A 60,948-nucleotide genomic window follows, 5' to 3' on the forward strand; every position below is an offset into this window, starting at 1 on the left:
AAAATTCATTTACTATTGATGTTCTAACCCCCAAATGACCATATTTAGAGTGTCTTTAGGAGGTAATTAAAGTTAAATACGATCATCAGGGTGCAGCCTTAATCTGATAGGACTGGTGGCCTTAAAAGAAGAAAGAGATCTCTACTCCCCTCCGCCACCGCCCTCCCCCCCGCCCCCCCCCCCACACACAAGAGCACACAAGCAGAAAAGGCGGCGTGAGGATGCACCAAATAGGAGGTTATCGGCAAGCCAGGGAGAGAGCTGTCACCAGGAACCAAACGTTGCTGGAACCTTGATCTTGGACTTACTAGCCTCCAGAACTGTGAGAAAATACATTCCTGTTGTTTAAAAGCCACGCGGTCTGTGGCATTGCAGCATCACGGCAGCCCGAGTGGACCAATGGGCCCCACGAGGAGAGCTGACTGTGGCTCCCCTTCAGGGCTGGGCTGTTCTCCCTGGTACCTGCGGCACATCATTCCTATCTCCTTCTTGGGCTCCATGTTTCCCTCCCGCTCTAAAAGATAGGCCACCTTAGGGCTCGGTCCTGAATCTTTTGATTTAGCATCTCTCTCTCTGGTTCCTAAACGTTAGTACATATAAGAAACACAAAGATGCTTCTAAAAGGCAGATTCCTGTGCTCCACAGCCAGGGAGCCTCATTAGAAGACGTGGAGGGAGACCTCTAGCAATTCAAGAAGCCTTGGCACCACGCTCTGAGAAACACTGCTCTCTTAGAAATTTCACGAAGTCATCCAGTTTCAAGGGATGTATTACTCCTCCAGCCCTTTCATTTGTCCGGCTCTCCAATCCCTCATCTCTAATAAACGTTTTCCTTGGAACATCTATTACCACTCTGCACTTTAAAGTAAAACCCAGCTCTTTGAACACTTAGTCATTTCTGAAGGTAAAACCATTTTTCTCTTAGTACATGAATTCATACACCTAATTCATTTACTGAGCCTCTGATCAGGTACTGGAAACGTAGTGGTGAACCAAAAAAAAAATGACACCTCTACATTCACAGAACTTACATTTTGGTTTTGGGAGAAAAAAGGAAGCAAAAAATTTCTAAGGATAATTGTTATGAAGAAAATACACAGGTGATATAATTGATAATGCCCTGGTGGATAGGAATGTCTGCTTCTAAAAAGGTGGTACGTGACCAAGATTTGAAAGATGAGGCTCATCCAGCGATGTGAAACAAAAGGGCCTGTAGGAAAGAACTTTCAATCAGATGGAAGCTAAGTTCAAAGGCCCTGAGGCAGGAGCAAGTTTAGCATTTTTTGATATTCAGAAAGATGGCGGGTAAACGTCAAGGATAGTAGTGAAAGGGAAATGATATGAAGTGAGGTAAGAGGTAAGCAAGGACCAGACAATGTAAAGGGATAAAACCAGCTTTGTGTTAAGGAGTTGGGACTTCATCACAGGTACAGCGGGAAACACTTGGAGGGCAGGAGAATGTCAAGATCTGATCTGTGACAAAGCATAATCTAAAAAATCATCACCAAAGCTGATATCAAGGAGTTTATCCCCTGTTTTCATAAGGAGTTTTACAGTTTCAGGCTTTACATTCAAGCCTGTAATCCATTTTCAGTTGACTTTTGTGTGTAGTGTAAGCAGTGGTCCAGTTTTCCCAGTAGCATTTGTTGAAGTGATTCCCCAATGTGTTCTTAGGACTCTTGTCAACGATTGGTTGACCGTATTTATATGAGTTTATTTCTGAGCACTGTATTCTATTTTATTGACCTATATGTCTTTTTTTTTCAATGTCTGGAGCAATTTTTGGTTATCACAACTTTGAATCTTGTCACATTTTGGTTGCTACTTGGAATCTAGCAAGTAGAGGCCAGGGATGTAGCTGAATATTTTAAAATGCACAGAAAAGCTCATCACAGCAAAGAACCATCCAGCCCCACAGGACAAGTGATAAGACTGAGAAACTCTGTCTTAGTCCAAACCACCAAAATCCCTTTCTTGAAGTGCTGTAACAGCTAATTAACTGAGTTTCCTGCTTTTACTTTTAACCTTTATACAAAGCGCAGCTATATGATCTCTTAAAAACACAATTTTTAATTGAATTATAGTTGACATTAACTATGAAGTTAGCTCTAGGTCTTGTAGATGCCTTTTAACAGGGTCCCCTCTATTTCTAGTCTGTTGAGTTATTTATTCGTTTGTTTTTGGAACACTGATATGAAGACAGCTACATACTTTGTGTAACTTATGTACACATTCTATTTGTTTGCTTTTATAAATATACAAAATTTTTAAGATAGAAAGAAAAGCATAAAGAACAGTTCTTTTGGAGAGGCTACCAAGACTATGTCAAATGCTACCACCTCCTCCTTACTCTTCAGCAACTCTCTGCCATTTCAGCAATGTGGCTTCTTTGATGGGGATGAGGGCAGGGTGCTGAATTGCAGGAATAGGCAGTCTTGTTTGGGAAGCCTAAATCAGGCCAGGGGAAACCCAGCTGGTGGGGAGGTCCAGCTGCTGAGTCCTCTTGGGAAACAAGTCACACCACCGGTCTTCTGGATCACAGATAGTGGTCATTTCTACAGCTACTAAGGAACCAGTGACCTCTAGATGGGTTAGACTCTGGGGCTAACGAAACAATTTTTCCTCATCTTGATTAAGCTGATTTTTTCCTTTTTCTTTTCGTTTTTTAAGAAAACAGATGAATCTGTTTGGCTTACAGTGCTGAGTTCTTAAAATCATGGATGTTGGATTTCGCCAAGTTTTTTGTTTTTTTTTTTTTTGGTTTTTTGCAGCGGGTCATCTATTGATAAGAACATGTAATTTTTCTTGTGTAGTCTGTTATTATGGTGAGTTATACTAATTAATTCTCAAATGTTGAACCAGCCTTGAATTCCTGGGATAAATGACAGTCACAAAGTTGTTTTTTTTTTTTACACACGTCTGCATTCAGTTTGCTAATATTTTTTTGAGGTTTTGCATCTTTGTTCATGAGGGACATTGACTTGTTTTTCTCCTTTGTATTTTTTTAATCTGGTTTTGGTATTAGGTATTGTTGGCTTCATAAAATGAGTTGGGAAATTTTCCTTCCTCTTTTATTTTCCAGAAGAGCTTGTGTAGAATATTATTTTGTCCTTAAATGTTTGGTAAAATTCACTAGTGAAACTACATGGCACTGGAGAGTTTTCCTTCTTGTTATGTAACTATTCACCTTATCTGTTCCCTCCTGGGTGAATTTTGGTAGTTTTAATAGTGGTACATTTCATCTGAGATGTTAAATTTATAGAGTTGTTTTTAAAATCTCCATATTGTGCTTTTTAATGTCCGCGATCACCAGTGAAGAACCTCCTCTTAGAGTAAGTATGTTATAGAAATGACCTAGTACAGTTAAACACAAGACCAAACAGAGAAAAGACACAACTGCAGCTGTACAAAACTCAAACTTGTTATCACTAACTCCTTCCTGTCTTTCAATTCCATATCCAGGCAGATCCCAACTCTTTTTAATTTGTCCTTGACAATGTTTCTTGCAATTTCCCCCTATTCCCAAACTGCTTGGGACAGCCTTTAACACTTCCTGACCTGTCTACCTGAACTATTCCACCGATCGGTCTGATGAGTCTTGCCTGATGAGTCTCACTGTCCTTCCCCACGTCTGCAGGTTGCTGCCAGACTTACCCTCTTAGACTTCTGATGGTTCTACACTGCCTGCAAGATAAAGGCCCTCCAATCTGACTTAGTCTTGCCTTTTGAAATGCAGTTCATTTTATTTCTCTAAATCAGGGGTTTTTAACATGCAGGCTTCGAAGGGGAGGAGTGGGTCATGAGTCTCCTAAAAATTGAGTATAAAATACTGTATAAATGTGAAGTGTATTTCCAGAGTAAGGTCTATAGCCATTATCAGATATTCAAAGTGCTAGGAGAAGCCTTAAACCTAATCCTTTTTCTATAATGTATCAAGAACACATGATATGGTCTCCCAATAGCCTTCACCTCAGTACAGAGTAATCACTCCTTTGATTCACAAAATTTTAATGATCTCATCTAAATTTAACATTTTACAGATGAGGAAACAAATCTAGCACTTAGCTATTTTGTCCAAAGTCACTCCTATAGAATTTATTTTCTGTGCAATGGCGTTCGGGTTTATTTGCTATTTTCTTGGCCTTTTATAAATGAATGTCATATTTCTCCTTGAGGTCAGGAATTAAATTCCAGAGGTCTTTGTAAATGCAATTATCTTTATTGTCTTATACAAACTGCTCGAATGTCTTCCAAGAACAGTGACAGTGACGACAGTCATACTTACGCGGGGAAGAAGGCTGACTGAGCCCTGGGGTTAGATGTACACTCTGAGGATGTGAAATACTGCTGAACTCCAAGCTTAGATGCCTGATGAAATGGAACACTCACGGGTCTGTGTGCAGACCTCTGAAAAAGTTCTCAAAGGCCAGTTTTCCAGAAACAGGGACATTCTGGACAGCATTCAGAAGAAACTCTTCAGAAGCAACTAAGAGGCGGTTGCCCACATATTTGGGAAAGAGAAAGTGGTAACAGACCAGCTTTGGAGTAAGCTACACAGTAGATTCAAATTTCAACTCCATCGCAACCACGCTGTTAACCCCAAGCAAATTATTTGACTTTTCTGTGCCTCAGTGTTCTCACTGGTATCTGCCTAAAGAGTGATGCGATGATTGCATAAAATGACGCGTGTACAACGCTTAGGTTAGTGTCTTACTCTTAAGGTATTCTTTCCTTAACGGTTTCTATTATTTAATAAGAGGAGGGGTTCAGGAAGGGAGGAGGGCCGCTGCCCCAAGGTGGGTGGTCCTGGCGAGAGCTCGTCTTTAAAAGAGGGGAGATTCGGAAGCAGCCACAAAGGGTGTAATTCCCAAAGGGCGCCGGGGAAGGAGGCGGCGGCGGGAACCTCTGCACGGCGTGTGACTGCGGGCCGTGCGAGGCGGAGGACGAGGTAGAGCTGAGGGGAGCGTCAGACCAAAAGCACACCTTCCCGAGCACCGTAGGGCCTCAGATAATGTGGTTTTGTTCAACCTGGTTTGGGTGATGAGATGTGCTGGGAACTTGGCTTGTTCATACCAACTAGCGTATGATAAAATTAGTTCTCGTATGCTAGTTTTGCCTAAAGCCTCCGAAACTGCCCACGACATTTAGGATTTACTGTACACATGAGAAGCCAGTGATTGTTTATGATTCAGAAACGCTTATCTGAAAGGGCTCCTCGTCTGGGGAAACCCTGAGCGTGGGGCGCGGCCGGATTTGGGGATTCCTGGCGACCTTCCGGGAGTGACCGAGAAGCCCGGGAGGGACTTGGAGGAAGGGTAGAATGACAGACTGGGGCTGGGGCGCGGCCTCTTTCTAGCCAAACGTCCGATTGGGCCGTCACTTACTGGAAACTGCAGGGGAAACGACCTTTCTCGGCGGGGTCAACCCCCAACTGGCAAGCGCTGCGGCCCTCGGCTGCGAACGTCTGCAGCGAAGCGCGGAGGCTGACGCCGGGCCGCGCAGGGGCGCGCGCGGTGGGGCAGGCGGGGCTTTCGGGCACGCAATCACGTCAGAGGCCGGAAATGTCCCGCCCAGGACCTGGTGAGGGGCGGGGCTCAAACGGCTTTTCCGTTCGCGCAAACCTGGGTTTAACGCCTCGGGTTTGACACTTCCCACAACGATTCTCCGTAGAGCGTCTAAACCGCAAAGGGTGAAGCCAGATTCTGGAACAGGTCGAAAACAAATGGCAGCGTTTTCCTGGAATTTGTTTGGGGTTCCATTTCAAATTCTGTAATAGATTGTCGCCATATGGCAGTTTTCCCGGGATTTTTTTTTTTTTGGTAGATTAATTTGCGCGGATTCGATACCAATACAATGTTTAGACCTTCCAGCAATGTGGTTATTTCTCCCTGAATTCAAGTCTTCCCTTGTTAGTCATGTGAATTCTTTCATCTGCATTTTCAAATTGATTGTACAACATTTTCTACGGTATTACTGAAATTTTTGTTCTTATATTGTTTGTATTCATTTTTTACATTCTGTTGAAGTCGGTATTTTTTCTTTTTCTTTATCTGATTTATTGAATCAGCTTTTGATTTTATTGAAAACCTCTATCTTAGAAGTTTTTGTTTAATTTATGCCTTTATTAATATCTTTTTATTTCTTTGGATTTTTTGGTACTTTTTGTAGATTCTTGAGTTGAAAACTTTTAAAAAATGTTTAATATTAAGTATTGCAAATGTGTGAAGTTACAGAGAATGATATAATGAATACCTATGTACCGATTACCTAACTTTATCATGTCTTAATATTTTTCCATATTTGCTTCAGATTTTAATGTTACCTATTCAGTTAGAACCTCTTGTGAACGCTTCTGGCATCTGACTCTCCCTTTTTCATCCCCAAAGTTAACTCCTCCTCTGAATGTGGTTTCTATCATTTCCACTGAAGTTTTTACATATGCTTTTGTCACTCAAAATTATGTTTGTGAAAGTCATCTGTGTTAATTCGTGTGGTTCTATCTTTTTAATTGTAAATGCTCAATAGAATTCCGTTTGCATGTCTATAAAGCAATTTATCCATTCTCTTGTTGCTGGTCATTTAACAATTTCTGATATTTGTCATTCCAACATGAATCAATGGGCATTCTTGTACATATCATACTGGCACAGGCAAGAATTTTTAGGTACATGCCTACAAATGGAATTGCAAGAGGTAAGTGTTTTCACAATTCGACTTTATGTGCTATTGCAAAATTGTTCTCCAGTGCTTGTGCCAGTTTGCCCTTCCACCAGTGGTGTAGGAGAGTTTCTGTTGCTCCACATCCGTGCCGTCCCTTTTTGGTTTATTTGTTTGTTTTTGTTATGAACAATGCTGGCAGTAAATTCTCTTGCATGTGTCTTCTGGTACACATATGCAAAAGTATCTCAGAATATAAATGCAGGAATAGAATTGTCAGCTCTGTTTTGTTTTAGATATGTATTTAAAAAGCATATGCATGGGCTCCCCACATTAGAGATATTTTCCCATTTAATAGTAATTACATGTTTAGGTTTAATTCTAAATTGTTTTTTCTATGTGTATCATGCTTCCATTGTATTCTTCAGTTTGATAAAGCTTCTTTTTCCAGTTTTTCTCTCTAGTGACTTGAAAGTTATACATTCAATTTTTATTCTAGTGGTTATTTTTATTATAACTCACTTAAATTTATATTTTTTACATAAACATCTATAGAGTAAATCAGTATCCATATGATTGTTCTTATATGGTGGTCAAGAGTGGGGCCTTTGAAGCCAGACTGCCTGGATTCAAATCCTGGCTTTCCCATTTATTACCTATGTATCCTAGGACTTATTGCATAACGGCTTTGTGCCCCAGTTGCCTTATCTGTAAATGGAGATAACACAGTATGTAACTCATAAGATTGTTGTGAGGACATTAACATATAATAAGTGTGTAAATTTCTTAGGACTTTTACGTGCTTAGCACATAGCGCATAAATTTCTCAAATGACCAGTTTTTTCATCTATGAAATGGGCATAATACCTGCCTATCAGATTTGTCATATTCAGTGAATTATTTTACATATACATTCATTTTAATATACTGAGCACCTCCTATGCACTTGAATAAGACATGAGGAGCTTATGATCTAGTAAGGTCACAGACATGTAAACACAGTTGCAATGGGGTGTAACCTTAATACTCTTCCCTTGTCCTCTCTCGTCCCCTTCTTCTCTGTACTCCACACAGAGCAAGTTTTTAGAACAGGTCATGCATTGTCCTGCCAAAATCATGTCAACTTTCATTACACTTAGCATAAACCATAAACTCTTTGCCAAGACTTCAGCCCTAGAATCTGTGCCCTGCCTTCTTTTCTAACCTCATCGAGTGCCACCCTCCTCTCTTCTAATGGACTCTAACCACGCTGGCCTCTTCTCTGTCCCTAAAGCAATTCTTTTACTGTCATGCACTGCTTAACGACCAGGATACATTCTGAGAAATGAGTCACTAGGCTATTTCATCATTGTGTGAACATTCATAGAGTGAATTTACACAGACCGAGATGGTACAGCCTACTGCACACTTAGGTTGTAGAGTAGAGCCTGTTGTTCCCAGGCTACAAACCTGTACTGCATGTTACTGTACAAGACAGCATGAGATTACATCAAGCACAAGAAAAAATGATGCAATAAAGAGATGCTGTAAACACAAGATGCATGAGGCCACTGCGGGTGTAAGACGGCATACTGTTTCACAGCTAACTTTCTGTAAGTAGAAAAAGTATACTCTAAAATAAAGGTAAAAAGGATAATATAGTAAATATACAAACCGGTAACAGTCATTGTATTATCAAGTATTATGTACTATATGTAATTGTATGTTCTATACTTTCATACAACTAGCAGTGCAGTAGGTTTGTTCATACCTCCATCACCACAAACACATGTGTAAGGCGTTGTGCTCTGACTTTATGGTATCACTAGGTGACAGGAATTTCTTAGCTCCATTATAATCTTATGGGTCCACCATCATGTATGTGGTTTGTGGTTAGTGGAAATGTCATTGTGTGGCACCTAACTGCATCCTCAGGGCCCTCTGCCCAAAATGCTCATCCCACCTGCTCTTTCCATGGCTGACTCACCCTTCAGGTCTCAGCCTGATTCAGTTAGGTTCTTAGCTACAAACAACAGAATCTGCACTGCCTGGGAAAGGACCTGATTAATTTATGGAGCACACAGAAGCTCCAGGAAGAGCAGAGGCCAGATGTGGGTGCAGCTCTGCTGGTGCTCTAGTGAAAATCCACTGCTGCCGCCACCGCTCGCCACCCACAGTCTTCGGAAATAAGGCCTGGGTGCCAGAAGCTCTGCCTCTGGTCCCCCGCCCCCTCACCACCTTGGAGCCACAGGTGGGTGCATTTCCTCCTTTCATCTTGCACAAAAAATGGCGAGTCTTTCCAACTCCATCTTTCAGGTTGAAGTTATGCATGGCTGTGCCTGATTGGAGGGGCCTCGGTCACATGCAGAGGCAAGCTTCTCATAGGAAATTCCTCAGACGTTTCACGGGTGTTCGAAAGTGAACACTTGGTATCTTGTTTCCTCAGCATAAAGGCCCTCTCTGACAGCCCTAAGTATGTATGTCTTCTTGCCACCAAGGCCCTATTGTCCTTTCACTGTAGTCTGTTACTGTCTTCAAGGCATTTATCACAACTTACATACTTTTTTGTTCAAGTGCCTTGTAAGTCCTGGAGCCAGAGTCTAGTCTCCACATGGAGTTTCATCCGACAAGTGTAATTCAAACAGCCAAATATACTTTTTTAAATCCTCACCCAAGGACGCGTTTATTGATTTTAGAGTGAGAAGAAAGGAGAGAGAGGGGGAGAGAAACATTGATATGAGAAACATTGTTTGTGGTTGCCTCCTGTACATGCCCTGACTGGGGACAGAACCAGCGACCTAGGTATGTGCCCTGACTGGAGATTAAACCCAGAACCTTTAGGTGCACAGGACACCACTCCAATCAACTGGGCAACCCGGCCAGGGCCAAAAAAGCATTTTAAATGTGCTTTAGTCTTTAGTGGTCTCTTGGAAGAGGAAAAGCATCAAAGGGGCTCCAATCACAGTTCCCAACAGTTCCCATAGGTTCGTATTCCCTTTTCTCTTTCATTCTTTCCAATGCTTATGTTGATTGATACAACTTTTCTCTTCACAAACCTTGCTCCTTGGGCTCTCCTTTGAAATGTTTCCTGCCTGTTCTCTTCTTTTGCATCACAAACATTCAGAATTGATTTGAAAAATACATTATCAGGGGAGGCAGGGCATTTGAGAGGCGAAGTCTTTATCTGACAGGAGACCAGGAACATTTACACATTGACCATTTCAGTTCACCACTTGTAGGTGACCTCCAGATTATGTTTTATGAGGACAGGGAAAATATCTGTTCTATTGGCACCTAACACAAAAATCTGACAAATACATAGTTAACGCTTGTTTTCTGGAGTTGGAGGGCGCGGGGGGAAGGGACAGTCCACCAACTGAGGTCAGGACAAGGAAACACGCAGCAGAGAGCAGGGACTCGGCCTGGTGAAGGGCAGGGGCGGATGTGCAGCGAGTAGTGCTGGGCTGGGAAGGCCTCCTGGAGAAGGGGAGGCCAACACAGAACCTTAAAGGGCAAGAATTCACGAAAGGAGGCGGTGAGGGCAGAGAAGAGTGTTCCAGGTCGAAGTATGGCACAAGCACAGATGACAAACAGTTTGGGGTGCTCTTGCTAAATGAGAAGTAGCAGAACTGTCAGGAGGTGAGGCTGGAGGGCCAGAGGTGGGCATGCAAGGCCGGGTACACCATGCCACGGAGGTGGGACTTGGTCCTGGGGTGATGGAGCCAGTAAGTGGGGTGGGGAATCCTTCTCAGATTTTCATTTAGAGAGATTACTGTGTGGCAGTGTGAGGTTGGATTTGAAAGCGGTATAAGAAAAAAATAGAATAATTACAAAGCAAAATAATGGAGGCTGTAATAGAGATAAGTAGTTAGGTGTAATTTTAAAAATTTATCTGGAGGTCACGTTGGCAGAACTGGATGGGTGATTGGATTGGGGACAGTGAGGGAGGAATCTAGACTAGTGTCCAAACTTCTCAGTTGGATGATGATGTCATTAACTGGGGGAGAATACACAGGAGGAGTCCGGGGCTGGCAGTGGTGGGGAGAGGGGGGAGATTTCCAGTTCACTTCTGGTGAAGTTGACTTTACCTGTAGGACTTCTAGTTTGGGGGGTCAGCAGATACTTGGATATATGCCTGCAGCTTAAGCAAAGGCCAGGGTCAGAGATAGGGACCGAGGAGGGAGCAGCATGGCGGTGGGTAATGAGTTCAAGAGTCAGCTGTGTGGGCCCTGGCCAGACAGCTCAGTTGGTTGGAGCATTGTCCCAATATGCCATGGCTGGTCAGGGCATGTGCAGGAAGCAACCAGTGAAGGCATAGATGAGTGCAATGAGTCGATGTTTGTTTCTCTCTCGAATCAATTAAAAAAATATTTTTTAGAAAGAGTCAACTGTGCCCTGATGGCTGATGTGGCTCAGTGGATTGAATGCCAGCCTGCGAACACAAGTGTCGCCAGTTCGATTCCCAGTGAGGGCACACGCCTGTGTTGCAGGGCAGGTCCCCAGTAGGGGGCGCTCAGGAGGCAACCACACATTGATGTTTCTCTCCTTTTCTCCCTCCCTTCCTCTCTAAAAACAAATCAATAAAATCTTTAAAAAAAGTCAGCTGTGGGGTGCACTGGGAACAACTGCTATTCTCGGGGCGTCATTTGGCCATGTGTACTTTCCCTTCCTCTCTCACTTGTACTTCTCTTACCTCTGACCATCCCTTCTCCAAACGCTCTGCAGCCTCTTCTTCTCCCCTAAAATGTGGTGGTCTCAGGTGATTTCCCTACCTGAGTCCCCTACTGTGCATCTATCAAAGCTCTATCTCCAGTCCAGAATTCTTATGTGAGATTAAGACCCATGAGCCCAACCACCTTCTAAGAGAGAGGAGGAAATCAGCCCTGGGACTGACGGACTGAGGGACCACACAGAGGGCTGGTGGCTCTCTGTCCTGCGTACACCGCCCATTTACTGGTCTGGAACAACCTACCCCAAAAGGGGGGCTGAATTGCACTTGGCTGTGGCTATTTCTTGTTCCTCTGAAAACATCACATGTGGAGGTCAGGGACTAGAATTCAGATCTGTTAACATGCATTAATATGTGCCACTCCTCCCCGCCCCAGCTTTAACCCTGCATATAACTTTCTCAGGGTTAACTCTCATTTTATGCCTAGTGTATTGCTTTCTTTTCACCAGGAATCAATATCAACCCAAAATGGAAATAGAATTTAAATCTTATTGATATACAGGATCTAGCACAAATAACGCTCCTATTTTTAATTACAAAGTCTTTTATTACAAAGTCATAAGCAAGTAATTCTGTAACATAACAATATCACACTCAAGCATATTACATGACATTTTAGGTGAAACGTTCACATTAAAAATATAAATTATTACACCCATATTATTATCCTACTAACCACACTCAAGCAGGCGTTACTTACGATGGACCCTGTAGAATAAAAATAATTTTGTATTATAAAAGAGGAAAAATAGTTTACATGGATCTGTTTCTTTAAAACGAAAATCACAACTCTTATTTGGTAGTAAAGGAGCGCTTTTTATTCCAGAATACCTCCTTCAGTGTCACCGCCTCAATGAAGAAAGGACTCTGAGCCCGTCAGCAAACCACGCCATGACACAATTTTTATGTAGAGAAGTTGGTTGAAACATAAAACCAGTATTATGATAAATTCACTTTAAAATGTTTTCCACATCCACTACTTAAAACTAGTTACACCAGTATGATCTTCTACTCCCAAGGAGTACAGGGACGATCTTGGACTTGATTAGAAACATTGAAAACACACACACAAAACCACCTGTGTGGTCTAGGGCAAGGCTTCCTGAGTTTGTCTGGTGTGATGGGCTGACCACCAATTGTACGAGAGTTCGCCTGCAGCTGCAGTGTAGGCCTTCAGCATCCTTCCGTTGTGAGCTTTGGGATGATTTCTGCACTATGAAATCCCCTTGAACATTTCACAGAAAAAGTTAAGGAAGTTTCAATTATTCTACCTTGAAAATTGAATGTCCTGAAATTTTCACAGAAGACATTAAGAAAGTTTCAGGTATTCCAGAAGCCACTGGAATAAATCATGCCTCTTCTAACAGGTTAACTGTTCAGGAATTGTCATGTGCTTGGTCATCACCTGCGTGAGCTGCACTAAGTGGCCCTCAGCCCCTGGCACTTGTCATTGCAGAATCAAGGGAGCCAGGTCGAAGAGTGAGAAATGCTGTTGCATAATAATGAATTAGGGCTCAGGTAAACTGGGTACTTTTTGTTAACCTCTGGCTTATCAAGAGTCAGAAGGACTCATCTCAACTTGCATATACACCCTCAGTGTGAATACTGATAGATGCATAAGAACATAGTCATTTCTGTCCTTCACAGAGTACTCACGACTTCGACAAGAAAAGTCACAAGTTTATGTAAATGTCCATTTTCATACCAATTTATGAACTCAAAATTTCTTTTGAAAAGAATAGGAGATACTGATTTTAACCATCAGTTTTGGATAGGAGTACTTCTGACACCCATAGGAAATTGTAATGGTGACTCCCCAAGACTTTAAATTCCTCTTACGTGTTTATGACATTTTTTCCATCATATATTAAATTCTGCCCATCCTCAGATTACTATTAACAAAATATCTTTAAATGATTTGTGTGTGTATACATTAAGTGTAACCTTATTAAATTAATATTTTACTGTTTTTGATCTGTGAAAAGTTTTTTCACATGGTTGAAGCTAATAAAATCTGAACTTTAGTTGAATGTTTGTATCTCCTTATATATGTGCTGTGTGATACTTTCTTTTACTTCAGCAGGGAAGATGAAGATGCTCGCTTTAGTTGCCAGTTCTTACACAGCCTTGCAAAGCTGTGCTTGCTGATGACTGGTGAATTTCATGAAAATATTTAGAGGTCTAGTAAATCAGTATCTGACCAAAAAACATCTGTTCCAACTGGACATACTGTCTTTAATCAAGTCTAGAATCAGCAGACTGAAAACCCAGGCCTTTTTATTGGGATTCTGTATCTGCGTTCTCAACAGAGCGCCCACCCTGAAACCCCGTGCTAAGCACCAGTAAAAGAGATATGCCCCACAGACCTTGCTTTCAAGAGACTTTCCTATGATTCAAGAGATAGAAAAATATAAATAACAATAGGATATCCTAAGTGTTTTAAGTTTCAAATGGGAACAGAGTAAAATGTAAAAAGAAGACAGCACTTAGGGAGTTTTCAAGTGACTTCAAACACTAAGGGCAAAAACACGAATATTTATAAAAGTGCACCTCGTTTACATTCAGTCACTGTGCTAACTAAAAGTTTTCCTCCAAGAAGTCCTCCAAGAAGTCCTTTTGTTACCCCAGAAGCAGTGACTAGAGATCCTCTAGGTCAGTTAAATCCACAGCCACTTTCAAGAACACGGTGTCGTCTTTAATGTAGGTGCTCTTGGCATTCTCCAAAGTGGAGTGAGGCACGAAGCGGGGGCAGCCAGACGCAATGTTCATCTCCCCGTCGGGTCTTTTAAAGCTGCTGCTGTTGGGGTCTGCCTTGAAGGTCTCGACAATGTGGTTCTTTTTGCCACTCTGGTCCAACAGCATCAGGGTTACCCTCTGCCTGAATGGCCACTGCAACAGTGAGTCAAACTCCCCTCGCATCACCACAAAGTACAGCGACAGGTGCGTCCCCTTCCCAGAGCCGTCCCCGTTAAGGTACGCTCTAGCGCAGAGCCGGTAGCCACATCGGCTGGTGTAGAAGGGCTGGCTGAAGATGGATACCGTGTGTCCGTCCAGCGCCTCTTTCTTCCTCACTTTGTAGTCAGTCACCTTCCAGATGAGCTTTCCATTATAGCAGGCACCTTCCAGCAGTCTAAATCGCTCTTCATTTCGATTCAGCTGTGCTTTATGGCTGTTAATGTGGGCGTCATGTTTGTGCGTCTCCCCTTCCAAAACGACTGCAAAGAAAAAAAGAAAAAGAGTCTGTGGGCCGGAGCTGTGTTTAGAATTTGCTCACAGTGGACTTTTGTTAATCGGAAAAGAACCAATAATCCTGACATCCTAAAGATGAAGTGAATTATATGTCCACCAGCAGACAGCAGACCATCGGCATTATCAGCCCAGTGAATCTCATGTCTTGGCAAGAGCGGCACCAAGAAAACTCGAATGTGTCCTCTTGAACTGAAGCTCACCCATGTGTAAAGAAGACACACTCCACATTCAGCTAACGTGTGTTTGCATGGTGAGCCCCGCAGTTTTCAAACTGCGGCACTTTTCCCTTTTATGTTTTTCTGTATAGGTACACCTTATTCTATTCCACTTTGTTGGCCTTTGCAAGACATCGTGTTTTTACAGATTAAGGTGTGCGGCAACCCTGTCTCGAGCAAGCCTGTCGGTGTCATTTTCTTATCAGCATTTGCTCACTTCCTGTCCTGTGTCACATTTTGAGAATTCTTGCAGAATTTCAAACTTTTTCATTATATTTGTTATGGTGACCGTGACTGGTGACCTTTGATGTTGCTAGGGCAAGACCCTTCACCAGCACAAATATCAGATGATGGTTATCATTTCTTAGTGATAAAGTCTTCTTTAATTAAGGCCTGCACATTGGTTTTGGTTTCGTTTTTTCTTTTTAGATAATTCTATTGCACACTTCATAGACTATGGGGTAGTATAAATATAACTTTTATATGCATTGGGAAACTAAAAATATCTGTGACTCCCTTTATTGTGATATTTGCATTACTGCAGGGGTCTGGGACCAAATCTACAATATCTCTGAGGGGTGCCTCCACTTAAACCAATGTTCCCACCATATCTCTTTCTTAGGTTTAATATTATTTTCCACTCTTAATTAAAAGCCGTCATTTCTTTGTTTTTGGAATTTCCTGGCCCTTTTCTATCCTTTCCCTCTTCCAGCCCCAACTCACGGCTCTTCATAATTTTTGTCTGAGTAGCCAGAATATCATTGCTGTTCTGTTTCACAAATGCCAGATTCACCCTTTATCCTGGACAGCTGTGACTCTCCATTTGTCCGGGTGTTTGCTTGTTTCATGAACACATGCAGACAGACGAGTCACCAAAAAAGTATAAAATATTGGACGTACCTAATCTTTGATCATTACTTTCTAGCAGGGTAATTTTCTGTTGCACTGTATCAATCGCGTCCATCAAAGGCCTCAGATCAAGTTTATTTTGTTGCTGGCTTGCCATTTGTAATAAATGACGCACTTGAGCTTCTAGCCAAGTCGACTTGTCAATGTGACTTGCAAGAACCTTTCAGTACAAAATGATATTAATATCTTAGTAATTAATTGAGATTACATTTTTTCAAACTCAAACATTTCACATTTACTTAATCAATTAATGAAACAAAAACTACATAGTCCAGAGTAGAAAATGAAGATTGCAAGAGAGATTACCACGCATCCTCCTCCTGTCTATCCCAGGTCCCGTTCCAAATCTTTGAACTTCTCTTCATCTGATTTTTAACTCCTTCCTCAATTTCTCTCCACTTGGTTCTCTATCTTTAGGTATCTATCCTCCTGTTGTCTCACCTCTTGCCTTACCACCTTACCACTGCCTTCTCTTCTGAGAACTGCTCTCCTGATTCGCTTCTGCTCTGCTAGAAGGCAGAGAACGAGCTGGAAGTCAGCCCACTTGCTCCGGCCTGGGCACTACAGGTGGTACACAAGTGCCCTGAACTTCCGATGGCTCCCTTTAAATGGAGATTAAATAAAGCTACCACTACATTTCTCCTCCACCCTCACCCTCACTGCCTTAACTCTGATTGCTCTCTCACTGTGTTAGAAAAAGATCAGAATTAAGATAGTAACATGTAATGCATTTCCTTTTCTTTTGACGCATGCGGGCGAGCGCACGTACACTCTCACACAGTGTGCTGACACAGTATGCAAACTATACGACCCCCATCTTCTTGGATCCAAATTTTGCCCATATCAAGTCTTGAAATCTTTTTCACTATAAATTTTAGAGTCACAATAAAGACATAATTCATTAGGAATCTATTTATGGTTATTTCACACTCATGATTTATAAATAGCTTTTGCTATATTTGAGTGGTGTTTAAAGCATTTTCTTCCCAAGGGAATTAATAGTTTCACTTTGTTGACTATAAAATGCAGGATTATAAATGCTCTCAATGAATCTGAACTCAAGTGACTAATATTGGCCCAACATTAATGAAAAACCTAACTGCCATAAACTATATAAAAGTATTATATCAATGTTAAATTTACTGACATTGCTAAATGTACTGGGGATATGTAAAAGAAGATCTTTATTCTCATGAAATAGACCCTGACATATGTACAGGTAAAATGCCATAATAAAGGCAGCCTATTCTCAAATGATTCAAAAAGAACAGAAAGAGAGAGAATGAACAAACGAATGAATGAATATGAATGATGAAGCAAATGGGACAAATTATTGGCAATTGGTGAGTCTGGGTGGAGAATATACAGGTGTTTTTGCACTACCTTATTCTTGCAGCTTTTCTACACATTTGAAATTATTTCCATTTAAAAAGTTTTAAGAGAAACCCTGACTGCCAATTGCAGGCTAAATCTTGACTATGGATAGAAAAGTCATTTCTCACCTGGATATTTGAGAGGAAGCTTCCATTTTTGCCAAAGAGCTGTGCAAACTGCTTGAACTCCTTTTCAAATGTCTTTACAGTTTCTGCTAGCTGCTGGATTTTACTTTCCTTCTGTTCTAGGCTCTTATGTAAGTCAGAAATCTTAAAAACAGAGATGTAAATGAGATCACTTAAGTGCATGCATGCCAATGAAAACAAACGTAGTTCTAGAAGAATATTGTAGGTAACAAAGTGTTTCTAGGAAACTATATATATATATATATATATATATATAAATATATATAAATATATATAAATATATATATATTTCTAGAAAAATATTTACAGGTAGATTCCTATATAATTCTAGGAAAATACTTGCAGGTGCTTTGGAAAAAACCTGATCCACAGATTTCTCATCAGCCCTTTTTATACTTAACCTGCTGTGATGGTTCATTTGATGATACTGACACCACTTGACTGACCTTACTAAGCTGGTTCTCTTCATTCACTCAGTATGCACTCACTAAACAACAACAAAGTACTAATCACCATACCACATTGAATATTACGTGCATAGTATCAGTGTAATAGCTGAAATTTGTAGAATATCTATCGTACCCTTATATTCATTAACTCTTTTATCCTCAAAGAACCCTGTGAGTTGGGTATGAATATCAGTCCCATGTTACAGATCACAAAACAGAGTTTAAGTAATCTGCCCAGCATAGAGCTAGCCAGCGGTAGTCAAAACATGCTACTCTCTCAGAATTTGTAATCTATTTGAAAGAAATAACCAAAAACCTAAGAGAGAGCCTAGGCAACTCTTCTCTCAACCTCACATCCATTCATTCGCAATACTTGCCAACTTTAACTCCTAACACATAACAAAACAAACAAAACAAACAAAACAACTCTTACATTCTTTTCTCATTTCATCTCATTTTGTTTCGGCACTCGTTTTGGCCTTCATAACTTCTCACCTGGACTGTTACAACAGTGACCTGGCGGTCCTACACCCTCCCCCAAACACGCCCAGATGGGCAGCTCTCTGGGAGCCTGGACTGGCATGGATTTCTCAGGCTACTGTAACCCCAGCGACTGGCGCCTGGCACCAGTAGGTCCTTGATAAATATTTGTTGAACGAACGAACGAACAAACGAAAGAACACACGCTCCCCCTGTCTTCAGTCTTGTTTCCCCCAATGCATCCTTCATATGGTGTCCACAACACTATGAAGAGACAGATCTGGTCTTGTCGCTCCCCACTTACTTAATTTTGGTGGCCTTTTACCAGCCATCCAGAGCCCTCCTACATGGTCTGCCCCTGGCTGCCTTTCCAGCCTCATGCCCATTCACATCCCACGTGTGCCCTGCCCAGCACAACTACACAACTTCTACTTCCCATCAGGCCTTGCTCTCTCAGACACTTCCTCCTTCACCTAGAAAGTACTGCTTTCTAAGCCTCCACTCAAGAGCACATCCTCTCAGAACTATTTCCTTACTAGGACCACCTACCCAGGCCATCTCTCCAGTTCCATGACACCCTGACTATACTCTAGTGTATAACTTACCCTCATTTCCTGTGTTGCTTTTGTTTGGTTATTTAGGTCTTTTTTTCTTCACTAAATGGTTGAGGCTACATCCCACTTATTTATTTATCCCCTAAGCCTCACGCAGTGCCTAGCACACAGAGGGCATCCGATCCCCGTTTGATGAACGAATGTACAAATAGCTGCAACAATCATCTGATCTCTGGCCCAGAATCCTCTATTAAGACCCTGAGAGCTGACTTCCACCTACACACCAGACATACTTCCTTGAACAAAAGCAAATCCAGAAGGCTTCCAACGCTCATGTCTAACCTGCCCCCGAACATTGCCATGTTCCTTGCCTTCTCAGCCAACAGCATCCCAGGGCAAACTCCGAGCGCTTCCCAACGCCGTTCTTCCTTCCCTGCTGACGCAGCCTTGTCTCCACCGTCGCCATCGCCTCCTCCAGCATCCTGCCTCCACCTAATAACTCAATGCTTATGTTCCAGCCACTGTGCTAAGGGCTTAACTATGTCATCTCATTTATTCCTCACCACAGCCCATTTCACACATGAAGGAACTAGGGGAGAGTGAGATTAAGTAGCATCTCTGAACTCACATGCCTAGTGTGGAGCCAGCCTTGGAACCCAGGCATTCAGACCCCTCGCTTATCAGCTCCCCGCTCTGCTGCTGCGCCATCTGGTTCACTGCGACACCCTTCTGCCTAGTCCCTCTGTCCACATTCTTGTCTCTCTGTCTATCCATCTTCCATGCTACTGCCAACTGTCTTACTTTTCAAAACCAAACAACTGGCCGGCCAAGTATTTTTCCAATTTAAAGCCTTCATTAGCTCCCTATTACTGACAAATATTAGTTCAAACTTTTGGCCCTTAAATCCTTTCTGAAATAAGGCAGACTATTAATGAGTAAAAAAAAAAAAAAAAAAAAATTGGATGCACAATGTTCACAAAATGTCTTAGCTTACACGGAAGGCCACTGCCATCTGCATCCAACAGACAGACGGCGGCCATTCCCTGTCTCCCACTCGAGTGTCTCTCCACCCCAAAAGCACATTTACTTGAACCCTCGGCCTCTCTCACGCCTCTCTGCCTTGGCACCAACTTTCCCCTCTGGAATGTCCTCTTCCCACAACATTTTAACTGACAGGCCTTCTCTTCCTTCAAGATGCAGCTCAGATGTCCTTCCCCAACGCCCTGGAGTAAACTAATGCAGCCTCTGAACCCAGACATGGTCCCGTGTCTGGGACCCATGCCATGGGACATGCTATACCTCACAGCCACAGAATCTGTACATTTTTCTGTGTTCTCCAAGGCTAGAGACTGTGTCTTCCTCAACTCAGTGTTCCTAGCAATTAACATGGTAGTTGACTTAGGTAAGGTGTTGGTTAAATAAATGGATGGGTGAATGAGGCAATGATACAGAAAGAACTTGGGAATGGTTACTAGACAGCATGGCTTCTACCGAAGTTACAGTTTAATAAGTCTAATTTTCTCCAGGATCTGACCCCAGAACTCATACCCCTACTTTAATCTGGAATCAGACATTATAGAATAATCAGCAGCAGAAAATTCAGCTCCTTCTCTGCAGAAGGATAGTTTTCTTCCTCATGTGGGCTTGAAAAGTATGATCCTCTGAGATGCTCTAAAAAATATAATTAACTTTTATAATAATTACTCAGTAGAATCAGCACTTGCACATATTCTTTCACTTGAAAATTACAACTCAGTGAAATAAATATGTACGTAGGCATTTATCCAATTGCAAAGCTTCTCAAAGGCAGGAGTGAGGACTTAGTAAAAAATATATAAAATCCATAGGCCCAGAATAGATTGTCAACTGTTGTTCTATGAAAATATTGATTTAATTTTCAAACTTCAGATATCTACCAGGCACCTACTAGGTGCCAGGTCTTATTAGCCAAAGGTGTGTGGAGAGGCAGCAGACAGGCATGACGGCAGCACACGGGGAGCCCTGGACTGTAAACCAGGGGCATGGGTTTGAGATCGAATCCTGACACAAGTGACAAACACATCAGAATGTCTTCGACTTTAGTCTCTTCAGCTGTTGACTCAGGATCTCAAAGGCTCCTTTCGCTTCTAACAGTCTACAATCCCATCCCTCTGTCTGGCCACTTAGTAGAAAAACAGCTACCTCCCATTGACTGCTACTGAAAGAGAATATGAGAATACCAAAGGTTGCAGATCCCAGCAATTCTGCTGCCTCCCTTTGTATTTGAACCCTTGGAAACTTATTTACCTGCTTTTCTAATTGGAAGTTCTTTTCTAAAACGAGAAGCAAGTGGTCCCGTAAGGCTGAGTTCTCATGCTGCTGCAGGTTCCCCTGTTTACCCTTCGGGGTGAAGAGAACAATAAGTCAGGTGGTTGAACGTCTCCCAAAACGAGGATGGTAATGGGCTACTCTGCAAAAGCAGAACTTCAGCAACTTTGCTTACTTGTCTCAAGGTGGGTTGCAGAAAACATGGCCCCACCAGTTCGCTTTTCCGGCATGAGGATTCAACAGTACCCACTGGGCAATTTTAAACTCACAGAGAGAGAATCAAGCTCCTGTCAACATTCTCAACACTGATTTCTTTCCTTGCCCTGGAAATACAGGGTGGGGCAAAAGTAGGTTTACAGTTGTTTGTATAGAAACTAATACAATAATTAATAAATAAGAATACAAGCATAAACTCTGTTTCACATACTCACAACTGTAAACCTACTTTTCCCCCACCCTGTATATGACTGTAGGTTAAGTGTCGTTATCATCTTTCAACTATTCACATATAAAACCTACCTCCTGGGTGAGTTAGCTCCGGATTGGTTCTAGATTAGTTCTCCCTCTTACCAAACACACTTCTATTCTATCACTGTCCTACCATCATAGGCCAAAGATGAGCATCCTGATTGTAACTCCAGCCCATGCAAATCTGTTGCCCTCACAGTCATTGCAAAGTGCCTACATTACGAATAAAAAGCAAATCATTGGGGTTCTGGGTAGTCCATGGACTTGAAGCAAACATTCATCATCAATTTCCCTTCTGTTTAAGGTTGGCCCCTCAGCCAGGGAACAAGTTCCACCCCCAGCTCTGGTACTGATGTAAGTTCTAAACTACAACCCAATTGGAAGTTTGGGTCTAACTATAAAGAAGATTTCTTTCAGAGCTGGAAAGCAATTCTGTATTTCATGCACTAAAAACGTAAATCCTACCCTTTTACCTGCAAAGACAAATATATAGCAAGTAGAAATATTTATAAGTATATGTACTTATGTATTTATACGTCATATATGTTCTATGTCTCCTGTTGGTTCTGCTTCTCTGAAGAGCCCTGACAAACACAACTGCCAAACTTAAAGTTCTCATAGGTGAATGTCCTTTTGTGTCCCAATGGAATCAAAGAGTACAAGCAATTCACCCAATGAACTATACAGCAGAATGTAGAGGCAGAAACAAAACGATACTTCTTACCTTTACAAGACAGCCACAGTGCTTAAAAGGACAGTCTTTTTCCGCTTCAGGACACACAGCAAGGTGTTCATCCACCTACAAAATGGACAGCCTCATGCTACAGAAATTCATCAGCGATTCTCCACTGCCTGGCGTAACTGTAGCAAGCAGGGGGCCGGTGCGGGGCTTGGGAAGAATGGCAGGGACAAGAGAAGGAAAAGGCCACGCTAGGGCCTGGCGGAGGGAGCGCTACGATGAAAACAGAATTCTCAGGAGAAGGGAAGGGAAGGCAGAGGCATGGTTATCATGGGGCCACTCAAGTCTTGGATCTTTGCCTAGGCGACCTCATCAGACACACACCGTCATGACTACTAAAAGTTTACCTTACATAACATCTCCTGAGAGAATTATTTATAGTTACCTCGGTTCTGGGAATAGTCTGCTGGCACCTGTTTGGACAACGTACTGGGTACTCGGGACACAGGTTTTCCTCATGATTCTGAAACAGAGAAAAGTGCGATGAAACAAAGCCACCCTTGCTTTCCAGGGTTCCCTTTCATGCCCTCAGAGTGTTTGCACACACATCTCTTTGGAGATCTATTTATACGGCTTACCATCTACAGGAAGGTATGGCTTAGTTCGAGAAAGGATTATATATAGGTGGCTGCTTTCTTGGTATCAGTGACTTCAATTCCATTCAATTTTCCAATTATTTCAAAAGAAGGTCAGAGGGCACAGGACTCATAGAGGGACAGCTGTGGGAGTCGTCAGCATGGCTCCTTTGGCGCAGGAGCAGGGTACCCATGCTCCGTTTTATGCCTACACGCCACCTCTCCATTTAGACCACAGCATCCCGATGACAGGCACTATCGGCCCCTCTTTGTGACCTGGCACTAGCATCACTCCTTGCATACTCGCCCTCAGTAGGTACTCAGATGATATTTTTGCCAATGATAAAAAGAACAGAGTCCTACCAACAAGAAGGCTTTTTGTTTTTTACAGAACTTCTCTCATGTAAAGTTATTCTTTAGACCTATTTCTACAAAAATAAATCCAGAAAGGTGCTTCTGATAGCCCATCCAAGTCACTGTGATCACTGAGGCAGATTTTAACCCCATAAAAGTGACAATTTTTTTTTACCTGTAGATTGATTACCAGTACATCCTTTTTGCAATAAAGGCATCTTTCCTCTCGAAACTCGCAGTATGCGCTCAAATGTTCTTTCAGGTGTTTCCGAAGGACTGTCTGCCCACAGTTCCCATTAGAACACCGCACAGCTTGAAACAAGCACTGCTGAAGGTGCTCCTGCAACAGACAACAGGGTGGGAGGGAGGCAGCTGCAAGGCGCAGTAAGAGCGCTAGGGGGCGCCAGGAGCCACGGTGGCCAGGGCTGAATGGACCAAGGCTATGAAAGCCAGCCTTACTTGGTGGGAGTTAGGAGGATGGGGGAAGATGGGTGAAGACGGTGGTATAATGAGTTTATTTTAGATTACCTAGGAACGTGCTCACATTCTCTGGTTAGTAACTGAATATTTTCCTTAGGCTTACCAATCAATTTACCAGCTCTTCAAAGGTATTTTTTATTTCTTTTGTGTACTCTTCATTCCCACTACCAGCACCAAGTACTAATCTCTGCAAAGCAGATGGTGAAAGCCAGGATAGGAGGGAAGAAGGAAGGGAAGGGATTAAAAGAAGAAAAGGGAAGGAGAGGAAGCTGGTCTAGAAGTGGTCAAGAAAAGGAGGAAGAGGAAACACAGGATCACAGAACCACAAGAAGGTAGGAATGGCCAGTCTTATAAGGTCAGGAGATGTTTTTAACTAGAATATAAGAGAATAACACCATAACCGGTATTCATTCTAGTTGTCTTCACATTACAGACTTATGAAAACAGGTATATTTTAATAAAACCTTTGAATGACTGTAATTTACTATAATTTTGACAAGTTAACAAGCTCCTAATTAACTTGTCTCCCTGAAAAATCCATTAAAACAGGGTTGGTAAGCTATGGCCCTTGGGCCAACCTGGACTGCTACTCATTTTTGTAAATAAAGTTTTATTGGAGAACATCCGCATACCTATTTGTTCACATATGGTCTATGACTGCTTTCCTTCTAAAATGGGAACATTCTGCCATTGTGACAGAGATCGTATGTCCTGCAAAACCTAAAATATTTTGTCTAACTCTTGACAGAAATGGTTTGCTGACCCCTTCTTTGAAGGAAAAAAAATAGCCAGCCAAGAATTTTTCTATGGGAGGTAAATATTATAGCTATTTTCTTTTGCCTCTGTAAGAAACAAATGGTGATGACAAATCACATCTTATTCACTTCTGCTCAAGATGGAGGCGTAGGTAAACACGCTTCGCCTCCTCTCACAACCACAGAAAGAATTACAACTAGACCTCAAAACAAGTAACACCCAGAACTGCCAGGGGTCAAGCTGTATATACCAAGGAGGTAAAAGACCTATACTCAGAGCCCTATACAATACTGAAGAAAGAAATTAAGGGAGACAGAAATAAATGGAAGCATATACCATGTTCATGGGTTGGAAGAATTAACATCATCAAAATGTCCATACTACCCAAAGCAATTTATAGATTTGATGCAACCCCTATTAAAATACCAATGATGTATTTCACAGATATAGAACATTTTAAAAATTTATATGGAATGATAAATGATCCTGTATAACTGTAGCAATTTTGAGAAAGAAGAACAAAGTAGGAGGGATCATGATACCTGATATCAAACTATATTACATGGCCACTGTAATCAAAACAGTCTGGTACTGGCATAAGAACAGATACAAATACCAATGGAACAGAAAAGATAGCCCAGAAATAAACCCATGTCTCTATGGTCAATTAATATTTGACAAAGGGTGCAAACGCATAAAATGGAGTAAAAATAGCCTCTTCAACAAATGGTGTTGGTAGATTTGGACAGCTACATGCAAAAAAAAAAAAAAAAAAAAAGGAACTTGACCACCAGCTTACACCATACACAAAAATAAATGCAAGGTGGATAAAATACTTAAATATAAGTTGCGACACCATAAAAGTCCTAGAGGAGAACATAGGCAGGGACATCTCAGATATTCCACGCAGTAATATTTTCACTGATATGTCCCCTAGAGCAAGGGACATAAAGGAAAGAATGAACAAATGGGACTTCATCAAAATAAAAAGCTTCTTCATGGCTAAAGAAAACATCAGTAAAGTGAAAAGGGAACCAACTGTATGGGAAAATATATTTGCAAATGATATCTCGACAAGAGTGTGATCTCCAAAATATATAAAGAATACACATGACTCCACTCCAGGAAGACAAAACAACCCAATTAAAAAATGGGCAAGGGACCTGAACAGATACTTCTCTAAGGAGGATATACAGAGGGCCCAGAGACATATGAAAGGATTTTCAACATCACTAGCCATCAGAGAGATGCAAATTCAAACCACAATGATACCACTTCATACCAGTCAGAATGGCCCTCAAACAAATCGAGAAACAACAAGAGCTGACGAGGTTGTAGAGAAAAGGGAACCCTAGTGCACTGTTGGTGCGAACGCAGACTGGTGCAGCCACTGTGGAAAATAGTATGTAATTTCCTCAGAAAACTAAAAATGGAACTGCTATTTGACCCAGCAATTCCACTGCTGGGATTATACACTAAGAAACCTGAAACACCTATTCAAAAGAACCTATATACCCCAATGTTCATAGCAGTACAATTTACAATAGCCAAGTGCTGGAAGCAACCTAAGTGCCCATCAGTAAACAAGTGGATTAAAAAAACCATGGTACATTTACACAACGGAATACTACAAAGCAGAAAGAAAGAAGGAGCTCCTACCCTTCGCGACAGCATGGATGGAACTGGAGAGCATTATGCTCAGTGAAATAAGCCAGGCGATGAAAGACAAATACCATATGATCTCACCTACAAGTGGAACCTAATCAACAAAACAAACAAGCAAGCAAAATATAACCAGAGACACTGAAATAAAGAAAAAACTGACACTAACCAGAGGGGAGAGGGGAGAGAGATAATGGGGGAAAATAGGGGAAGGGCCGTCAAGGAGCATGTATAAAGGACACATGGACAAAGCCAAAGGGGGTAGGTTTGAGGGCAGGAGGCAGGGATGGGTGGGGAGGGGTGGAGAAGTTGGGGAGAAATGGAGACAGCTGTATTTGAACAACAATAAAAAAGAAAATCAAGCTGTATGGAGGTCTAACAACCCAGGATTTAAAGAAGCCACATTCATCCAGATGGGTAAGAGGGGACGGGCAGAATCATGGAGACAAGGTGTCACAGAGAGGAGGCGGCAGCAGAATGGGTGGTCCCACATTCAGGTGTGGTGGATAAAAATCAGGAGGGATACGTTGGGAGTGAGCGATCCCAGCCCCAGGCCAGACCGCACAGTCCAGGGTTCCAGCACCAGGACGGTAAACCCCTATAACCTCTGGCTGTAAAAATCAGTCGTGGTTGGGGCAGTGGAAGAAACTGGAGGATTTTCAGGAGACTCAGCTTAAAGGGCACACAGATTTAAAATGTATACAGACCCACCCTCTCTGAGATTCAGCACCAGGGCAACAGCTGAAAGGGAACTAGTCACACAGGGTGAGCGCCAGGCACACCTCCAGAAGCCAGGCAGCAGCACTGTCTCCTCTCTGAACCCTCCTCCCACACAGAAGGACAAAGCCATGAAGTGAGTGGCCCCACCTTGGTGATTACCTAAGGCTCCACCCCACACAACTTACGGGTGCCTTTTCTACAATAGGTCATGCTGCTAAGACAGGAAGTCAAAGCAGCTCTACCTAATACACAGACACAAACACAGCAAAGCTCCAAATTGAGGAGACAAAGAAATATGGCCCAAATGAAACAGCAGAACAGATCTCCTGGAAAAAGAGCTAAGCAAAACGGAGATAACCAACCTATCAGATGCAGAATACAAAATACTGGTGATCAGGATGATCAAAGAATTCATTGAGTACAGCAACAAAATAAAAAAGACCCAGGAAGAAATGAAGGTTACACTAGGTGAAATAAAAGAAAATCTAAAGGGAACCAGCAGCGGAGGGGATGAAGCCAGGCTTTAAAAAAAACAAGGATAGTATAAGGTTCCTTTGGGACATATCCAAACATACCAACATCCAAATTACAGGGATGCCAGAGAAGAGGAGGAGCAAGAAATCAAAAACTTATCTGAAAAAATAATGAAAAAAACCCCAAATTTCCCTAATTTGATGAAGGAAATAGACATACAGGTCAGGAAGCACACAGAGTCCCAAGCAAGTTGGACCCAAAGAGAACCACACCAAGACACATCATAATTACAAGGCCAAAGGTTAAACATAAAGAGGGAATCTTAAAAGCAGCAAGAGAATAGCAGAGTTACCCAGAAAGGACTTCCTGTAAGACTGATTTCTCAAGGGAAACTTTGCAGGCAAGAAGGGACTGGCAAGAAGTACTCAAAGTGATGAAGAGCAAGGACCTACAACCTAGATTCCTCTATCCAGCAAAGCTATCTTTTAGAATCAAAGGGCAGATAAAGAGCTTCCCAGACAAGGTAAAGCTAAAGGATTTCATCATCACCGAGCCATTACTACATGAAATGTTAAAGGGACTTAAGAAAAAGATGAAGATCAAAACTATGAATATTAAAATGGCAACAAATTCACAAATATCAGTAACTTAATCTAAAAAAAAAAAACCCAAACAAACCTAAGCAAACAAGAACAGGAACAGAATCATAGATATAGAGATCACTTGGAAGGTTATCAGCTGGGAGCGGGAAGGGGGAAGAACAGGGGGGAAAGGTACAGGGATTAATAAGCATAATTGGTAGATACAAAATAGACGGGGGAACATTAAGAATAGTATAGGAAATGGAGAAACCAAAGAACTTACGTGCATGACCCACGGACATGAACTTAGCGGCGGGGGTGGGACTGCAGGAAGGAAGGGGGGTACCATGTGGAGGAGGTCAAAAGGGGAAAAACTGGCACAACTGTGATAGCGTAATCAATAAAATATATTTTTAAAAAATCCACGTCTTACTCAAACTGCATTGATGTTACTCTCAACTCACCCAAAAAGTCAGCCATCATCCAGGCTACTACCTGGGAGATCTCACCCCTTATCACGCAAGCTGGGGAGAACAGCCAAAGACACAGGTGCGAAGAAACCAGCCACTGCTCCCTACGAGCCGATATCTGGTCACCAAAGCCTCATTTCCTTTCCAGGCTTAGTGGCAACAACACAGATGGCACAGAGGCCCTGCTCTGGGACCTGACTATTAGAACCAATGGCCAGCCTGGGGCTGTTACAGGAAAACACAACAAAGTTCTGTGAACCTCCAAAGAACTCCCTGGGTTAACAAGGAAGTCATTTACACATTTATAAGCTTGGCCCCTGGGGAGCTTGGAGGCACGATGGAGAAAAGACTGAATCACCTGAAATTTGTTCCCAAATGCGTGGGTGGCAGCGGAAAATCTCAGCAGCGTCCAAGCAATTCCCTGAAAGCTTGACATGCCTGAGTCTTATTCATTCGTGGTGTGATCAGACCTGATACGGGCCTGCCATGGCAGAGCCACAGTCCCAGCCTTAAATGTCACAGGCTTCCCACGCTGGATGGAAGAGCCAGGCAGGGCAGCCTCATTTGAGAGAAAGCTGACTCCCTTCATTTCCCCTGTACCTTGTTCGCTTGCATCTCATAACAATGCTTCACCTTTCAACTCCATCCTAATCTCTGTTCTGATCTGGTATCTGCTTTAGATTATAAACTCTAATAAGAGGCCAGGGGCCCCTCCACCCCCAGTATCTGCGAATGCTTTCGGGAAGTCATATCTTGGCTCCCACCCTAGGGACCCCAAATCCTTCCCAGTTCCCCCCAAATGACACGTCCTTGCATAAACGCTCCTTTTGCCCAGGGTGTCTCACATCTTCACTTTTGGGTCAATGCCCTTAACCCACAGTTTTAGGTCTAGCACAGGCTCCCTGTCTTCCAGGCAGAGCAAACCCCTTCACTCACGCCTTAGCCCTTGGCATGTGGTGCTGCAGAATTTCTAGACAGGAATTCTCTGAGGGCATCCCAACGGACCTCTCATGCTTAGCTCTGTAACTCTCACAAAAAGGTGTCCAGCATCCGTCACTGGAAATTGGCCAAGGCAAATATTGTTTGTGAGTAATACCAACCTGGTATCGTCCCAGAATAATCTTGGCATTACATCCAGGAGCATTTTTGCAATATACATATAAATTGAGGACTTCCCTTTTGCAGCAATTGTCTTTAAACACCTGAAAGATAAACATGATAGGTCTCACACCAAAGCTTTAGAGCAACGTGAATAAAGATAATATTAATTTGGTCTTCAGATACATCTCAGAAGTGGGGTGAAAACTTCCAGACAGCGGTTGGAATGGATATACCAGATTCGCCACCATAAAAGGAAAAACTGTCTCAGATACATGCTTCTGACAGGTCACTAAACATACAAGCCAGGTAATTCAACGTCCAGAGCGGTAGGCTGCAGCGAGGAGAATCTCATGGTGAACTTGACCCCACATGCTCACTGGTCAAGAAGTGAGTTTGTGGCTAAGGGTGGCGCTTTTAGCTTTCTGTCCCAGCAGAAAGATTCGTATCCGGTGGTGTCACTGAAGCTGTGCAGACTTGCTATTTTGGCACAAATCAGGGGTTGGCAGACTTTCTCCATAAAGGGTCAGAGAGCAAATACTTTTGGCTCTGCAGACCATGTTGCAATGGTCTCTGTTGCAACTATTCAATTCTGCTGTACATGACACTTCAGTGAATGGGCCTGGCTGTGTTCCAATACCATGGTATTTATCAACACTGAAATATAATTTTCACGTCGCAAAATATTATTAAAAATTTTTATTTTGAAATAGTTTAAGACTCACAAGAAGTTGCAAAAATAGTACAGAGTTTCTGTGTGTCCTTCTTTTCATTTTTTCCCAATTATTTAAAAATATAAAAACCATCCTTAGCTCACAGGCCACACAAAAACACAGAATTCTGTCCCAGCAAATGTTGGGTGTCCAGCCCATCCAGCAACCCCGTGCTGCAATGTGCCAATGCCTGGCCTTGCGGGGGAGGCAGACACAAGCACGGCACTGTGCTCTGAGAGGGCATTTCAGACTGCGGCGCAGGAGCACAGAGAAGGACGTGTGTATCAGACAGGCACTCGGAGAGCTTCCTGGAGGAGGTGATGCTAGAAGCTCTTATGGCAGAGTGTTAAAGGATGAAAACAGCTTATAAGGATGTTTAAACGGAGAAAATCTTCATGGCCATGGCTTAGGTGAGGGTTTCTTGGCTACAACACTAAAGAGCAAGCGGCCAAACAAAATATGAAGAAGATTTTGTCAAAATGAAAGGCTTTTGTGCTTCAAAGGAAGCTATTAAGAAAGTGGAAAGACAACCGCACAGAAGGGGAGAAAAATATTTGTGAATCATATGTTTGATAAGAGATTTGTATCCAGGATATATAAAGAGCTCGTAGAACTCAACAACAAAAGACAAATAATCTACTGAAAAAATGAGCATGGGATTTGAATAGGCATTTTTTTTTTTTTTTTTTTTACAAAGAACACAGACAAATGGCCAAGCACATGAAAAATGCTCAGTATCATTAATCATTAGAGAAATGCAAATCAAAACCACAAGATACCTCTTCATACCCATGAGGAAGGCTATCATCAAAAAGGTGGACAATAACAAATTCTGGCCAGGATTAGCAGATATTAGCACCCCCATGCGTTGCTGGTAGTAGGATAAAATGGTGTGGCTGCTTGGGAAAATAGCCTGGCCGGTCCTGAGAATGTTAAATGCAGAGTTACCATACGACCCAGTAATTCCACCCCTACGCACATACCCAAGGAACATGTATACTTTAAAAATAAATTTTATGCCATAGGAATTATATCTCAGTAGGCTATTATTAGACACAATAATAACAATAGGAAGTTTAGGGATTAACCCGATGAGAAAGAGAATTACAGGAAACAGGACGTTTCACTTCTCCATGTGACTCGGCTGTAGTGCAGGAAGAGGGTAAGGACGAAGAGGAAGGAGAAACCTGAGGAGTCAGTAAAGATCCAAACAGGCCCCTGTGGAACAGCAGCAGGAGTGAGGTCTGTCCTGACCCCGTGGCAGAGGAACGTGGACTCCAGGGAAGGTCCCCCTCCCACGCTCCTGCTCCAACCTCGATGTCCAATCAGGACACTGGCTTCTCTATCACCTAGAGAGCTGTTAAACCAAAGCAGTGATTTTCTTACCTCCTGAGATTTGATAACCTCCTTATCCACAGGGCAGAGCGGTACCGTATTTAATTCTCTGGAGAGAAAAATGAAAATAGAGCCATAATGAAGAGTTGACCTCAACGGCTCTTCCAAGAGCAGCCCCAGCACCCCTGCGGCACTCGACCCCTCTGAACTGCCCCGGAGCAGCCCAGGCCCTGTCTTTACTCCTGCGATGTCCTTCTCCCAGAAGGCCCCCTGGAACCCCAGGCTCAGCACCTCTGCAGTCTGCCTGGAAAACTCCCATCATCACCTAGGACGCAAGTCAAATAGGAGCCCGCCAGACAGAGTTAAATGTCCCCTGCCAGTGCCCCCTCAGCAGTCCTTTGCTTATCACACTGTACCACGACCTGTCTGCTCCATGAGTCAGGAATGTTCTAGAAGGCAGAGACTGGGTCCTGTTTCACAATGGACCTCTAGCTCTTCAACTCTGGACACTAGAGCTTAATTTAACAAGGTGTCTGGAGCACACAGGTAGTGAATGGATGAACCCATGAATGAATGGGAATTGCCCTGATAACCCCCTTCCTAGGCTTGGGGTCCTTACTGCCCCTGGATAAGCTCCAAATGCCTGCTTTTCTGTCCTCCCTGGTCTCCTCACTCAGCGTGGCACGGCCGAGGGTTTACAGCCACCCCGGAGTGAACCGCGCCCGTGGCGGCGAGTGCCCGTGGCGGTGGGGGCTGCAACACCACCTCTGCCTAACAGCAAGGAAAGGTTCCGGGGGACTCTACAAACGAAGACCCCTGGGAGATATGGGTCCTGCCCGACACAGACTGCTTCTAGGTTTGCCCTTACATGCAAAACAGGTGTGGTCTGAACTTTAACAAAAGGTCAAAATCAGTAAGTGAGCGGCACACAATAAAGATCACTCCTCAGGGTCTCAGAGAAGGGCGCTGGGAGAGCCCTTCCTCCTCTTCGTGGTTCTGTGGCCAACTGCAGTGATTCCAAAACCACGATCACAGTTGGGTGGCCGCAGCTGACATTCAGATCCCAGGGCATGGCCCTCTGGCTCTGGCTGCTGTGGTTGGAGCTGACCTGCCCACTTACCTCAGGGACAGGATGCAGTTCTGGCAGAATCGGTGCCCGCAACCCGTCTGGTGGGGGTTGTGAAGCACTGAGTGACAGAAGGCACATTTGTATCGCTCTTCTAATGGCTCCACGAATAGGTACTCTGTGTTGGGCTCAAAGTCCAAGGAGATGGAGTTGCCGGAATTCTGGCGGATGAAACCACAGGGGCTGCCTCCTTGCTCCTCAGAATAAGCCATTCTGGGGGAGGGGGGAGGCAGGAGGCCAGAAGGAAAGTTAGGTGTGCACATACCGAAACAACTACAAGCATCGGCCTTTTAATTACTGAACATTGCTCACAGTCACTCCTTATGGCCTTGGGACAACAGGGACAACCTCCTGCCACTGGAGGGCGCCCGCAGAGGGGAAACACCTCCTGTCTGCAGGCGAGATTCTAGGAGGCTTCAATCTAGAAGGTCATCCATCGACCTGTCAGTTTGGCCACATGCTTGGACAAAATCTAGCCAGGTGTTAACTACATTCTAAGCAAACTCTTGTTACAAATTTTCTTCCACTCTGTTGAGAGAAGTGGAGCAAATGTTTTGTTAACATTTTTCAGAGGCAAGAACCATGCGCACGCACACATTCCTAGCAGTTCACAGCAACTGTGAACTCACTGAAAAGTGCTGGAAATTGCCCCAAGTGCCGCAACACAATGCATAACAAAAGCGATTTTACTGTAGGCCAATTGATACGAACAAGAGTTTAAGTTCTTAGGGCACCTCAGCAACGTTTAAACAAAAATGTCATTAAACAAAAGTTATTCAAGGACCTGCTGCACATAGTGAAAGCACCACCACCAACCCACATCATTTCTCACCTGCCCTAAGTAAGAACCCGTTAACTGCTTTCTCCTCCAATCCCTTCTCCATACAATAGCCAGGGTGATATTTTCAAAAATCCAAGTGTGATGGATGGTTATTTCCCCTCATCTTTCAGTGGCTCCCCAGGGTTCCTAGGGGAAACGTCATAATGCCGAGCAGGCTGCAAGAGTGCATTTCCCCCCACCGCCCGCCCCCTCAACAGCACCCTGGACTTCTCCCTCCCTTGCTTTCTGCCTTCCAGCCTCAGGCTTTTAGTTCTTCTAATACACCATGCAGTCCCCGGCCGCGGGGCCTTGGCACAAGCTCTTGCCTCTGTCAGGAGTGCTTCCCCTAACCTTTTCCAGTCCCCTTCACTTAGTTAACTCACATTCACATTTCAAATTTTACTTCAGGCTTCATATTCTCCGGTAGGCTTGCTCTTCTCCCTCTGGTCTAATAGCAGGAGGCCCACTGACCAGGCCGGAGAACATGCATGGCCTCCAGGGAGTGGCTGGGGACGGGGTGGGCGGGGGAGAGGGTTTCACTGAACAATCCTTTTGAATTTAACATGAATGCATTAGCTACTAAAAAATAAATAAACATATAAAACCAACAACTAAACGCCCACTGTTCTATCTGTCATAAAACCGGGTTCCTTTCCGTCATAGCAACCCTTGATTTGAAACATGACATGTGTTTGTGGGATTACCTGACTAATATCTGTGTTCCCCGGTGACACACAGATGGCATTTGGTCTTGCTCACTGTTGCATCTCCAGCCCTTAGCACTGAGCCAGGCATGGAGAACAACTCAGCAACTTGTTGAATGGACGTTACTGAATGGACTTTTTGAAAACCCTCAACAGGGCGACTATAACGACTGTTGACCTCTAACATCGTGACTCTTAACCTGCTTTTGAGAAAGAACTTCCTCCTGCCTTTGAAAATTTGATGAAAACTCTAGACCTTCTCCCTGTACCACAACACTCATGCCTGACGTCTGGACCTTTAGGGACCCTCTGAACCGCCCATGTCCCCCAGGTTGATAAAAGCTCTGCCTCCCCTGCAGGAGTGCTGTTACTTCTGGCAACAGTGCCAGGAGTGGGGCCTGGGATGTGTCTGACAATGGCTGATAGATGGGCAGCCATCTGGGGTGGTCGCTTGGGGAGATGTACTTCCCCTGGCTGGGGTACAGGAAGGCCTGGCCGCAGGCTTGCTCGTTGGCTTTGGCTTGCTCTTGGGATCCCTCATGATTCTCTTGCAGCTGATGAGGTCAACTGACCCCACTCAATCGTCAGCTCAGCTCAAGTCAGCAGCTGGCCCGTCTCACTGCGGGAGTGATCTGAGGCTGGGGTGTGGCCTGGGCGAAGCGAGCCGAGAGAGCAGCTGGCCTTTTACAGCAAAGAAAGCTTTCTCTTTGGAGGAGTCCAGCAGACAAGGGAGACATATATTCTTTTGTCCTGGGGTTTCTGACTAAAGCCCCATCTTTTCTTTGTGTATGTTTCCTGAAGAACTTCAAGGGTGATAGATGATCAGTACAAGATGTGATTGTTCCCCTTTTTAACACGGCTTACTCTTGAGATTTAGTAAGTTTTAGTTATGAAGCCCAACAAGCGTAGCACTTGAGTTGCGTGCACAACCCTAACAACAAAGACCCACTTTTTCTCAGGGAAGTGAAGACCAATTCCAAACGGCCCTAATGTGCCCCGTGTTCTCTAGTCCCAAAGGAGGTTGACAATTCACGTCCTGTGCTTCTCTGGGATTCTCTCCCGAGACAAGGCTCATATCTGTGTCACACGGCACCTAAATTCGGACTCAGAGATGTACCCTAAAGCAACAGGCTCATTTGGCCCCCAGAACAGGGCAGTAGGATATACAAAATTCAGTTCGGTTTTCCCTTGGCTACACTCTATCCTCTTTCCTAGCCCAGGAATTTAATGCACTCATATATGTGCCTGTCCATCTTTCTCTACAACAGCAGTTCTCAATCTTTTTGATATCAGGACCCCACCTTTAGACTTTTAATAATTGAGGACCCAAAGACCCAGAATAGCCAGCTCAATAGATAAGATGTAGAACAAGCCCTGGCTAGTGTGGCTCACTTGGTTGGAGTGTCGCCCTGTAAACCAGAAGTTGGCGGGTTTTGATTCCTGGTCAGAGCACATGCCTGGGTTGTAGGTCTGGTCACTGATTTGGGCGCATACAGGAGGCAACTGATCAATGTTTCTCTCCCTCTCTCTCTTCCTCCCTTTCCCTCTCTCTAAAATCAATATGCATCCCCTCGGGTGAGAACAAAAAGATATACAAAGAAAGTAAATTTTTTAAGAAGACGTAGAACTAAATTGGAAGACTGACACCATCAACTTCAAGACTTTCTATAAAGTTACGATAATCAAGACAAGCGTGGTATTGGTAAAAAGCACCAAAAGACAGGTAAATCAACAGAACAAAATAGAGAGCCCAGAAATAGATCCATATAAATACTGATCTCCAACACAGGAGCAAAGGCAATGCAACAAACAAAGACAGTCTTTCCACAAACGGTGCTGGAAAAACTGTGAATACACACACACACACACACACACACACACACACACGAATCTAGACACAGAGTTTATACCCATCACAAAAATTAATTCAAAATGGATCACAGACTTAAATGGAAAACACAAACCTATTAAACTCCTAGAAAATAACAGGAGAAAAAAACTAGATAAACTTGGGTTTGACAATAACTTTTTAGATATAACACCAAGGGCATAATACATGAAAGAATTGATAAGCTGAACTTCATTAAAATTAAAAATTTCTGCTCTGTGAGAGATACCATCAAGAGAATGAGAAGCTATGCCAGAGATTGGGAGAAATTATTTGCAAAAAATATATCTGATAAAGGAATATTATCCAAAATATACCTCACCAAAGAAAATACACATGTGGCAAATAAGCATACGAAAAGGTCTTTCACATCATGTCATCTGAGAAATGCAAAATAAAACAACAATGAGGTCCGCCTATACACCTGTTAGAATGGCCAAAATCCAGAACACTCGTAAGGATGTGTAACAACAGTTGGTGCTCCTCTTCCCCCTCGCTTTTCCCCCTCCTCCTTCTTTTTTTTTTTTGGTAAATATAAGCACACCTTGTTTTACTGAACTTCACTTTTTTTCACTTCACAGATATTCCATTTTCATCAACATTGAGACAAGACATCCACCAGCAAAAAGATTAAGATTTACTGAGGGCACAGGTGATGTCAGCATTTTTTAGCAATAAAGTATTTTTAATTAAAGCATGAGCAACAGGTACTCTAATACATCGCTGGTAGGAATGCAACACTTTGGAAGACAGTTTGGTGGTTTCCTACAAACATATTCTTACCATCTGACCCAGCAATCACACTCTTTAGTGTTTACCTAAGAAAAGTGGGAAACTTATGTCCACATAAAACTCTGCGCACAAATGTTTATAGGAGCTTTATTCACCATGGCCAAAACTTACACGTAATCAAGGTATGAATGGATAAAGTGTACTACATCCAGACAATGCAACATTATTCAGCACTAAAAAGAAACTGAGCAATCAAGCTATGAAAAAACCATGGAGGAATCTTCAGTGCATGCATATAACTAAGTGAATGAAGCCAATCTGAAAAGAGTATATACTGACTGTATGACTCCAACTATAAGACACCTGAGAAAAGGCAAAAAGACGGAGGTGGAATAAAGATCAGTGGTTGCTAGGGGTTAGGATGGAGGGAGGAAGAGATGAACGAGTGGATCACTGAGGGTTTTCAGGGCAATGAAACTACTCTGTAAAATGCTATCGTGGTGGACACATGTCATTACACATTTGTCCAAACCCACAGAAGAGTTAGTTTCCAACTTTTTGATCTCATGGTACACATAAACTAATTACTAAAATTCTGTGGCATACCAAAAAAATATATTTTTTGACAACTTGACAAAAAATAGGTGTAATGTTGATTTGTTCACACTGGACACCTACCGTTGTATTGGCAGTTATTTTTTTCTTTGACAATCTAAGTGAAAAGAGGTCAGTGCCCCGACTAAATAGTCAGATATGCAGGTTTTAAAGATTCTTGTGGCACCCCAGTGTGCCCTGCGCAGCACACTGGTCAAAAACTGCTGCCATGGAATGCAAGAGTGAAACCTAATGTAAACTATGGACTCTGATGATAATGATATGTCAAAAGAAGGGTAGCAGACTATGCCCCCCCAAAGATAACTAGGAACTCAGGACATGCCACCCCAAAATATGCTGCATTAGTGTATTAATTATTTTGAATTGTAGACAGTTGAAAAATAACAAATACAGGAAGTGGCTTTCTCTGAACATCTTTTCTGCCTAAAGACAAGTCCTTCTCCAAAAGGAACTCAGTTATCACAAATCTTTCTGGGAGTTTCATCAATCAGGGAAGACTGACTCATCACTGAAGAAGGAACCAGAAGCTGGCACCCAGATAAACTTTGTTACAAACTCTCATCTTTCATCTATTTTTCTAAGGGCCCACTCATCTTTCCTAAAAATCATTTCCTCTCCCCTAAAGGGTCTACACACACATCCCCTTTCCTTATTAAAATGGTGTCCAAGCCCGAGGGCCACGCCACCCTGGAGAGCTCCTCTACTTTCCTTGGGTAGCTCCCAAGCATACGCGAGGTATATATGTTAATGAACTTCTGTTTGGTTTTCTCTTGTTAATCTGTCTTTTATGACACAGGGTCTCAGCTAAGAACTCAGAAGGGTAGAGGGAGTATTGTTTTCCTCCCTTACATACTGTGGTCCATCAGCTGGAACAAACATACGACTCTGGTAGAAGAGCGGATGCTGGGGACACCGTGCAGGGGTGGGGGTGTGGGGCGTATGGGGAACCTCTGTATCTTCCACTCCATGTTGCTGTGTACCTAAAATCACTCTAAAGTATATAAGGTCTCTTTGAAAAATTGAGAACCCCAAAGAGTTTTTATGTGGGTTATATCTACCAATATTTATCAAATTTGGGCCCTTGGCTGATGTGGCTCAGTGGATTGAGCACCGGCCTGCAGATCAAAAGGTGGCCAGTTCAACTCCCAGTCAGGACACATGGCTGGGTTGCAGGCCAGGTCCCCAGTTGGGGGCCTCAGAGAGGCGACCGATCGCTGTTTCTCTCACACAGCAGGTTTCTCTCTCTCTCTTTCTCCTTCCTTTCCCCTCTTTCTAAAAATAAATAAAATATTTTTAAAATATTTATCAAATTTGAGATTGAACTTGAGAAATTAAAATATTTTATTAATTCACTTTAAGATAACAATGAGCCAATTGTATGCTAACATACATAAAATTTTAATAAAAATTAATCATTTTCCAAAACAATAAAAATTAGTGAGAAAAGTAACACTGTTTTAGATTTTTGCATATTTCTGGGCTTAATATAAAATAGTTAAATTTTCATATCTACTCCGGCATTCGGTCTGTTGCAGTATCACTGTCAGGTCTGCTTCTAGAAAACACCACTGTATGCTCATGAAAGAAGCAAACGATAGCTTAGTGTTATCATGAAGATAGTTTTGCCCACACACATCCCCTGAAAGGGTTTCAGAAAGCCCCAGGTGGCAGGGTGGTGGTAAATGTTTAACAATCTGCTCTACTGGGGAAAAACTCCAGTTTGCAAATTGGCCAGTTTCTGTGCCTAAACATACCTGAACTAAGTAAGAGCCCACTAGTTGCTTTCCTGGTAAGAGCTGCCCCAGTGCCCCTGGGGCCCCGAGGCAGGCGCGCTTTGGGAGCAACGGCTCTATCCGGCTGCCGGTGGGCCTGGGCCTTGTCGGGCTTTGTCCTGGCAGGGCCCAGCACGTGTGACCCTCACTGACAGACTCCTGCTCCTGGGAAAGGACCAGCAGAGGCCTGAGGACCCGTCCCGCCCCATCCTCCCTCTCCCTTCTACTGTGTGCCTTGCCCGGTCACCCCAAGGATGACTTGCCTGCACGCCTAAGTCATCCACAGACCTTGTTCTTACTCCAGCCTGTTGTCTTGTTCAGCATTTGTTTTTATGCAACTGAGTTTTTATCTTATTAGACATTTAAAGAAAGCACTTTCATTCTGCTCTACAGTATGGACTTCGGGAGTTTCAGGGCGGTGTTCTTTTATATAACCGGAGCCGTGCAAGCCCGGTCTCCTTCCTCTGAAGTACTTCAGGCCTGGGACCCATCTCCAAAAATGGAATCAATTCACTGTGCTCCCTGACGTGAGAGAGCCCCAATAAGAGAACTACGAAGGCTGGCAGTTCTCTGGCTCACAAATGCATTTCTCTAATTAATTCAACATTTGAAGCTGGTACAGTTATTCCCAGGCAGTTATTTAGTGGAAATGAATAAGAATTTCATTTTATTAAACCCTTTCCCTTTTGGGTATAAGCTCTTATGTAACAGGAATAGCAGGAGTTCAGTTTTGCAAGTAAAAAAATCAAAGCCATAATAATTACTAATAGAGCTTGTGTATCTCTTTACTGCAGTTAATACCATCTATTCCTGCTACTGATGGAATGTAAAACGTGGTCCTCCGGCTTAAAGTTATCTGGCTAAAAGTTATTAACTCAAACCAAGATAGAGAAGAGAAAATCACATCTCATCTGCTCCCTGAGAACTCTTCTGGAATGTTATTTTTTTAAAAACACCTCTTTTTTGCTTTATAAATTGATGCATTTTTCCCTCTGAGAACTTTTTTAGGGACTCCAGAGAAAAGCTGTGCATGTCATGGTTTAAATTCTTTACCTAAATATTTATTCTGATTCATTTTGAAGGAATACATAAACAGTCTAACATTCTGGAGCAGTGTGAGTTTGGCTTTGGTTACAATAAAAAACACACATAGCTTAGCAGAATTCAGTCTTGGATTAAACATAGGAAGGTAGGTCCTTGTCAGTGTGTCCAGACTATTTCCACAGCCCCTCAACATCTTGTTTAGATTGATGAAGACCTGGGAAACTCAGGAATATGTCTATATATTACATTACACTTCATAAGATATGAGCTGAGGAACTAGGTCTCCCAGGTTTTTCAATTTCTAATTCGTGGGAGTTCTGGCGAATACAGATCAAATCCCAGAGTGGAAAGGGCACAAGGGCCAGAGGGCTGGGCTCAATCCCTGCTCTGTCTCTCACCATCTGTGAAACCTTGGGCAAGATACTCGCACCATGCGTGCAACCCCAAGTTAGGGTCCAACACTAACTCAGAGACCTGTGACACCCCGTCTGTCCTCGAAGGTCTCGAAGTTGAGCAGAGGAACTCAGACACGGAGATGATACATTACAATACCCCGGTGACAGGTGCCACAAGGAGAGACTTAACAAAGAACTGCTGGAGCCCAGATGAGCCATAGCTAATACTTCCTGTGGCGTCTGCTGATTTCACAGAGAAGAAAACATCTCAGGGAGGCATTTTTAAAATGACTGTGATAAAAGAATTTCCCAGAGGGTATTGTAAGCATTCTGGAATGGTTAATAATTAAGCGGAACTAAAGTGGAATTAAGGGAACATGCCAGTCATTTGCCAGTCTGCTCTCAGATCTACTTTCCTCTTCCTCACACTGGTCTGCATCAGGGGGTGTGCTGAGGGTTGACCCTCACAGACTCTATGTCCCAGGCTCCCAGGCTTCCGGCTGGATTCAGCCAATGAGAGGCACGGTCAGGACACTACAGGCTGGGAGGAAGGGACAAACCAGGCCATTTCTCTCCCATTCCTTGGTGCTGGGCAGCGCCTCAACAGTGTCTGGGTCTCGTCCACGGCTTTAATCACCACCAGATGGCCCATCCCTGTGGACTAGTTCCCGCCAGGCAGCCAGGATGGCCCCCAGCTCCAAGCTATGGAAACACCATCTCCTCCCTCTGTTCCTTTAGCTCCGAGTGGTGTGGGCAGCTTCCTGCTCTAACTCACCTTGGAGTTGCCTCACTGAGTCTCCTGTTTGGCTTCCCTGGGGTCTCTGTGAGATGTAAGTGTGGGGGGAGAGGGTGGGGAGGAACACGGCATGAGGAATCCTGAATGTACGCCACAGTTGGGAATTCCAAACTTTACCCCATGGTTTTGATCTTTTTAAGGATGATCAACAGAGAGGGCCATGCAGGGAGTTTAGGGGAAGAGGCTACCACAAGAGAACAAAGGAGGACAACAGCAGTGGCCTGATCTAAGGTGGTCATGTTTATGAGGCATTTCTGAGGTAAAATGCATAGATTTAGAAATGGCTTCGATGGAGGGGCTGAGAGAGGGGACAGTGAAGGGTGACTCCCAGGCTCCAGTTCAGGAGCCTGGATCAATGAGGGCACCATGGGAGAGGATGAGGGAGAGAAGCAGAGGACGCAAAGGATGTGGGTAGAATGCCCTGACTGGCATGGCTCAGTGGGTTGGGCATCATCCTGCAAACCGAAAGGTTGCCGGTTCAATTCCTGGTCAGGGCACATGCCTGGGTTGCGGGCCAGTTGTGGGCCCAGTTGGGAGTGTGCAAGATGGTCAACCAATTGATGTTTCTCTCGTACATTGATGCTTCTCTCCCTCTCTTCCCTTCTCTCTAAAAATAAAATAAATAAATAAATCTAAAAACAAAATAAAAAAAGGATGTGGGTAGGAGACATGTCCCTGTGGGGTACCCTAGGGACAGCCTAGGGGAAAGGGGGCGAGTGAGACCAGCTGACGTGTAACTTCTCTTCCAGAATAAATGATTCTATTGCTAGGAGTGGCCACGTTTCCTCTGTGGTATCAAAGTTTATTAAAACTTCCCGGGGCATTAAATTTTCCTTCCACTTTACAAATCATTTGGTGGTTGTTTTAGTGATGGCATTTGACATAATCAGTCCAGATCTGTGTCAGGAAAATAAGAGCCAGAGAGATAAGACATCCCAGAGAGACAGCAGCGGAAAGACTCCTTGAGGCCAGTACCGAAGCCCCACCTAGACCAGTTGCCGCAGCACGGCCCTGTGTGACTCCCTATTTGGGATTTAATGGGTGCCACTGCCCCGTAGGAATCCCCATTCAGTCTGGTGGGACCCCCCTGGATGGAGCTTGGCCTTACATTAAAGAGGGAGAGATTGTGGTCAGCAGTGAGGAAGAGTGAAAATGCCAAATCCCAAGATGCAGTGACCCACGGGGACGCTGGGCCCCATGCCCTGGGCAGTGCTGGAGAACAGAAGAGCCCGTTGGGACACCAGACGCTCACCTGCTAGGAGGGCGGGCAGTGCCCTCCCTCGGGGTTGCTTCTGGCCCTTGGAGCCTGAGATCCTGCTGCTCCAGGGAGAAAACGTGGGGCCAGGAATGAAGGGGGAGAAGAGGGGCGCAGCAGGGACAGCAGGGGGGGAAGAGGGAAAGCACTGTGGTGCGTTGCCTGCACGGCACGAGGGAGAGCTGAGATGGGCTGGAAGCTGTTACCAAAGCCTCTGCTTGCACCCGCCCTAAAGCTCTGTCCTCTGAAGAAGAAACCCTTCAGACAACGGCCAGGCCCCCCGCCGGCTCTTCCTCTCCGCTGCTCCCCGAGCCTAATGCAACCACCGCGACACAGCCACTGTGCGACCTCTGCAAGAAACTGGTTTTATTTTTATTAATTCTTAACCACAAGGTTAGACAAAGAGGAATGGCCTTGGAGAAATGCAGATGACCATGCAGGGACGCGGTGACGCCACAACAGCCCGTCGCCACGTGACAACAGCCCACCAACCCACGGTCCTGTCCATGGAACAGCTGGCTTTGGTGTCTCAAAGGCTAGGCACGGGCAGTTCTCTTTTCTTTTCCTTGTACTTTCACAGAAGGGCATTTTCTGGGATATAGGACAAAGAATGATGTGGATATGGTTCCTTTGAAGAGAAGTGTGATTTCTCTTCAAGTTGTCAAGAAACCTCTGGTTCCTCATTTTAGTGAGAGGGCAGCAAAGCGCCCGCGGTGAAGCAGGGCGGGGACAGAGGGCTGACGGGCTTCCCCACTCCCCCAGCCCGCACCCTGGGGCCCTCGGTGGCAGCCGCCCGTGCCCTACGGGCAGTCTCCCTCGTGACAAGTCCTGAGTGCAACTCGCTCTCCTGCTTAGACCCCTCCAGGGTCCCTTGGGTTCAAGTAAGGTTGCAGAAGACCTTTTAGATTTATTCTCAGAACGTAGACCAAGAGAGAAAAAAAAGAAAACACTACTGGTCTTCCCACACAAGAACTTCTTCCTCTTTAGGAAGCGCTGACTCCAGAGCGCTCAGCCCCCCTCCTCGGCTCCAACTCTGCCACAGTCCCCACTGCCTTCTAGGGTCAGTTCAGTGAGCGCCTCAGGGAGGGGCTGCCCACGTTGGTCCCCGGATCCTCAGAGCCAGTCCTCCACCTGGCACGGAGCACTCAATCAATGTTTGGTAAATAAGAAGGGGACTTTAAAATTAATGTGAGGCCTCTGCAAAAAAAATAAATAAATAAAAATTAAAAAAAGGCTGTTGGGAGGAGAGCCCTGAAAACAACCCGGGATAAACCTGTGAGGCAGTCAGAGGGCAATGCAGGAGGATGAACACTAAGGGCTGGAAACGGCTATGGGTCAGGATTACAGTTACTGAGTCTGTGTCCAGGCTCAGTGCCAGCTCATTTACAGTCAATGTCTCATTTTCATCCTGAAAACACATAGTATTGTACTATCATCCCCATTTTTTTGACGGAGGAGACTTGGAGAGGTCCTATGGTCAGGAAGCAGCGGAGGCCTTCAGGGGCTAGGGAGGAACTGGGGCTCCTCCCTGGCTCTCCGAGGTCTGCCGAGAGCCGTGCGGTATTGTAGTTACCACCATGGACTCTGGAGTGGACCCTCCAGGGCTCAAATCCTGCTTCCACTGCTGAATAGCCATGCGACCTCAGGCAAGCTACTTATTCTCTGTGCTTCTTGGTTTCTCCATCTGTAAAATGGTGACAATGATAAAAGTATTTACCTTACAGAATTTCTGAATACAATAAGTTAATACCATGCATCGGGGATTGGCCGGCCCACCACTTGTTTTTGTAAATAAAGTTTTATCAGAACACAGCCAGTGCTCATTCCTCTGTTAATTATCTGTGGTTGTTTTTGCATCATCACGGCAGAGTCGAGCAGTTGCACGGCAGGCCATAGGGTCAGTAAAGCCTCAACTATTTATTATCTGGCTCCCTGCAGAAAAAGATTGCTGCCCCATCCCCTTCCCCTGCTCAGCGCAGGGACAGCTTATAATGGCAGTACCGGTGAGTGCTACGAGGGCTATTATTATGAATAAGCAGTGGCCCTGGAGCCCCTCCAGGAGCAGCCCCATCTCTGAGGATAGCCCGATGGCCTGATGTGCCAGGCACTATATCAGGCAGGCTCTACAGGCCAGGGAGGAACAAGATAGAATGGTCCAAGCCTACTCTGGTGGGGCGCACAGCCTAATGGGGGAGGCAAAAGAGAAACAAAAGAAGTTGTTAAAGAACTGTCATAAGCTCTTCGAAGAAACAGGATGTTGAGACAGAACCACGAGGGGCAGCCACTGTAGACTGGAAGGCCTCATGGAGGAGGCGACACTTGAACAGCTACCAGAAGGATGAGAAGGAGCAAGTGCAAGGAGTGGCAGGAAGGGTGTTCCAGGCAGAGGGGACAGCAAGGGTAACAATCAGTTCTGGGAAATGGCTTGTAACATTTGAGAAACACAAAGGAGGCCAGTGTTGCCAAAGTGTCAGGGACGAGAGACACAGCAGTAGGAGGTGGGGCAGAAGCTTGGGCTTATTTTGAGAGCAGAGTCACGGGAAGCAGCACGGGTGTCCTAAGGGGCAAAAAGGACACTGTCTGCTTTGGAATCTAAAGAGACCTTTCTGGAGGCCGAATGGAGAATGGGCCGGGGCAGGCCAAGGCCGCAGGCGGAGCAGTAGGAGGCAGCGGCTACCCCAGCGTCGGGAGGAGATGGAGCAGGCCTGGACTGCGGTGTCGGCAGGGAGATGGAGCCATCCGCGGAATTTAGAATACATTTTCACAGTAGAGTCAGGAGGACTCGGTGACTCAGTATGAGGTTTGAAGGGGGAAGGAATCCAGAAACCCTCTCCCTTTTTCTGGTGACACCCCTTCAGCTGACTCTGCTTCTTCCATATCCCCATGCTCCTGCCCCGCCCCCTTGTCTGGGCCCAGAAGTAAAAGTGATGACTAGAGCAGTGCCCTGTGAGACTGCCCCCTAAACCCCCAAGGTCCCCTCCCCTACGGTCACTACTCCTGTTCAGGCTCAGGTCACAGCTGAAACCTTGTGGGTGGGCACAGCCCATTGCTGACTTAGCTTCACTTGTATGCACAAGCTGTACATCTTTCCATGTTTTTTCCAGACCTCTCCCCCGCTCCCCCCCTCCACCACGAAGTGCTGCTGGTTCTCACCTGGGACCCTTAACTGAGCTAACTGCTCTTCCTCTACCCAGAGCTGCCTTCTGTTGCCATTTTTCTCATTTCCCTATTTCATCCTGAAAATGCATTTTCTTCCTTACTTCACCCAATGCATTCATTTGAGTTCATGGTTATACTGGAGTATCTCCCATTAAACATTTATTTCTTCAGTTATTTACTCATTCTTTTGCTGAGAACCTGCCATATGCAGACGCTGATGGGGAAACAGAAACCCAGCACAGTGGGCTGAATTCCTCACCACCCTCAGCTCAGCAACATCCCCACCAGCCGCCTCCTCCCCTCCCCTCCCCTGCCCTCCCCTTCCCTCCCCTCCCTCCTGGCTCTGGCAGTGCCTGCCGACCTCTTTCCCTCATCAGATCCCACTGGCACCTCCCTGTGGCCTTCCTGCCTCTCCCAAGTTCATCTGCACTCTGCCCTTGAACAAGCTGGGGGGCCTATATCATCTGGGTGTGGGGGTTTGTGTGTGAGGTTCTACATAGTTTGGAAAAGCATACTGTATTCGCTCGATGATCTTAACTGTAATCATATAATGAGACTTGCCCATTAGTCTCTTCTAAATTGTTGCCTCACCCCCTGCCCTTTGTGTGGCATTTGGTACTTCCTTCTTGAAACCCCCTGATGCTTTGGCTCTGGGACACTGTGCCTTTTGGTTCTCCTCCTGCCCTGATCAAGCCTCTAAGCTCTCTGCGGGGCTCCCTGAGGCTGGGTCAGCCCTCTGCCCTTCACTCTCGCCACGCCGCCCACCTCTCTTCATGTGAAAGGCTCCCTTATTCCCAGAGCTGGGCTGTTTCTGAATGTGAGTGTCCCCACATTACCATCGTCATCTCAGATTCACAGTTCCCTCCCCTTGTCCTTTCCTGCCCACCCACTGTTCTCACAGACAGGCTGAGAGAACACATGTTCTCAGAAAGTGGTGGCGCTTCCAGGGGCCCTACAAGCAGATGGACTCAGGAGCCTGGATACTCGGCCAAAGACTACAGTGTGAATTTAGCTTAGAATCTGGAAGTATTTCTAAGGAGGACTGGGCAGGACCTTTGCCTGGCTCCACCCTCACGGCCTCAGGGTGCTCTGAGGAAAGGAGAGAGACCTGGGACCACCTTCGATAGGCTACAGAACAGCCACATCAAGGAGGATTCAGAAACCTTGGCTTGACCTTTTCGTTGACTTTTAGCTCCCAAAGGCCAACGTCATTGTAGCTGTGCCTCACCTTCTCACAAATGCTCACACCTTCGTGTTAGAGCCATGTCTCCAAAGCTAACCACAGACATCTGACATACGCTAGTGTGTCCCAGAGCTGGGAGAGTCCGCGGCAGGGGCAGTTCCCTCCAGACCAGTGGGAAGGCCAGCTCTGGCCCACGCCCAGGGAGGAAGGAGGCAGGGCTGCCTCCGGGAGCCAGGCCTGAGGGGAGAAGCTGCCTGACCTTGGCTACCCCAGGCACACCCCGAATGCTCAGCGCACACATGGGCAGCCGTCCTGGAGCTCGGCTCACAGGATGTTGTCACAGGCCTCATGACAATGCTGTCTTAGGATTGACAGGCTTGATTAGGACAACAGAAGAGGAAGAGCAGGAGGGGAGCCTGGAGAGGGGACCCAAGAAAAGCAGAAACAGTGTGAAAGAGTGGCTTTCCCCGCCACAACCGAGAAAACCATGGAAAGACTTAAAGAATCAACTAGCCAAGAGTTTCAGTTTTCAAAAACAGTGAAACTCTTCAAACCATGTCCCATGCAGAAACATCAGTAAGTAAAAGAGTGTACAGAGGAACTGTTGGGTTTCCTCAGCTCTACACCCCTCAGGCAGCTCTTCTGGGTCATCTTAGGGGTTCCACAGTTTGACTTTTCAAAATGATGACAGAGATGATGATGAGGAGGAAGAGGAGGAGGAGGAGGAGGATCATCATATCACTTTACACACACGTGTACTTTGCGGTTGTGTTTTTACATACAACATCATACCCAGTCCTCACACTAAGCCTGCGGCAATGTTATCATCATCATATTTTTGATGAGGTACGTGAGGCCCCGAGTTGTCAAGCAACATGTTCCCCAAACACATAGCTAGCACGTGGCCGGGGAGGAACTTGAATCTAGGCTTTCTGACTTCAAGTCCAGGGCTCTTTGGTCCGTGCCGTGGCTAGGGGAAAATGTACTGCATCCCAACGAGCACCAAAAAGGGGTCTTGATGAGAGGCAGCACAGCCTAGAGACCAACCAACTCAGGAGCCAGACCGCTTTCAGTCCCTTCTGCTATTCACTTACCTGTGTCATCTTTTTCTCATCTAGACAATGGGACAAAACTAGTACCTGCCCCTCAGGCTTGGAGTTAAGATTAAATGTGTTAGTCCAAGCAAACGACTAGCACACAGTGCCTGGCATGTAACTAAGCACTTAATACTCATGCTCGCCTATCCTTCAGTCCTAGCCAGCATTTACTCAGCGCCCACTGCAGGCAGAGGCCTGCGTCTCAGTCTGCTGTGGGACAGGAGAGAAGTGGAACAGGATCCTAAATTACCAGCCAGTTCCTGTTCCCACGGGATCAGGACTGTGCACAAAGAACAGTCAACAGTTTCCAAAGTGGTTGTGTTAGGTTGGATGGATAGTAAACCAAGACAGGGAGGAGGAGGGAGGCATGTCTCACCCACTAATGCAGCAGCGCTGAGCCTGGTCCGATGAGGTTGCCAGGTGTCCCAACATCACAGGAAACACTATGCTAGGACAGGAGGAGAGGTGCCCTTGAAACTCTGTATGTATCGTTTCCACTATCTGGGAAAGAAAGTCTTTGACACTGTGTATTCACCTCAAGGTCTAGAAGGAGGGAAGAGGAGGGAACCCACAGTGCCCAGAGAATAAGCCCATAAAATAACTTCGGTTAATTGCCTGCCTCTGGTCACTACCTGTTTTATGAGGGGGTCCCTCGTACTTACAGAAAGAGCCCATAAATAATTTTGGACAGCTGCCTCAACTTTAATTAACTGCCTCCTGTCACACATCTATTTTGCAACAAGACGAACAACTGTGATCTGGGGCAAGATAAGAATTCTGGGGAAGAGACCCCCACGCATGCCTACATTTAGGCGGTCATGTCCCCTGGGGGAAGCTGGCACCACCTTTACCCACCAATCAATATGTAACTCCCTTGCCTCATCCTGTCAACTCTATCAGTCCTCAGGAGAAAGGACCCAATGCTTCCGCCACCCTTACCTTGCCTTCCCTATACCCTATGCCTTTCTCCCTCACCTCAGTAAGGCCCAGTTCTCTTCCATGAGAACATACTACTAATGAACCCTGCTTACATACTAACTGACTTGCTGATCTGTAATTCTTTACAGATCACCAAGAAGAACGAATTTTTCCTACATCAGCTGGTTCCTAAGAATACGCCCTGGAGCATGATAACAATATTGGCCTGGGTCCCTTACCCCAGAAAAACACACCTCTCGTTTGGGAGCCTATTTGCTACAATAGCTTGGCCTACCCTAGTCAACAGATTTCAGACTCAGATCTCTCTGTAGCAGCTAGAAGTCTGCTTCCTAACAAGTTCCCGGCTAGATTCTGTAGCCTGTTACCAAGAGAGAAGCGCTGAGATGGACCATTGTGCCAGCTTCTAGGTCACCTTCTTCTCCTTACTGGCCGCTCCTTCTTTCCCCATCTCGCAGAACACCCAGGCTAGTGCTGGATCTCTTTGCTTTTCTATCTATACTCACCATCCTGGTGAGTTGATCTCAGCTCCTGCTTTCAATGCCATCTAAGGCTGACAGTGCCCCAGTTCCTACCTGCAGTCCGAACCTCTACACTGAACTCTAGTCGTTCCAACTGCCTAGCCCACATCCCACGGCTGTTTACTAAGCATCTTAAGGTAACACATCCAACCCTGCCTGACCTGTGCCTCCCATAGCTTCCTCCCCCTCAGCGAAAGGGTGCCCCTGAGCCTCTGTTGCTTGGGCTCAAAATTCTGGAGTCCTCCTTGGCTTACTCTCCATCAAAGAGCACCAAATCCTATGGACTCCTCTCCAAGGATGTCTAAGCGCCGCTCACCACCTCCCGCATAACCTCCCTGGTTGAAGGGCCATCATCTCCGCTCTGGTCACAGCCCTGGTCTCCTATCTGGTCTCCTGCCTCTGCCTCTGCCTCTGCTCCCTCTAGTCTATGCGAAGCCCAGCAGCCAGGGTGGTCCTTTCTAACACAGAAGTCGGACGTGTCACTCCTCTGCTCCTACGGTCCCATCTCATTCAGGGCAAATGCAGGGACCTTACGGTCGCATGTGACTTGGCCTCCATCCTCTCTGTCTTTACTGCCTGGCACTTTCCCCCCAATTTCCGCACTCGAGCCACACAGGCTTTGCTTTTCCTTGACTAGTAGAAGAGCCCCCTGCTTGCTGTCCGTGTCTTTTCCCTGACACGCAAATGGCTTGTTCCCTCATTTCAGGCGCCTGCTCAAATGTTACCTCCCAAGTGAGGCCTTCGCTGACTCACATGGACATGCCACCTCCCTGGCAGCCCCGCTGCTGCCGCTGCAATGTTTCCTTCCTTACTGCCCGTCCTCCCCTGCCACAACACAAGTTCCTCGAGGACAAGGACGTTTCTTTGGTTTACTGGGGCACCGACACTTAGCAGAACGCACAGGAGAGGCGCGCAGTAACTACCCAGAGGAAAGCCGGACAGCCACCCAGCGGTGTGCTGCATGCAGGAGGCACGGCAGCCTCCCTCCCGCCGAGCGTGCTGCCCAGTGCCCACACCTTTCATCGCAGCTCTTGAAAAGTCCTGAAATTCTACCAGCTACAGCTAGAGGAGGCAAATCTGGTCACGACAGCTGACTCGGGGTGGGCAGTCTGCGGAAGGAGGGGAAGGCCCCAGCCCTCGGGGGCCGGAAGAGTCCCTGGGGCCCGAGCAGTGTCCTTATTCCTGTGGACTAGTCCCTGCTGAGGAGCCCCGGTAGCGAGCCAGGTACCCAGGAAGGAAGGGGAAATGCTGAGAAGGACTCTGAAAGGTAGACAGGCCAGCAATTCAATTCCACGAGCATGTATGGAGCCCTCACGTAGGTGCCTCACAAGGTGCTAGAGATCTCAAGTGCTGTTTGCTGGGGTCCTGTTCTGGAGACCTCGTCACATCAGTGGGTAAGAGGGGGCACGGCCAGGTTTTCCCTGTCAGCTCACTCTCCTGTTTTTAGTATCTATTTCAAATGTTTTTAATAGCTATTTCAAGGTTTGTCTCCACAGACCTTGACCACTCCCTGCAGCCTTATCAACAAACCTTACTTCCTACTGCACAGAAAAAACAGAAGTCTTCAGACTAGAACTACCTCTACTTCCTGCCACCAGGCCTCCGTTCTACCTGCACAGGGCCCCGGCTCCACCCTTTCCCCCCCGCAGAGCCGCGGCAAGGGTCACCTCTGAATTAAGCCAGACTGTCCACCCGTCCTGGGTTCTTGTCTCCTCAGGGGTCTTTTGATGATTATCACCCACGTACACCCACCAAGCCACCCAAACTGCTCAAGGTCCCAATGACCTGGGTCCCTAACACCAACAGTCACTTCTCAGTCTTCATCTTCCCCGGCCTCTACACAGCATCTGCTACTGCTGACTGCCCCCTACCCAGAAAGTATAACACACTTTAAAATACTCCTTCCCTCTGGCTCCCTGGAACCACACTGTCCTGGCATGAAAGACCAAGCATGAACTAACAATTCCCAACTGTCTCTCTCCTCTACATCTAAGCCCACACATGCTACTGCTTACCTAGTGTCTCCCCCTGCCTCCAAAGCCAACACACCCAAAGCTGAACCGATCTGCTCCCCTAAGCTGCTCCCTCTCCAGAACTCGCTCTTGACGGCCCCCTCTTTATCTAGCTGTTGTCACCAGACAACTGGCACCCTTCCTGGCCATGCCTTCTCTCTCTTCCCCCACATCCAATTGGTCACTGAGCTCCTCTGAATGCACCTCATGGACACAGCCCACCTACTTCTCTACAGCCTCCCCACCCCAAACCAACCCTCAGTTCAAGCCACCATCCGCTCCGGCCTGGGCCATAACAGCCTTCTCTAACGGGTCTCTCTTCCTGCAGCGGATCCTCCTTCATCTCCCTGCCAATAGCTGGTCTCCCCTCCCCGACTTGCTCCTCCAAGCTATTCTCTACACAGCAGCCTGATTTGGCTTTTGAAAATGCCAAGCCGTTGTCACTCACACAGCCGCACACTGCTCTTCCGGTCCCGCATGCTGGCCTGCCCACACGTGCAGCGTCATCTGTGAGCTCCCCCACGGCCCTGCCCCTCACGCGGCAGCCTCTCTGGCCCTTTTGCTGGTCCTCACATGAGTGTAAGAAACTTCCCTCCTTACAGCCGTTGCCCTAAGGCTGGCCTCCCTTTGCTGAAGCTGTTTCTCTGCAGCAAACTCCCTCTCCTCCATCTCTCCACTTCTCACTGAGCTGGGGTCATGCAAGCTCAGCTGAAGCATCCCATGCATATTCAGCCAAGCCTCCCATACCTCCTTGGCCAGCTTAGGTCCCCAATTCCTCATCACACGCCCATTGTCACCCTGTACATCTCCTTTGTACCACATAGGATTACAATTCATTTTTTATGTAATGACCTGTTTGATATCTGTCTGCCCCAGCAAGCAGAAGGGGACTGCATCTCTCTTTTTCAAGGTGCTGGCACAGAGCAAGCACTCAAATATTTCAGTGAATTAACAGCTGCCTGTCATGGGCCAGACATCGTGGCTAGGAGTTTTGTATGGGTTGTTCTGCTCACTCTGCACAGCAACCCAATGAGGTAGAGGTACTAATTTTATTATTCACAGTCACATGTTACCGATCGGGTCCTGAAGCTCACGGGAATTATATGATGTGTGCAAGGTAACAGAGTGGGCAAGTGCTGGGTAAGGAGTCCATCTCAGGAGTGTCCCCCATCAAAGCCACTACCGTGCGTCCCCCTCTGCGCTGGCCGCAATGCTCCCTCACTCACTGCCTTAGACTCAGCGAGTGCCCAACCAACAGGGTGGACAGACATTATTCTGGCTCGTTTGGTCCTCACGGTCACTCCTGAGGCCTACAAACAAGAATTCCAATTCCTCTTTTCTAAATGAGGGAGGAAAATGGAGTTTAAGGGGTTCAACGTATCACCTGGCAGTAAGGAAGCATCCTGAGCTGGAACCCATCTTTCCTGACTCCTCCTCTGGGGCGATTTTCTCTATGACTTGGCCACAGTTCGGCTCTGACCGCGGGGTGGGGTGGGGGGGCGCGGTTCTGCAGGGGAGCTGGGTGGTAAAGAGTTAACATAGCAGGCCTGAGACTGAAGCCCTTAGAGATGTCTGCTTCAGGGATGGCCCTCGCTGATGTCAGAAAAGGTGGATTTGGGGCAGGTTCCCCTAACCAATACGGAGCTCCCTGTACCTAAACTTTTTGCAAACGATGTTTGCAAACTTTTTGCACCTCTCTTCTGGAAGTCTGGAATTTTGGTACATGCTGGGCAGAGGGCGCCTGCATGGTCAGACCTGGAGAAAAACCCTGAGTGCTGAGTCTCCAATGAGCTTCCCCGGTTGACAGCATTTTCACACATGTTGTCACATTCCAGTGCTGGGGGAGTGAAGCATGTCCTATGTGACTTCGCTGGGGGAGGCTCTTGTAAGTTTCTACCTGGTTTCCTCCCAGAGGTGTCCAACCTTTTGGCATCTCTGGGCCACACTGAAAGAAGAGTTGTCCTGGGACGCACCTTAAATACACTGTGACATGTAATCACAAAAAAATCTCATAATGTGTTAAGTAAATTTACGATTTTGTGTTGGGCCGCATTCACGGCCACCCTGGGCTGCATGCGGCCCGTGGGAACATCCCTGCTCTAGACTTTGACTCATGTGCCTTTCCCCATTGCTGATTTAGTTTTGAATCTTTTGACTGTAGTCAATCATCTCTGTATGACTAGATGCTGGGTCCTGTGAGCGCTCCAAGCAAATCGTCCAACCTGGGCATGGTCTCAGGGACCCCGGGCACGGCAGCTTTCTAAATAAGACATAAACTTTGAAAAGGATGAAATAGGCATGAATTTGTAGACTAAAACAAGAGCCATTCTAGGCAGAAGAAATGATCTGGAGAAAGTTCAGAACAGGTGAGTCAGGTGCAGAAGGCCCTGCAGCACTTTAACAGGACTGAAGCCGAGCTGCGGAGCAGATTGAGCTGTGACACAGAAGGGGGCGGGGCAGAGAGGTCACACTTGGTAGAAAGGTCCAGTGTCAGTGCAGTGACCCACTGGATGTCATACATAGGGAACTGCTGGTGTCGAGGAAGGACAGAAGGCATTTAGTGTGGCTCTCCACAGCAAACATGTGGCATTGCACATTTCTACGAAAGGTCTAGGGAGTGCTGTTAAGAGGTTGAAGCAACATCCCCAATTACTGGTTTTTTAAATAAACCACCTCAACATGAGGAAACCAGTCTGCTCCAAAATAACCTACTTTCCATTTATTAAGGGCAATCACCGGCTCCTTCCTTTATCCCTTTGAGATGCCTTTGCCACTTGTCCAGCATTCCCCCCGTCCCTCCCGTCCACCCCTCTTCACTCCTGAAGGCTTCTGGGAATAACCCCACACACTTGCTTAATCACTTCTTTTATTCTGCAGCTACTTAGCACATAAGCCTTCACTTTTACGTTATTTTGCCTTTAACCTGGGGAAGCACGGTAAGTTTTCCTAGATTGTGTCACAGGTCTGCCCAGCCTCTTGCCCAGATTCCTCACTTCACAATGGCAGAGGAGGGACTTTCGGGACCTGCTCAGCTGCACCCCACCCACCGCCCCGGGCCTCCAGCAGCAAGGGCCGGTTAACAGAAGGCTGGGAGCACGGCCTGCTGTTCCAAGCCGGCTCCCTTAGTCGGGGAGGGGAAGGGCTCTGGCTGGCAGCTTCTCACCGTCAGCCTCGCCCCTTATCCTGCTCTGACTTCATAGTTGGATGCCACTGAAGTAACTAACTGCTCTGCTCCTCGTGATCAAGGCAGTGGCTGTATTTTGCATCCCAAATGCATTTTATTTCTTCTGCTGGGTCCCTGTGTTGTCTCCCTGCCTAGTGCTATTCTTCTTCCAAGGCAGCATCTGCTCAGCCCACAAGTCGTTCAAAGGACTGGAATCCTGCCCCTGAAACCTGGCCCTGGGGGGCCGGGCCTCCAAGTCTGGTGCTGCCTGCCCTCCTCTCTGTCCTCTTCCTGCTGAGGGCTTGCCCCAGCACATCCCTACCCTGTCCTGCCCCATCCCAGCTCCCCTGCCCTGGCCCCTGAGCTCTGCCTGCTCTAGAGATTGCAAAGTGGCAGCAATAGACTAAAGGATGGTCTGCCCTGGCAGGGGACAGTTCTTCTGATTGTCTGTTTCTAATGTAAATTTGAATGTCTTTAAACTGGACACAGACACACACTTTCTGCCTCCCCACGGGCCCCACAACTCCCTACAGCAATCAAACACTAGGAAGAAGAAAACCAGTTTTACCGAATACCTTCCAGACATTAGGCTCTATGTAAATATTGGCTTATTTAATCCTTCCGGCAACCCCAAGTGGGTGACATTGCTATCCCTGTTGTCCAGTAGGAAGACCGAAGCACCCCGAAGTCAGGCAACTTGCTCCAATCACGCAACTACCATCAGCAAGCCATAAACCCAGAATCAAACCCGGGCTTGCCAGATTCGGAGGTCCACACTAGTTCCATGATGCCATTAGTGAAGGCAGTAAGTCTTGCTTAGGCTCTGCACTAAGGAGGCCGCTCTGCAGCAGCGTGGGAGAGAATTCAGAAAGGCAGGAAGGGGAGTGAGTGCACGATTAGGGTAGCACAGGGAAGAGGGTCCGCGGACCCATGAACTCAGGTAGCAGCCCTGGGGGTAGACAGTGGGTCAGGATCAGCGGGGAGGAGACAGGCCTGGGTGGAGGATGGGGACTGAGGGCAGGCATTGATCTCTGCCTGGGTTAGGGAGAACACAGAGGAAGAGGGGGCTTGGGACGAGTATCTACGGGGCTCGTCAGCGCGGGACCATGTGGCACCCTCCAGGGAGATGGGCAGCAGCTGCAGAGCAGGCTGGCGACAGAGGATTACCAGGCCCTGGAAGCCTTCAAAGGGAGATCCCAGCAACGCAGCAGGTGCACGCACTGAGTGAGGAGGAGAGCACAGGTGCAAGTGCGGGCTGCTCTTCTGGAAGCGTCGGTGAAGGGAGAGGACCGGGCCTGAAGACACAGGGGACCTTACTGTTTAACAGAGACGGTTGTGTGGGGGAGGGGAAGGAGTCAGTTTTGAGAGAGTAACGGAGGGAACCGGCTTGTCTGGGAGGGAGAGAGCGCCGAACCAGGGCCGTAGGTGGAGAAGGCGCTCTCCTGGTGCGCGGTCAGACGGCATCTCTTCCTTGAGAAGCTGAGGGGGGCACTCAGGGATACTCTGAATTGGCCAAGAGTAGACGCTGAGGGAGCACACGACAAAAAACAAGGCCTGGGATCTGCAGAAACTCAGTGAGGCGGGTTCCCTCCCCACACACAGCCCAGGAGGGATGCCCACTGGCTGTCATCCACCATGGGGCCCAAAAGGGAGTGGCGTGGGGGAAGGCAGAAGACGGTGGGCGGAGGGGGGATGCACGGAGATGGAAGGAGACTTGGCGGGGGTTGGGGAACACACACAAAGCAATATACAGAAGATGTATTGTAGAATTGTACTCCTGAAACCTGTATCATTTTATTAACCGATGTCACCCCAATAAATTCAATTAAATAAAAACACTGGGCCCACAGGCCCTGCGGGCACCGTCGGGTGCACCTGCTTCTGCTATGGGCCATCTAAGCACCACCACCTGCCTCCAGATAACAACACGCAGAGAGCGCTCATCAGTGTCACTGCAAGTGGACTTCGAATTTTTCTGTCAACAGTGATGAGTCTTTCTACTTCTATTTCTTCCCTGGCCCTCCAGCCCATTTCCTCACAATACAGGCAGGGCTCGCAGGGGTCGCCCAAGTCTATTGCTGACAGACCCTCCAAATAAATCTTTCCTCTGGGCAAAGTGACAAATTCGCTGGGCTCCAACCCTGGCCTCGGCAGAAGCAGGAGCCCACCGGCCCTGGGGATGGCTCCTGCCCCGTGGCACGTTCCCCTCACCCGAAACCACACACAGAGAGAGGCCCGCCGGCTACACTCTGCTGGAGTGAGAGCTCCTGCCCCAGAGAAACCACAGAAAAAGTTGCCACCTGGGCAGGAAAAGCTCCTCAGAGGCTGGGTCAGCCACTGCCACCCACTTCCCCTGGTCTGTCAGCTCTTAAAGAATCTGTCAGTGGCAAAGGTGTTAAGCAGCCTTCAACCGAACGCCTTTCTGGTTCCCTCGCCCGCCTCCTGCCTGGAACTCTGTCTTCCTCCAGCCTGAATACTATGAGAGAAGCACAGCGTCTGGGGTCAGCAGGCTTGGGCTGGGGTCCTGGCTGGCCCGGCATGCTATGACATCTTTCAAGTCTCGTCTGAGCCCCAGCTTGTAACCAGGTAAAGTGAAAGAAACACCGTCTCCCTTCTCTCAGGGAGGCAGTGAAAAGTTCAGATGAGACGAGCTATTTGTCAGTTGTACAGTGCTATTCCGACCTCTGGAATCTAATAAGCAAGTCCTGCCAGTGGCCTAACCTCTCTCCTCCGCAAGGCCCCGTGCAGCCCATGTTCCCGGCCGTCCGTCCCTGGCAGCCCAGAGCCCATGGGAGACACATTTCCAATGAATTCAATGCCAGCGTTTGCTTAGGCCTGCTCTGTGCCAGATTCCCGAACTCAGACAGGAGCAGGTACAGAACTTGCTCCCTGTGCGCTCAGCTGGGTAGAGCTAATAGAGCGGGCGTCTGTCCATGCGGTGGCTACGGTACCTACAGGAGGATCTGCTCCACGTGGCGGCGACAGACGACGCAGGCACTGCTAGAGCCTGGGTCGCCTCGCTGATCCCCGGACTGAGGAGAGTGGCGCAGATTCAGTCCTCTGAGAAACCAGGCTAAGGAGCCAGGGGCAAGAGGAACCAAACACCTTGCAGGGCCAGGCCTGGCCCAGCAGTGGAGCCGACAGGCTTACTGCGCTCTCAGTGCCGCATCCTCACCATCTGGAAGATGTGGAGGATAGACCTGCTTTGGCCTGGCTCCCAAGGATATCATGGAGGACAAAACGAGGACTAAATGACAAGAGCAATGAAAAAAGGCTTTCAAAAGGAAAAAGCTTTAAAAACAAGGAATTACCATTCTTTCTTCAGGGTCCTCCCCTGTAAAGCTGAGATAATCACCAAAGGTCTGCGTAAAAGCTGACAAGCCTTTGCCACCGCTAGCCAAACAGGACTGACTCAGAGGCTTCCATTCCACCTCCCTCCCTCTGCAGCTCATCTCCACGGGAATATCTGAGTCGCTACAGGTAGTCCTTCCAGGGGGTGGAGCCGGTCTCCTTTCCACATTCTTCAGGCTGCCCTGCCACCCACAGCCCGGGCACTCAGGACGGGAAACACTGCCCATCCAATCCCTGCTGCCCCAGACCTCGGCCCAGAGAACCTGAGAAAGTCACCTCCCCTCCGGCAGGACTTCCAGAAGCTGGATCCGACAGCAGGCTCTGGCCTGCCTATGTCCAAGACCCAGAGAAGGGGATTCCAGGATCCCAGAGCCAAACCATTCCACGGAGTTCAAAACAAGACAGCAACGAAAACAACAAAAAGCCTTCAGAGAGGCTAGACGCTTTTTGCTTTCATCTCATAGTCATCTTTTCTGAAGCACCTTCTGTCTCTTGTGTTCAGATTAGAGAGTAGAGTTGGGGAATGGGAGTGTTTAGATAAGGTTTTCACCCAAACCGGTAGCTGTGCTAACACCCCTGTCTTGGGCTGTGTGCATAAGGCAGAGCAGGCAGCTGCACTCCGGATGTGAGAAGTCCAACCCAGTCTTTCCCTGCCTAACGTTATTTCACACACACCCAGAAGGAGTCTATTCCCAGGAGCGTTTCAACCCATTTCTTTGCATGTTATGTCTTTCACAGCCCTTATAAAATGCAAATATCTCTGAAGAAGGAAATCGTATTCCCCTGGCCCTAGCCCAGTTCCCATACAGCACCTGTGCCCAGATGCTTACTGAATTAATTAAATCGGTTACTAGATGCCTGTCCCCACAGGACACGGGTCAGGGCCCAGGGCTGTGGGGGATGCAGGGGGGAAGCCAGGCCAGGGAGCCACGCCTCATTTCACCAACTTCAGGCTGGCCCAGAGCAGGCCTGCCTGCCACAGCGAGATAACTGAGTTCCGATGAAAGTAAATCTGAAATAGCCAAATATGGAAACTCTGCAGGAGGGAGCAGAACCAGCTGAGAAAGTCTGCAAGCAGCAGTGAGGTGAGCAGTCAAGAACGTGCTCAGAATTGCCAAAACCCTGCAGAGAGGTAACAAGGGGCGGCAATGTGGCGTGGAGAGCCCAAAGAGCACCAAATCTCTGCGTGTCCCTGGGACTCATTTCGCCCCCGAGTCTTGGTTTCTTGCAAGAGCCCTCTGAACACACTTCGCGTGCGTGCGTGTTGGTGTCTAAATGAGCACGCTCAACAAAACAGTTCGAAGAGGTTTCCATTCAGTCCACTACTAAAGTTTCATTCTGGAGTGTTCTGGTTGGAAAGTTTTGCAAAAATGGAGGGAGTGCCCTGGCCGGTGTAGCTCAGTGGGTTGGAGCGTCGTCCTGTAACCAAAAGGTTGCGGGTTGATTCCGTGTCAGGGCACCCATTTAGGTTGCCGATTCATCCCCCGTCGGGCGCGGGGCAACCAGTCCATGTTTCTCCCTCCCTTCCTCTCTCTCTAAAAGCAACGAAGAAAAAAAAAAAAAAGTCCTCAGGGGAGGATTAAAAAAAAAAGTGGAGGGTGTGCCTAAGGGTATGGAGGGCGTACCTAGGCGTTGGGGCGCGGGAATGCGGGGAACATGCGAAAGTCCTCCGCCTGTGAATCCCCCTTGAACCTGGCCCCTTTAATCCACAGCCGCGCTTTGGAGCCGATCCCCAGCCGGGGACCCCAGTCTCCGTCCTCGCCACACCCCTTCTCCGCTAGGAAAGCCCGCTCCGGGGCTCCGGGACCCATTTGCCCCCACACCGCACCCTCTGAGCATCACCGGCCACGGCCTTGCCGACCTGCCCTGGCCCTTGCCGGGCCGTCGTGTCGTCCCCTCCGCCCGCGCCCTCCGCTCCCGGTCGGGGACCAGCCGGAGGCCCCAGCAACCCGGCGCGGGGCACCGGGGGTGGCTGCGAAGCTCTTGCCGCCGCGGCGCTTTCGATTTCAAAGTATATGGGACAAACCGAAAAGCGCTCCTGAGTCCCCTCACTCCAGCCCTACAGCCGAGGGGACTTCACCCCCCAGCGGCGACCTGTCGGGACTCACCTGTGGCTGCGCGAGCGGGGCTCCGCCGGCACCAGTCCGCAGGCTGCTGGGCTCCTCCGGGCAGCGGCAGGCCACGGGGAGGCGGGGCGAGGATTCTCGGCAGCCTGAGCCAGCTCTCGGCCCCGCCCACGAGGGAGAGGGGCGGGACCGAGGCCTGGGGGCGGGCCTGGGGCGGGGCTCCGGGGAGTGGTCCGAGAGAGGCCCGCAGGACCCGGGCCCCGCGAACGCGCTGGAAGATGCTGGGCAGGAGGCTGGAGAGTTACCCTGGCAATTAGAACTTTAACCCACCCTCGCTAGACTCATTAATATCTATAAATAAAAATTATCTCTAATTTCTCTCAAGTGGGTTAGAACAGAGCACATCTTGTACAGTGAGTACAAATTTGCCAGCCCTCCTTGCTGCTGGCCTCTGCAATTCCTTAGAGTTGGAGAGCTTGCCCTTGTACCAAGGGCTTCCCAAGCATTTCTTTCGATCCTCAGAACGACCTTTTGAAGTAGACCTGGTCATCCCATTTCACAGATGAGCTCTCTGAAGCCCAGAGAAGTGACAGGCAGTTATGTGCTGAAAGTTAGACGCTCAGCAGGTGCTATAGCTACAATTTGAATGCAGCTCTCCCAACTCCTAAATAAGAGGTTCTTCCTTACACTACTCTCCATGAGCATATGTTCTGGATGTTAGCATTCTCTATAAATCTCTGTGAAAATGGCACAAAAAGAGCATGGACTTCAGATGGAAATGGACCAGAATTTCAATCCTAGCTTCTTCAGTTTCAGTTTGACAACCGTGGAAAAGTACTTA

General features: G+C 46.4%; 1 protein-coding gene across 1 annotated transcript; it reads right to left on the bottom strand.

The window, feature by feature from the left end:
- Positions 1-13,142: 13,142 nt before the first annotated feature.
- TRAF5 (TNF receptor associated factor 5) lies at positions 13,143-60,218 on the bottom strand. The gene is made up of 11 exons (XM_054563024.1): positions 60,150-60,218; positions 32,593-32,811; positions 31,524-31,581; positions 29,427-29,528; positions 23,359-23,523; positions 22,640-22,717; positions 22,240-22,314; positions 21,027-21,119; positions 17,240-17,380; positions 15,729-15,897; positions 13,143-14,579 (listed from the first exon to the last, which is right to left on the bottom strand). Exons 2-11 carry the CDS (start codon positions 32,808-32,810, stop codon positions 14,002-14,004), a joined length of 1,677 nt encoding a protein of 558 aa, XP_054418999.1. The 5' UTR covers position 32,811; positions 60,150-60,218; the 3' UTR covers positions 13,143-14,001.
- Between the last annotated feature and the right edge of the window lie 730 nt (positions 60,219-60,948).

This window comes from Pteronotus mesoamericanus, unplaced genomic scaffold, assembly GCF_021234165.1.
Source record: "Pteronotus mesoamericanus isolate MK-2021 breed Mesoamerican mustached bat unplaced genomic scaffold, CSHL_Meso_final scaffold_705, whole genome shotgun sequence".
Classification (NCBI taxonomy): Eukaryota; Metazoa; Chordata; class Mammalia; order Chiroptera; family Mormoopidae; genus Pteronotus; species Pteronotus mesoamericanus.

Coding starts and splice junctions, on each gene's coding strand:
- TRAF5 (XM_054563024.1), bottom strand. CDS start 32,810: ATGGCTTATTCTGAGGAGCAAGGAGGCAGCCCCTGTGGTTTCATCCGC. Junction 31,582..32,592: donor AACTGCATCCTGTCCCTGAG/GTAAGTGGGCAG, acceptor TTTTCTCTCCAG/AGAATTAAATACGGTACCGC. Junction 17,381..21,026: donor ACTTCCAATTAGAAAAGCAG/GTAAATAAGTTT, acceptor TCTGTTTTTAAG/ATTTCTGACTTACATAAGAG.